The sequence below is a fragment of the Anomaloglossus baeobatrachus genome, chromosome 9 (genome assembly GCF_048569485.1).
Source record: "Anomaloglossus baeobatrachus isolate aAnoBae1 chromosome 9, aAnoBae1.hap1, whole genome shotgun sequence".
NCBI classification, from domain to species: Eukaryota; Metazoa; Chordata; class Amphibia; order Anura; family Aromobatidae; genus Anomaloglossus; species Anomaloglossus baeobatrachus.
In genome coordinates this window covers 21,076,151-21,148,239 of record NC_134361.1, presented here as the reverse complement: position 1 = coordinate 21,148,239, position 72,089 = coordinate 21,076,151, and the positions used below count along the sequence as shown (strand labels likewise).

Sequence of the window (72,089 nt, the reverse complement as noted above, 5' to 3'; positions counted from 1 at the left end):
TGTGTGTGTTTAAAGTTTAAAAGATAAAAATGAGTGATCAACCGAGAAAGTCATCTGATTGTCTGCCGTGATTGGAACCGGCCGTTGCCGGCATTGTTGTCCCCGAGGGGACCATCTAAGATGCATAGGGAACTCTCTATGAACAAGCCCGAGAACTTGCAGGGCAACCACAAACGTTAAGTAGGTTGTAAATAAAAATGTTTTGTTGCAGCTAACCGTTACCGCCTCCGGAGAGGCAGGTTGGAGGGAGGGCCCGCAGTGGAGCAGGCTGGGGCCCAGCCACCACCGGAACCGGTGGCTACCCTCTGGAGGGGGAAGGACAGATCCCGCTCGGGTGACTTGGTTCAGGACTGGGGTCAAGGGGTGCTGCCTGTTTCTTAGGGGCAGCATCAGGGCCAGGTTACTTGGGTGGGAGAGAGCGGCAGCCGCAACCGTTACCGTAACGTTTAAGAAAAAGTGCCTCCCGCTGTGGGATGATGTTCTTCTACTTGTATGTGTTTTTCATTCTTTTTTTTTCAGAAAAATAAAACCGGTGTTGGACGGGCAGCCCGCGGACGGTCTGCATTTTGCTAAGGGGGAATGTGACGCCCTGGGCAAGCCAGGGGTCACAGGTCATGACACCACCACACCCTACACCCCGGATAGGTACACCGAAGCTACACCGAAAACCCTTGTTGCCTTCCTCCAGGGGCTGATGTTCACACCAGGGGGTGGGCCAGGCGGTTGGCTCCGCCCACCGGAGTTCACAGTCCTGGAGGCGGGAAAACCGGGCAGTTGAGTAGAGAGTTTAGTGAGAGTTGGAGAAGGAAGTGGTAGAGCAGCAAGTGAGAGGAGTAAAGGTGGAAGAGAAAGTGACAGTTGAGGAAGCCTGAAGTTGGTCCGGGTGTGTGCCCTGGACTGAGACAGCAAGGTCAGCAGACGGTGGTGACCGTCTGCAGGAGAGGCTGATCGGAGGTTGCCGAAATGACCGTGGACGGGTGGTGGCCCGGCGGTACCGGAATGGTATACGAAGAGAAGCCAGCACCATTGGCAGGGGCCTTTCGGATCCCGGCAAGGCTAGGAGTCGCCGTGAATTTGCCAAATCCGTCAGTGAAGGGGACCTCCTGGGTCTCCCAACAACTAAGTCCCGATTGAAGGCAACAGTCCAACCGTAGGAGAGAGACACCGCCACCGCCAAGGCACCAGTTTCTCAGGGCCAGCGCCTGCGGGCAGAGAGGGGCTCCTCCGGCCCATATCCAAGCCGGGGAGCGGGTTACCGGTGGGAACCCATCGCTACCAACATTTCACTAGGTGCAGGGACAGAGACCGTCACCGTCAACTACTGGGGAAAAGCAACAGCAGCCGTCCGTGGGAACCGTCTTTCCAGCCGTGTGTTTTACCGAGAACTGTGTCACCGTCTCAGGCTGAGTGAGTACCACCGTGCCGTGAGGCACAGCGCTGCCCCCCGCGACCCTGCACCTCACCAAGCCCTGCACCGGCCCTGCCATCCCTCATCCTTCACCTCATCACTGGGCCCCGGGACAACCACCCCCTACCCACGGAGGGGAGAACTAACAACTTTGCTGCTCCCTGTCACCGCTCCCGGGATCCCCATACAGAGCAGCGGTGGTGCTATCAAAAATCACCACAACCGTGGGTGGCGTCACGGACAATAAATCCCCAAAACCAAACCCCTTTCACTCACGGGCGAGGAGTACCGCTCGAGTCCCCGGGATCCGGCCCATCGCTCGAGCCACCGAGCAGCAGCAGGCCGCAGCAGCAGCGGCAGCCGGACCCGAGCAGTGGGAGAGCGCAGCGTCCCCTCCTCCGCCCGCGACACTGGATCCGGAGCGATTTACAATGCAAGCCTATGGATGCCGGATGCGGCGTCCTGCGACAAAGGTTTTTTGAACTACGCATGCTCAGTATCAAGCCGCATCCGGCAAAAAACGGACAGGCCGCATGGAAAAACTTATGCAACGGATCCGGTTTTTTCGACGCATCCGTTGCATAGGTTTTTTTGAGCCGTATTGTGCCTGATGCAAAAAAACTGATGTGTGAAAGCAGCCTAAAAGGAAACTTCACATCACAAATACACCCAATGGTCTGGGAACACAAATGTCTGACAGACTGTCATCTTCTCCAGGCAGGACTAAAGGGGGCTTTACACACTACGATATCGTTAATGTTTTGTCGTCGGGGTCAAGTTGTTAGTGACGCACATCCGGCGTCATTAACGATACTTACCTGCGACCTTAAGCGACCTCAAAAATGGTGAAAATCGTTCACCATGGAGAGGTCGTCCAAAACTCAAAAATCGGTAAGGGTTGTTTATCCAGGTGGTTCATCGCTCATGCTGCAGCATACATCGCAATGTGTGACACCGCAGGAGTGAGGAACGTCTCCTTACCTGCCTCCGGCCACAATGCGGAAGGAAGGAGGTGGGCGGGATGTTACGTCCTGCTCATCTCCGCCCCTCCGCTTTGATTGGCCGGCCGCTTAGTGACGTTGCGGTGACGTCGCTGTGATGCCGAACGTCCCTCCCCCTTGAAGGAGGGATTGTTCGGCAGTCACAGCGACGACGTCAACCAGGTAAGTATGTGTGACGCTGCCGTAGCGATAATGTTCGCTACGGCAGCGATTACAAACAATCGCATGCGCGACGGGGGCGGGTACTTACACGCTCGCTATCGCTACAAATTGCTAGCGATATCGCTACCGTGTAAAGCCCCCTTAAATCTGGCACAAGGATTTATAGCTCTAATACAAAGTTTGTTTAAAAGAACTGAAGTCCTCATTGGTTGATACCTTTTAATGGCTACCTGAAAAGATGGTAATAATAGCAGCTTTCCAGACTACTCAGGTCTCTTCATCAGGCTTAGGGGTACTTTGCACGCTGCGACATCGTAAGGCGATGCTGCGATGCCGAGTGCGATAGTCCCCGCCCCCGTCGCAGCTGCGATATCATTGTGATAGCTGCCGTAGCGAATATTATCGCTACGGCAGCTTCACATGCACTCACCTGCCCTGCGACGACGCTCTGGCTGGCGAACCGCCTCCTTATTAAGGGGGCGGGTCGTGCGGCGTCACTGCAACGTCACACGGCAGGCGGCCAATAGGAGCAAACATCCCGCCCACCTCCTTCCTTCCGCATAGCCGACGGGAGCCGCAGGTAGATGTTCCTCGCTCCTGCGACTTCACACACAGTGATGTATGCTGCCGCAGGAACGAGGAACAACATCGGACCGTCGCGTCAGCGTAATTATGGAATTCACCGACGCTACACCGATGATACGATTACGACGTTTTTGCGCTCGTTAATCGTATCATCTAGGATTTACACACTACAATGTCGAAAGCGATGCAGGGAGTACGTCACTTTCGACATGACCCCACCGACATCGCACCTGCGATCTCGTAGTGTGCAAAGCCCGCCTTAGTATAACACAAAATCTGAAGAGTCACATATTTATACACAACAGGACATAGAATAGAGCAGTAAATAAGACAAGTCATGTGAAGCAGAACTATCACTATAGCAAGGGGGCAAACTGTTGTGGCCATAAATATTGCTGTAGTTTATAGATAAGCAGTGTGAAAGTTTGAGGCTATGTGCCCATGTGTGTGCGCTCTGCACCAGGGCTGTGGAGTCGGAGTCGGAGCTCATTTTGGTGGAGTCGGAGTCGGTATAAAATGCACCGACTCTGACTCCTAAAATATATAATAAATTGGGGACAGGAGTGCAATGCAGAATGTGCTGAATATTTTACTAAATAATAACATTTAGTATAATGCTTATATTTAAGTGAAACATTTATTGTAGTACAATGTGAACATCAGACATTTAATTATTTTTATGATACAATAATCAAGATATTTGGATAGAACATAAAATATATTTATTGGAATACAACTTTAGAACCCAAAAAACTAATAAATTGTAAATATGTAATACAATAATATATATATATATATATATATACATATACATATACACACACACAAGATATATATGTAATCTACTTATATATTGTATATTGTATATATGTATACTTATATACGTATATTGCATAGTGTATTACATATTTACAATTTATTACAGTTTTTTGTGTTCTAAAGTTGTATTCCAATGAATATATTTTATGTTCTATCCAAATATCTTGATTATTGTATCATAAAAATTATTAAATGTCTGATGTTCACATACACATGTTCATGTACTACAATAAATTTTTCACCTAACTATAAGCAATATATATAGGAGTCGGAGTTGGAGTCGGAGTCGGTGCAAGAGAAATTGAGGAGTCGGAGTCGGAGTTGAAGGTTTGGCTTACCGACTCCACAGCTCTGCTCTGCACAGCAGCGTAACGTCACTGCATGTGCGCTTCAGAGCGCAGCTGAAAAGCTCTGTTCTGAAGCTTCGGTGACTGCTGATTTCATGCGCTCTGGATGCAGCCCCTCCCATAGACAGAGCGGGGGCTGCATGCAAAGCGCATGAAAGAAGTGACATGTCACTTCTTAGAACACAGCGATTTGGCAACAGCTGAAGCCCTGCGTTCTAATACGCCACGTGGGCATGGATTAGGCACAATCTTCATAGATTATGCTGGTGACGCAGGACGCATGCAGTTACACTGCAGATCGCAGCGTAACTGCATGAAAATACACCACGTGGGCACATAGCCTTATTGTCCTCTGATTGGGGTCTGGTCCGGGCTGTGATGTGAATGTGTCACATGGATTTATGTCTTTTTACATCAATTACGAAATGTGTTCCTCAGAGCATCTGGGGGCAACAAAGCCCGGACCAGACCCCAATCAGAGGACAATAAAACTTTCACACTCCTTATCTATGAACTACAACAATATTTATGGCCACAACAGTTTGTCCTCTTGCCATAGTGATAGTTCTGCTTCACATAACTTGTTTTATTTACTGCACTATTCTATGTTCTGTTGAGTATAAATATGTGACTCTTCAGCTTTTGTGTTATACCATGCCTGATGAAGAGACCTGCGTAGTCTGGAAAGCTTGCAATTATTATCATCTTTTCAGTTAGTCATTAAAAGGCATCAACCACTGAGGACTCTCAGCTCTTTTAAACAAACTTTTTTTTATCTCTACTGGCTAACACGGTACAAAGATATATTTTACCTGTAGCTCTAATACAAACACCTGAAGAATTTGCTACAGAGACAGGAGGCATCAGGCATCAAAAGTCCATTTATTAGGCCTAAGCCACACACCGAGAAAAACAGTGCGAGTGGAGTGCTATAAAACATCGCATTCCACTCGGACCAATTCTAGCCTGTGTGTCAGCACACATGAGCGATTATTTTCTCAGCCCTAATCGGACCAAGAAAACAATCGCAGCATACTGCGATTGTAATGTGAGACTCATTCTCTCGCACCCATTCAAGTGAATGGGGCGAGAGAAAAATCGCACTGCACTCGCGGTACACCGGTGTAATGTGAGTGCAGTGCGAGAATGGCAATAGCCAGCTACTCAGGAGCGAGGGGGAGAAATCCCTCCCTCCCCTCCTGATTGCCGGCCCGCCCCCTGCAGCTGAGGTCTGCTCGCACGAACGGACCTCAGTTGCAAGGACACACGCATGACACTCGGTTCTGCTGTACTGCCAGCGTGAGCCGAGTGTCATGCAAGTGGATCGCAGTAATCTCCGTGTGGCCCCAGCCTTATGCCACATCTGCTGTTTTTGTCTGTGTGTGTATATATACAGCTTGTGCAGTGGCATGTAAAAGTTTGGGCACCCCTGGTCAAAGTGACTGTTAGGCTATGTGTCCACGTTGCTTTTTACCTGCTTTTTTGCTGCTTTTTCAACTGCAGCGTTTAATGCCAAAATGGATGTGTTCTGCTTTTCAAGCAAAGTCTATGGGAATTTGGGTTTCTTGTCCGCACTTTGCAGTTCAAACTACAGCCTTTTTGTGGCAGAACTTTGGACAAAAACTCAGCTTTGCAGTGCAAAACCCAAATGGCAAAAACAATTCACATGTGAATTGTTTTTGCCATTTGCGTTTTGAACTGCAAAGCAGAGTTTTTGCCCAAATTTCTGCCAGAAAAAGGCTGCAGTTTGAACTGCAAAGTGGGCACAAGAAACCAAAATTCCCATAGACTTTGCTTGAAAAGCAGAACACATCCATTTTGGCATTAAACGCTGCAGTTGAAAAAGCAGCAAAAAAGCAGGTAAAAAGCAGGTAAAAAGCAACGTGCGCACATACCCTTAAGCAAGTTGAAGATGAAATGATCTCTAAAAGGCATAAATGTAAAGATAACAAAATTTCCTTTGTATTTTAGGCAAAAAAAGAGATTTTCATCTTTTACATTTTCAAATGTACAAAAGGGAAAATGAGCAAATGTAAACGTTTGGGCAGCCTTGGATAATTGTGTGGTCAGACATCTTTGACCAAGGTTTAAGACCTTAATTAGCCTGTTAGGATTATGGCTTGTTCACTATCATCATTAGGAAAGGCCGGGTGATGTAAATTTCACAGTTTTATAAAAATCCAGGCTCCTCTAACCTCGTGCCAAAAAACAGCAGCCATGGGTTCTTCTAAGGCTCTGTGCGCACTGGGAAATGAAATTTCCTTGCGTAAATTCCGCATGCTCTCAAAGATTACCGCACCCGCGGTAAAAAACCGCGGGAAACCGCACCCGAAAACCGCATGCGGTTTGCCGCGGTATTGTTCGCGGTATTGCCGCGGTTTTGCCGCGTGCGGGTTGGGATGTGCTTTATTGCATTCAATGCAATAAAGCACATTGAAGAAAAAAAAAAAAAAATACATTTAATTCTGATAGTAGATAGACAGAAGAATAGATAGAGGGATAGATAGATAGACAGACAGAGGGATAGATAGAGGACAGATCGCTGCATTTCCCACGGTCGGCAGTGAGTTCACATTACCGGCCGTGGGAAATGACCGGTAATTACCTCTGCTGTCTGCTGCTTCCATTCAGCGCTGTGTCTGTGACAGTCGCAGCTGGATGGAAGCAGTGCAGGACCCTGTGGATTACGTCGGACCTGTGGATTACGCCGGAGCTTTGTTTGGGGGGGTTAATAAAATGGTGAACGAGGCTTGTTGGTTTTATTTAAAATAAAGGATTTTTCGGTGTCTGTGTTTTTTTCACTTTATTTACGGGTTGATCATGTCAGCTGTCACATAGACGCTGCCATGATCAAGCCTGGGGTTAATGGCGGTGGTCCCCCATCACCATTAACCCCTTGTATTACCTTGCCACCACTGCTACACGGTGGCAAGAAGAGCCGAGGACACTCCGGTAGTGCCGCATATTGCATGCGACAGTGCCGGGGCAGCTGCGGCTGATATTCTCGGCTGCGGGAGGGGGAGTGAGGCGGGGGACATTATCCCTGCCCCTCTCCCTCCCCAGCCTGAGAAAACCGGGCCGCCGCTGTGTGCTTACCTCGGCTGGACGGTAAATATGCAGCGGAGCCCACGTTCTTTTTTTTCTATATTTCCGTTTTCTTTCTATGTGTGTTCTATGTGTTCTGTGTCTGTGTTCTATGTCTGTGATGTCTGTGTGTGTCTGATGTGTGTGTGTGTTTACTCTCTGCACGGCTTCCTCTTCCTGTAATGACATCACTTCCCTGCAAAACCGCAGACAGGCGATGCACATTACCGGAGGTAAACCGCGAAATACCGCAGGGAATAACGCAGGAAAACGCAGTGAACCGCACAGAATTTGCTGCCTGCGTTATTCCCTGCGGGATTTCACGATTACATTGGAGTCAATGGAGTGAAATCCCGCAGCGATGTGCGGAAAAGAAGTGACATGCACTTGTTTTTGCTGCGGGAATCCCGCAGCAAAACATGCAGCTGTCAAATTCCGCCCAGTGCGCACAGGATTTTTTTTCTCCATAGGATTTGCTGGTGATTCACTGCAGAGATGTTATGAACATTTTCTGCAGCGAAACATGCAGCAAATCCGCGGAAAATCCGCGGCAAAATCCGGTAAGTGCACACATAGCCTAAGGCTGGAAACACATCTATGCGAGTAAAATCGGTCCGACTGGGCTGAAAAATACTCGGCCGATTTTAGTTCACGTTAGGTGCGAATGCAATGCAAGTGCGATGCTTTTTGCTCGCGTGTGTGTTGCGTTTGCGATGCTAGTTTCATGCAACATCTTAATTAGATAAAAACTATTACACATGTGTCATTTAATTAACCTATGGGAATGTGCTGTCACATTCATCTGTTGAATATTTAATGAGCGAAGTTACTGCCACACTCGCAAATGTGAACGCTGGTGCGCGTGTGTGATCCTACTTTTAATCCCCTTCCATAGGAAATCATTGGGACAAATGGTGCGAGAAACTCGCAAAAAAGCAGCATGCTGCGATTTTTTTCTCAGTCCGATTTGGACTGAGAAAAAAAAATCGCAGATGAGAGCGGAATCATTCACTAACATGTGTCCGATTCCAATGCGAGTTTTTCTCGCATTGCTCTACTGCGAGAAACTCGCAAGTGAGAAGCAGCCCTAAGCAGCTGCCTAGCACTCTGAAAATGAAATTGGTGGAGGCCCACAAAGCAAGACTTAAGGGGGCTTTACATGCTACGATATCGTTAATGTTTGGTCGCCGGGGTCAAGTTGTTAGTGACGCACATCCGGCGTCATTAACGATATCGCAGTGTGTAATACTTACCAGCGACCTTAGGCGACCTCAAAAATGGTGAAAATCGTTCACCATGGAGAGGTCGTCCCAAAGTCAAAAATCGGTAAGGGTTGTTTAGCGTTGTGGTTCATCGCTCATGCGACAGCACACATCGCTATGTGTGACACCGCATGAGCGAGGAACGTCTCCTTACCTGCCGCCGGCCCCAATAAGGAAGGAAGGAGGTGGGCGGGATGTTACGTCCTGCTCATCTCCGCCCCCCTGCTTTGATTGGCCGGCCGCTTAGTGACGTTGCGGTGACGTCGCTGTGATGCTGAAGTTCCTCCCCCTTGAAGGAGGGATTGTTCGGCAGTCACAGCGACGCCGCCGACTAGGTAAGTATGTGTGACGCTGCCGTAGCGATAATGTTCGCTACAGCAGCGATCACAAACAATCGCATGCGCGACGGGGGCGGGTACTTACACGCTCGCTATCGCTACAAATTGCTAGCGATGTCGCTACCGTGTAAAGCCCCCTTTATTCTGAGTTTATGTCCTTTTCTGTAAATTATTTTGAATACAATTCATACTGCCTGCAGCTCAACAAGCACAGTACATACTGCCTGCAGCACAACCAGCACAGTACATACTGCCTGCAGCACAACCAGCACAGTACATACTGCCTGCAGCACAACCAGCACAGTACATACTGCCTGCAGCTCAACAAGCACAGTACATACTGCCTGCAGCACAACCAGCACAGTACATACTGCCTGCAGCTCGGCCAGCACAGTACATACTGCCTGCAGCTCAACCAGCACAGTACATATTGCCTGCAGCTCAACCAGCACAGTACATACTGCCTGCAGCTCAACCAGCACAGTACATACTGCCTGCAGCTCAACCAGCACAGTACATGCTGCCTGCAGCTCGGCCAGCACAGTACACGCTGCCTGCAGCTCAACCAGCACAGTACATACTGCCTGCAGCTCGGCCAGTACAGTACATGCTGCCTGCAGCTCAACCAGCACAGTACATACTGCCTGCAGCTCACCCAGCACAGTACATGCTGCCTGCAGCTCACCCAGCACAGTACATACTGCCTGCAGCTCACCCAGCACAGTACATACTGCCTGCAGCTCACCCAGCACAGTACATACTGCCTGCAGCTCGGCCAGCACAGCACATACTGCCTGCAGCTCGGCCAGCACAGTACATACTGCCTGCAGCTCGGCCAGCACAGTACATACTGCCTGCAGCTCAACCAGCACAGTACATACTGCCTGCAGCTCAACCAGCACAGTACATACTGCCTGCAGCTCGGCCAGCACAGTACATACTGCCTGCAGCTCAACCAGCACAGTACATACTGCCTGCAGCTCAACCAGCACAGTACATACTGCCTGCAGCTCAACCAGCACAGTACATACTGCCTGCAGCACAACCAGCACAGTACATACTGCCTGCAGCTCAACCAGCACAGTACAAACTGCCTGCAGCTCAACCAGCACAGTACATACTGCCTGCAGCTCGGCCAGCACATTACATACTGCCTGCAGCTCAACCAGCACAGTACATACTGCCTGCAGCACAACCAGCACAGTACATACTGCCTGCAGCTCAACCAGCACATTACATACTGCCTGCAGCTCAACCAGCACAGTACATGCTGCCTGCAGCTCGGCCAGCACAGTACATACTGCCTGCAGCTCGACCAGCACAGTACATACTGCCTGCAGCTCGACCAGCACAGTACATACTGCCTGCAGCTCGACCAGCACAGTACATACTGCCTGCAGCTCAATCAGCACAGTACATGCTGCCTGCAGTTCAACCAGCACAGTACATACTTCCTGCAGCTCAATCAGCACAGTACATACTGACTGCAGCTCAATCAGCACAGTACATACTGCCTGCAGCTCGGCCAGCACAGTACACGCTGCCTGCAGCTCAACCAGCACAGTACACACTGCCTGCAGATCGGCCAGCACAGTACATACTGCCTGCAGCTCGGCCAGCACAGTACACGCTGCCTGCAGCTCAGCCAGCACAGTACATACTGCCTGCAGATCGGCCAGCACAGTACATACTGCCTGCAGATCGGCCAGCACAGTACATACTGCCTGCAGCTCGGCCAGCACAGTACATACTGCCTGCAGCTCGGCCAGCACAGTACATACTGCCTGCAGCTCAACCAGCATAGTACATACTGCCTGCAGCTCAACCAGCACAGTACATACTGCCTGCAGCTCAACCAGCACAGTACATACTGCCTGCAGCTCGGCCAGCACAGTACATACTGCCTGCAGCTCGGCCAGCACAGTACATACTGCCTGCAGCTCGGCCAGCACAGTACATACTGCCTGCAGCTCGACCAGCACAGTACATACTGCCTGCAGCTCAACCAGCACAGTACATACTGCCTGCAGATCGGCCAGCACAGTACATGCTGCCTGCAGCTCGGTCAGTACAGTACATGCTGCCTGTAGCTCGGCCAGTACAGTACATGCTGCCTGCAGCTCAGTCAGTACAGTACATGCTGCCTGCAGCTCGGCCAGCACAGTACATACTGCCTGCAGCTCGGCCAGCACAGTACATGCTGCCTGCAGCTCGGTCAGTACAGTACATGCTGCCTGTAGCTCGGCCAGCACAGCACATACTGCCTGCAGCTCAGTCAGTACAGTACATGCTGCCTGCAGCTCAGTCAGTACAGTACATGCTGCCTGCAGCTCAGTCAGTACAGTACATGCTGCCTGCAGCTCAGTCAGTACAGTACATGCTGCCTGCAGCTCAGTCAGTACAGTACATGCTGCCTGCAGCTCAGTCAGTACAGTACATGCTGCCTGTAGCTCGGCCAGTACAGTACATGCTGCCTGCAGCTTGGCCAGCACAGTACATGCTGCCTGCAGGGATAGGGACAACCGGGAGGATCAAAAGTGGCAGAATAGCCCAGGCTCCTGCCCCCAGTATGGAGGACGGCTGCACAATATTGTGGATGGACGTGGGGTAACATCTCATCTCGCCCATATCTTAACCTTTGTATCTATTTGGTGGGTGATACAGCGACCAAATATCAGATGGGACCTTTACATAAATGATCAGCTTTTTGGCCACTGGGATATTATCCAATTATTACACTCATTTCTTTCTACCTGATTTGTAGGTGGGATCATATATATGGATCAAAAGCGCGGATTACTACTGTAATAGACGTTGGTGTAAAAATGTAGATGATTTTCCACCATTTTTTCATTTTTCTACCATTCTGATGACAAATCTGAGGATATATTGTGAATTATAGGAAGTCTCTGCTCCCTGCAGGTCACAGACAGGAATGACCAGAGGAGACGAGAGGATTTACAGGAAACAGCAGAAGTCACACAATAGAGCGCAGCGTTATACTGCCACCTGCTGGACAGAGAGAAGTGACTGTGGTATTCTGATTTACTGTTATTATAATGGGGAGATCAGAACTAGTGAAAGGGAAAAGAAGAGCAGTTTCCTAGTACAGAGGGTCATAATTTGGGCGCATTAATATTCAGGAGTTGGGGCCTTGTAACCTCCAATCACTGAGGGATTCTTAATGAAAAAATAACAGATCTGTGAGAGCAGAATTCTCGCTGATTGGTCGGTGATCAAATTCTTATTTCATGTAATAAAATGCTAATTATTTAAAAATCATATAATGGGATTTTCTGGATTTTTTGGGGGGATTCTGTCTGTCACACTTGAAGTTAAAAATTACAGACCTCTTCATTCTTTGTAGGTGGGAAAACGTGCAAAACCAGCAGAGGATCAAATACTTATTTTCCGCACCTATCACCCATTTGTGTAAGTTTCCGCAACAGGAGTTTTGTGCATATTTGCTTTTCTTACTCTAATTCATGTATTGTGGGCTAAAAAAAAAAAATCATTTTTGAAATTAGGTTTCCTTAAAGATTTTGCACCATGTGACTTTTACAGGCTCTTTGCTTTTCGCTGCAGGTTCAACTTTGATGTGGTCTGTGGTCATAAATCAGCTCAGAGAATCAAATAATCAGAGTTACAAACTTTCCCATCAGACCAACATAATGAGCTCACTGATGGTTTCTCGGATAACTCATTCTCAGAACAACAAAGAAGCTATAAAAAGCAAATGCTGCAACATTTTTTTGTAAAACTCAACTGCAAAAATGATTTTTACTCTCAAATACCTGCGTTTAGGTAAAAAATAATTATCTCCAAAGGTGAACAATTGCTGATAAAACAGCTGAGCATTTACAGAGTCCATAGACTACAATGAGGACAGCCCCCCTCATGTGCGGCCATCTCTTCCCCTCACCTCCTCCTGTATTATTATTATTATTATTATTATTATTATTATTATTTATTGAGCACCATTGATTCCATGGGGCTGTACATGAGAAGGGGGTTACATACAGAATACATATATAAGTTACAATAGACAGACTAGTACAGCGGGAAGAGGGCCCTGCCCTTGCAGGCTTACATTCTATAGGATTGTGGGGAGGAGACAGTAGGTGGGGTGTAGGTTGGGCGGCAGCTCCGCACGGTGGTGAAGCAGTGAGGTCATTGAAGGTTATAGGCATTTCTGAACAGATGAGTTTTCACGTTTTCTCCTGTATAAGGGGCCACACGGCTCCAGAGACCCCGCTCTGCCGTATACTGCGGCTCTAGCTGTGACCACATTCCCCATCAGTTCTTACTCTTCGCGGCTCCAGAGTCTCTTTTTTCCTCCATCACAGTAAATAGACGTCAGCAGCCGCCAGACACTGACAATCACGACTGCGGCTATCGGGGGCCGCACATAATGATAAGAGGCCGGATGTGGCCCCCGGAGCGTGGGGTTTGGGATTTATATACATTTATGGTTTGATAAAATGCAGAATAAAGTAATTACACGGCAGGATTTATTATTTTTTATCAAAAACAAGTTGGTGTCAGGAGTTCACAGAGTTTTTATTTAATATTTTACTTTTTTTTATTCTCAGTGAATTGTATATTTTGACTTTTATTCTATTATTATAATGTAGAGGTGAATATCTATATCAGATCATTGGCCTGAGGAACGATCCACTGACCGGGAGCTGTCAGGTGTAATGGGGCGTTTACACCAGAAGATAATCAGCTTCATATGAACGCTCATCCCCCATTATCTGTGTGAACGAGACCCTAGAAACTAACATTACACTCACACACTGGGGCGCTGATGGCGGCAGATATCTCCTTGTTATTATCACACATCGTCTGGTGTATACAGCAGATATGGGTCAGATAACATAAGACAGAGCAGTCATATCGCTGATCTTTCTCTCCCATCATTATTCCTCGGCTAAGACTGTTAGTAGAAAATCACTGAGTTTACCGGCTCCATATGTCTAACTTAACAGGGAATACGGCTGACAATCCTGGAGGGCTTCAGGGGTCCCCTCAGATTGTCCTTTTGAATGATCAGATAAGTGTTGATCAATGCCCAATCTGCTTATTTTATCAGCTGCAGTTAGAGGACTCTGACCGACGCTCTACAAAACACATGAACCCTCGGCCGCTCCTCATTGTATGGAGACGGTGACCGTGTGACCGGTGTGATGAGAACTGGCCATGCTCATCACAACATACTGGTGCTGGTCAGGAAGAGGTTAAGAGCTGTGTATAGATGGAGGGGAGCGCTGGGGTGTGTGGAGGACACAGCGGGGGGGGGGGGGGGGGGGGGTGACGTGTGACACATCCATGAGGTTTATCACCAGTCTCATCACACCATACATGAAGTTATAGAGAATATGGCGCAATTTGCAGTTTAGCGCAGTTTGTTTCCTCTTACCCTTATTTTATTTACAATAACAATACAATAAATTTGGTGCTCTTCACATTTTCCATTTTTCAGGCTCGTTACGATCTGTAAATCCCCTGGTATATCTCACATTATTTCCATACAGCGGTGTTATACCTTATACTGCCACATGGTGACCGCAACGATCTCTAGTGACCGATGTAGCAGAGACCCCGGAAATAGTGACATTTCCTAATCACTACAGTGCACACGATTTCTGCAGCTTATAGACTGTAATTAGGTGATTATCGACTGATCTCACTGCTCAGCTGCAGGCGACATCCTCAGTGCGGAGAGAATCACATTAATGGCAGCCGAAACTCTACAGGACGAGGGAATGTTCTCTATGTATCTCCTCATTATCATAGAGAAGGTGCTACACACAGGGAAAGATAATGGAGGATACACAGACCGGCCGTGTCATCTCCACAATAATACGATTGTAAAATAATCTATGAATAGATCTGTGATCGGGGACATCATCACTTCTGTGGTTTCAAGTGCAGGGATTTTTGACCATTTGAGATCACAAAAATACAAAAATCATCCTGAATATTGGATATATCATAGTAGTATTTGTTGTATCTACCATGGTAACAATGTTGTGTTATCATGGTAACATGATGTTATTATTCTACTAGGAGGCTCCTGTGGTAAAATATGACAAAGTAGAATTATGTCCGGTCCCCGTCTTTCCTTACATATAATTATCCATCCTCCTCTCATCTGACCAGGAGAGGGAGGGCTGGTTCGGACCCTTTACAATATCTCATTTAGCGACCCCCAGTGTCAGACCCCGGAGACACAACCAAGATTCTGGATTTGTCCAATTTTCTCCTGTACTGAATCTCCCCAATCTAATCTGTAGGAGGTTTCTGTTTCTCCCCTTTATTTTGTGCTGTTTTCCCTTCATTTCCTTTATATTTAATATTTTTGTATTGTGAGATCTGCACCTTCTGTTTATTATATAAAAGTTTAATACATTTGTTCCTTGATGTTAAAAATGTTCCCACAACCTAGAAGAGGGAAAGCGTAACCCTGTGTGTGCCAGAGAGCCAGCAGTGTGGCTGTCAGGTGCTTGGGAAAGCTGGGTGTGTACTAGTGTGTGTGTGACCCCGGACAGGCATCTCGCTGGCCTAACAAAACAGTGAGTGGTGACCGCAAGAAGTGTGGATGTGACCGGCTGTGGGGGGCGAGGACCTCAGTGTCACCTATGGGAATAGGGGAGTTGGAGACGTGGAGCCCCCTGTACAGTCACATCCGACAGGGGAGAATATATCATTGGTGCAACCTGTGCGGCCACAGGGGTCCGGGGGTGAGGGGCCATTACCACCTCCAAAGCAGGAGGAATTCTGCATTTTGATGAGCTTTTGGGCTGTAAAGGGCCCATATAATGTTCTTGCACAGGGGCCATTTACTGTCCTGAATTGTGACAGATTACAACGAACTGATACATAAACTACAAGGAGAACACAACATAGATAAGACGGAATAAGATCTTATATAAAAGATATAAAAACTGATAACTCTCCGTACTCACCTCCATACACCGCACACACATGGAGGAGCAGCACGATGAGGGGGAACATCTTCCTCATGACTGTGAGAAATGCGGGACCCCGAGAACAGGACGCAGGATTCACCCGAGAAGATACAAGCCCCGACTGTAACAATATCGCAGGCTCTGTGCCCTGGAGAGAAGAGCTCGGCTCTGATTGGCCGAGAGTTACAGCTTCCTCCAATAGGAAAACTAATCTCCAGCTGATCAGCAGTTACCGGGCAGAGGAAGGCTGGAGAGGTTAGACGCCAAAGAAAGTGAAAGTGAAAGCTGGAGATTTCTAGAAATAACGAAGATTCTAGAAAACTTGTGAGATATTATCAAATACGAAGCATCAGAACGGGGAAGAAGACACCGAAGTGCTGCCTCATATAATACTCCTGGTAACGAGGTCATATCCGAGCCACAACCGAGGAAAGAGTAAAAAAAAAGGAGACGAAAACTAGTAAATGTAGAGATACAGAGCCAGAAACAAGCTAAATGTAGAGATACAGAGCCAGAACCGAGCTAAATATAGAGATACAGAGCCAGAACCGAGCTAAATGTAGAGATACAGAGCCAGAACCGAGCTAAATATAGAGATACAGAGCCAGAACCGAGCTAAATGTAGAGATATAGAGCCAGAACCGAGCTAACTGTAGAGATACAGAGCCAGTACTAAGCTTAATGTAGAGATACGGAGCCAGAACCAAGCTAAATGTAGAGATACAGAGCCAGAAGCGAGCTAAATGTAGAGATACAGAGCCAGAACTGAGCTAACTGTAGAGATACAGAGCCAGAACCAAGCTAAATGTAAAGATATGGAGCCAGAACCGAGCTAAATGTAGAGATACAGAGCCAGAACCGAGCTAAATGTAGAGATACAGAGCCAAAACCAAGCTAAATGTAGAGATACAGAGCCAGAACCGAGCTAAATGTAGAGATACGGAGCCAGAACTGAGCTAAATGTAGAGATACAGAGCCAGAACCAAGCTAAATGTAGAGATACAGAGCCAGAACCGAGCTAAATGTAGAGATACAGAGCCAGAACCGAGCTAAATGTAGAGATACAGAGCCAAAACCGAGCTAAATGTAGAGATACAGAGCCAGAACCGAGCTAAATGTAGAGATACGGAACCAGAACCGAGCTAACTGTAGAGATACAGAGCCAGAACCGAGCTAAATGTAGAGATACAGAGCCAGAACCGAGCTAAATGTAGAGATACAGAGCCAGAACCAAGCTAAATGTAAAGATACAGAGCCAGAACCGAGCTAAATGTAGAGATACAGAGCCAGAACCGAGCTAAATGTAGAGATACAGAGCCAAAACCAAACTAAATGTAGAGATACAGAGCCAGAACCGAGCTAAATGTAGAGATACGGAGCCAGAACCGAGCTAAATGTAGAGATACAGAGCCAGAACCAAGCTAAATGTAGAGATACAGAGCCAGAACCGAGCTAAATGTAGAGATACAGAGCCAGAACCGAGCTAAATGTAGAGATACAGAGCCAAAACCGAGCTAAATGTAGAGATACAGAGCCAGAACCGAGCTAAATGTAGAGATACGGAACCAGAACCGAGCTAACTGTAGAGATACAGAGCCAGAACCGAGCTAAATGTAGAGATACAGAGCCAGAACCGAGCTAAATGTAGAGATACAGAGCCAGAACCAAGCTAAATGTAGAGATACAGAGCCAGAACCAAGCTAAATGTAGAGATACGGAGCCAGAACCGAGCTAAATGTAGAGATACAGAGCCAGAACCGAGCTAAATGTAGAGATACGGAGCCAGAACCGAGCTAAATGTAGAGATACGGAGCCAGAACCGAGCTAAATGTAGAGATACAGAGCCAAAACCGAGCTAAATGTAGAGATACAGAGCCAGAACCGAGCTAAATGTAGAGATACGGAGCCAGAACCGAGCTAAATGTAGAGATACGGAGCCAGAACCGAGCTAAATGTAGAGATACAGAGCCAGAACCGAGCTAAATGTAGAGATACAGAGCCAGAACCAAGCTAAATGTAGAGATACGGAGCCAGAACCAAGCTAAATGTAGAGATACGGAGCCAGAACCGAGCTAAATGTAGAGATACGGAGCCAGAACCGAGCTAAATGTAGATATACAGAGCCAGAACCGAGCTAAATGTAGAGATACAGAGCCAGAACCGAGCTAAATGTAGAGATACAGAGCCAGAACCGAGCTAAATGTAGAGATACAGAGCCAGAGCCAAGCTAAATGTAGAGATACAGAGCCAGAACCGAGCTAAATGTAGAGATACAGAGCCAGAACCGAGCTAAATGTAGAGATACAGAGCCAGAACTGAGCTAAATGTAGAGATACAGAGCCAGAGCCAAGCTAAATGTAGAGATACAGAGCCAGAACCGAGCTAAATGTAGAGATACAGAGCCTGAACCAAGCTAAATGTAGAGATACAGAGACAGAACCGGGCTAAATGTAGAGATACAGAGCCAGAACCGAGCTAAATGTAGAGATACGGAGACAGAACCGAGCTAAATGTAGAGATACAGAGCCAGAACCGAGCTAAATGTAGAGATACGGAGCCAGAACCGAGCTAAATGTAGAGATACAGAGCCAGAACCGAGCTAAATGTAGAGATACAGAGCCAGAACCGAGCTAAATGTAGAGATACGGAGACAGAACCGAGCTAAATGTAGAGATACGGAGCCAGAACCGAGCTAAATGTAGAGATACAGAGCCAAAACCGAGCTAAATGTAGAGATACAGAGCCAGAACCGAGCTAAATGTAGAGATACAGAGCCAGAACCGAGCTAAATGTAGAGATACGGAGCCAGAACCGAGCTAAATGTAGAGATACGGAGCCAGAACCGAGCTAAATGTAGAGATACAGAGCCAGAACCGAGCTAAATGTAGAGATACAGAGCCAGAACCAAGCTAAATGTAGAGATACGGAGCCAGAACCAAGCTAAATGTAGAGATACGGAGCCAGAACCGAGCTAAATGTACAGATACAGAGCCAGAACCGAGCTAAATGTAGAGATACGGAGCCAGAACCGAGCTAAATGTAGAGATACAGAGCCAGAACCGAGCTAAATGTAGTGATACGGAGCCAGAACCGAGCTAAATGTAGAGATACAGAGACAGAACCGAGCTAAATGTAGAGATACGGAGCCAGAACCGAGCTAAATGTAGAGATACAGAGCCAAAACCGAGCTAAATGTAGAGATACGGAGCCAGAACCGAGCTAAATGTAGAGATACAGAGCCAGAACCGAGCTAAATGTAGAGATACGGAGCCAGAACCGAGCTAAATGTAGAGATACGGAGCCAGAACCGAGCTAAATGTAGAGATACAGAGCCAGAACCGAGCTAAATGTAGAGATACGGAGCCAGAACCAAGCTAAATGTAGAGATACGGAGCCAGAACCGAGCTAAATGTAGAGATACGGAGCCAGAACCGAGCTAAATGTAGAGATACAGAGCCAGAACCGAGCTAAATGTAGAGATACAGAGCCAGAACCAAGCTAAATGTAGAGATACAGAGCCAGAACCGAGCTAAATGTAGAGATACAGAGCCAGAACCGAGCTAAATGTAGAGATACAGAGCCAGAACCAAGCTAAATGTAGAGATACAGAGCCAGAACCGAGCTAAATGTAGAGATATAGAGCCAGAACCGAGCTAAATGTAGAGATACAAAGCCAGAACCGAGCTAAATGTAGAGATACAGAGCCAGAACCGAGCTAAATGTAGAGATACAGAGCCAGAACCGAGCTAAATGTAGAGATACAGAGCCAGAACCGAGCTAAATGTAGAGATACAGAGCCAGAACCGAGCTAAATGTAGAGATACAGAGCCGGAGCCAAGCTAAATGTAGAGATACAGAGCCAGAAACGAGCTAAATGTAGAGATACAGAGCCTGAACCAAGCTAAATGTAGAGATACAGAGACAGAACCGGGCTAAATGTAGAGATACAGAGCCAGAAACGAGCTAAATGTAGAGATACGGAGACAGAACCGAGCTAAATGTAGAGATACAGAGCCAGAACCGAGCTAAATGTAGAGATACGGAGCCAGAACCGAGCTAAATGTAGAGATACAGAGCCAAAACGGAGCTAAATGTAGAGATACAGAGCCAGAACCGAGCTAAATGTAGAGATACGGAGCCAGAACTGAGCTAAATGTAGAGATACAGACCCAGAACCAAGCTAAATGTAGAGCTACGGAGCCAGAACCGAGCTAAATGTAGAGATACAGAGCCAGAACCGAGCTAAATGTAGAGATACAGAGCCAGAACCGAGCTAAATGTAGAGATACAGAGCCAGAACCGAGCTAAATGTAGAGATACGGAACCAGAACCGAGCTAAATGTAGAGATACAAAGCCAGAACTAAGCTAAATGTAGAGATACGGAGCCAGAACCGAGCTAAATGTAGAGATACAGAGCCAGAACCAAGCTAAATGTAGAGATACAGAGCCAGAACCAAGCTAAATGCAGAGATACAGAGCCAGAACCGAGCTAAATGTAGAGATACAGAGCCAGAGCCGAGCTAAATGTAGAGATACAGAGCCAGAACCAAGCTAAATGTAGAGATACAGAGCCAGAACCGAGCTAAATGTAGAGATATAGAGCCAGAACCGAGCTAAATGTAGAGATACAAAGCCAGAACCGAGCTAAATGTAGAGATACAGAGCCAGAACTGTGCTAAATGTAGAGATACAGAGCCAGAGCCAAGCTAAATGTAGAGATACAGAGCCAGAACCGAGCTAAATGTAGAGATACAGAGCCTGAACCAAGCTAAATGTAGAGATACAGAGACAGAACCGGGCTAAATATAGAGATACAGAGCCAGAACCGAGCAAAATCTAGAGATTCAGAGCCCGAACCAATCTAAATATAGAGATACGGAGCCAGAACCGAGCTAAATGTAGAGATACAGAGCCAGAACCGAGCTAAATGTAGAGATACAAAGCCAGAACCATGCTAAATGTAGAGATACAGAGCCAGAACCGAGCTAAATGTAGAGATACAGAGCCAGAACTGAGCTAAATGTAGAGATACAGAGCCAGAACCGAGCTAAATGTAGAGATACAGAGCCAGAACCAAGCTAAATGTAGAGATACGGAGCCAGAACCAAGCTAAATGTAGAGATACGGAGCCAGAACCGAGCTAAATGTAGAGATACGGAGCCAGAACCGAGCTAAATGTAGATATACAGAGCCAGAACCGAGCTAAATGTAGAGATACAGAGCCAGAACCGAGCTAAATGTAGAGATACAGAGCCAGAACCGAGCTAAATGTAGAGATACAGAGCCAGAGCCAAGCTAAATGTAGAGATACAGAGCCAGAACCGAGCTAAATGTAGAGATACAGAGCCAGAACCGAGCTAAATGTAGAGATACAGAGCCAGAACTGAGCTAAATGTAGAGATACAGAGCCAGAGCCAAGCTAAATGTAGAGATACAGAGCCAGAACCGAGCTAAATGTAGAGATACAGAGCCTGAACCAAGCTAAATGTAGAGATACAGAGACAGAACCGGGCTAAATGTAGAGATACAGAGCCAGAACCGAGCTAAATGTAGAGATACGGAGACAGAACCGAGCTAAATGTAGAGATACAGAGCCAGAACCGAGCTAAATGTAGAGATACGGAGCCAGAACCGAGCTAAATGTAGAGATACAGAGCCAGAACCGAGCTAAATGTAGAGATACAGAGCCAGAACCGAGCTAAATGTAGAGATACGGAGACAGAACCGAGCTAAATGTAGAGATACGGAGCCAGAACCGAGCTAAATGTAGAGATACAGAGCCAAAACCGAGCTAAATGTAGAGATACAGAGCCAGAACCGAGCTAAATGTAGAGATACAGAGCCAGAACCGAGCTAAATGTAGAGATACGGAGCCAGAACCGAGCTAAATGTAGAGATACGGAGCCAGAACCAAGCTAAATGTAGAGATACGGAGCCAGAACCGAGCTAAATGTAGAGATACGGAGCCAGAACCGAGCTAAATGTAGATATACAGAGCCAGAACCGAGCTAAATGTAGAGATACAGAGCCAGAACCGAGCTAAATGTAGAGATACAGAGCCAGAACCGAGCTAAATGTAGAGATACAGAGCCAGAGCCAAGCTAAATGTAGAGATACAGAGCCAGAACCGAGCTAAATGTAGAGATACAGAGCCAGAACCGAGCTAAATGTAGAGATACAGAGCCAGAACTGAGCTAAATGTAGAGATACAGAGCCAGAGCCAAGCTAAATGTAGAGATACAGAGCCAGAACCGAGCTAAATGTAGAGATACAGAGCCTGAACCAAGCTAAATGTAGAGATACAGAGACAGAACCGGGCTAAATGTAGAGATACAGAGCCAGAACCGAGCTAAATGTAGAGATACGGAGACAGAACCGAGCTAAATGTAGAGATACAGAGCCAGAACCGAGCTAAATGTAGAGATACGGAGCCAGAACCGAGCTAAATGTAGAGATACAGAGCCAGAACCGAGCTAAATGTAGAGATACAGAGCCAGAACCGAGCTAAATGTAGAGATACGGAGACAGAACCGAGCTAAATGTAGAGATACGGAGCCAGAACCGAGCTAAATGTAGAGATACAGAGCCAAAACCGAGCTAAATGTAGAGATACAGAGCCAGAACCGAGCTAAATGTAGAGATACAGAGCCAGAACCGAGCTAAATGTAGAGATACGGAGCCAGAACCGAGCTAAATGTAGAGATACAGAGCCAAAACCGAGCTAAATGTAGAGATACGGAGCCAGAACCGAGCTAAATGTAGAGATACAGAGCCAGAACCGAGCTAAATGTAGAGATACGGAGCCAGAACCGAGCTAAATGTAGAGATACGGAGCCAGAACCGAGCTAAATGTAGAGATACAGAGCCAGAACCGAGCTAAATGTAGAGATACGGAGCCAGAACCAAGCTAAATGTAGAGATACGGAGCCAGAACCGAGCTAAATGTAGAGATACGGAGCCAGAACCGAGCTAAATGTAGAGATACAGAGCCAGAACCGAGCTAAATGTAGAGATACAGAGCCAGAACCAAGCTAAATGTAGAGATACAGAGCCAGAACCGAGCTAAATGTAGAGATACAGAGCCAGAACCGAGCTAAATGTAGAGATACAGAGCCAGAACCAAGCTAAATGTAGAGATACAGAGCCAGAACCGAGCTAAATGTAGAGATATAGAGCCAGAACCGAGCTAAATGTAGAGATACAAAGCCAGAACCGAGCTAAATGTAGAGATACAGAGCCAGAACCGAGCTAAATGTAGAGATACAGAGCCAGAACCGAGCTAAATGTAGAGATACAGAGCCAGAACCGAGCTAAATGTAGAGATACAGAGCCAGAACCGAGCTAAATGTAGAGATACAGAGCCGGAGCCAAGCTAAATGTAGAGATACAGAGCCAGAAACGAGCTAAATGTAGAGATACAGAGCCTGAACCAAGCTAAATGTAGAGATACAGAGACAGAACCGGGCTAAATGTAGAGATACAGAGCCAGAAACGAGCTAAATGTAGAGATACGGAGACAGAACCGAGCTAAATGTAGAGATACAGAGCCAGAACCGAGCTAAATGTAGAGATACGGAGCCAGAACCGAGCTAAATGTAGAGATACAGAGCCAAAACGGAGCTAAATGTAGAGATACAGAGCCAGAACCGAGCTAAATGTAGAGATACGGAGCCAGAACTGAGCTAAATGTAGAGATACAGACCCAGAACCAAGCTAAATGTAGAGCTACGGAGCCAGAACCGAGCTAAATGTAGAGATACAGAGCCAGAACCGAGCTAAATGTAGAGATACAGAGCCAGAACCGAGCTAAATGTAGAGATACAGAGCCAGAACCGAGCTAAATGTAGAGATACGGAACCAGAACCGAGCTAAATGTAGAGATACAAAGCCAGAACTAAGCTAAATGTAGAGATACGGAGCCAGAACCGAGCTAAATGTAGAGATACAGAGCCAGAACCAAGCTAAATGTAGAGATACAGAGCCAGAACCAAGCTAAATGCAGAGATACAGAGCCAGAACCGAGCTAAATGTAGAGATACAGAGCCAGAGCCGAGCTAAATGTAGAGATACAGAGCCAGAACCAAGCTAAATGTAGAGATACAGAGCCAGAACCGAGCTAAATGTAGAGATATAGAGCCAGAACCGAGCTAAATGTAGAGATACAAAGCCAGAACCGAGCTAAATGTAGAGATACAGAGCCAGAACTGTGCTAAATGTAGAGATACAGAGCCAGAGCCAAGCTAAATGTAGAGATACAGAGCCAGAACCGAGCTAAATGTAGAGATACAGAGCCTGAACCAAGCTAAATGTAGAGATACAGAGACAGAACCGGGCTAAATATAGAGATACAGAGCCAGAACCGAGCAAAATCTAGAGATTCAGAGCCCGAACCAATCTAAATATAGAGATACGGAGCCAGAACCGAGCTAAATGTAGAGATACAGAGCCAGAACCGAGCTAAATGTAGAGATACAAAGCCAGAACCAAGCTAAATGTAGAGATACAGAGCCAGAACCGAGCTAAATGTAGAGATACAGAGCCAGAACTGAGCTAAATGTAGAGATACAGAGCCAAAACCGAGCTAAATGTGGAGATACAGAGCCAGAACCGAGCTAAATGTAGAGATACGGAGCCAGAACTGAGCTAAATGTAGAGATACAGAGCCAGAACCAAGCTAAATGTAGAGATGCGGAGCCAGAACCGAGCTAAATGTAGAGATACAGAGCCAGAACCGAGCTAAATGTAGAGATATAGAGCCAGAACTAAGCTAAATGTAGAGATACAAAGCCAGAACCGAGCTAAATGTAGAGATACAGAGCCAGAACCGAGCTAAATGTAGAGATACAGAGCCAGAACCAAGCTAAATGTAGAGATACAGAGCCAGAACTGAGCTAAATGTAGAGATACAGAGCCAGAACCGAGCTAAATGTAGAGATACAGAGCCTGAACCAAGCTAAATGTAGAGATACAGAGCCAGAACCGAGCTAAATGTAGAGATACAGAGCCAGAACCGAGCTAAATGTAGAGATACGGAGCCAGAACTGAGCTAAATGTAGAGATACAGAGCCAGAACCGAGCTAAATGTAGAGATACAGAGCCTGAACCAAGCTAAATGTAGAGATACAGAGACAGAACCGGGCTAAATATAGAGATACAGAGCCAGAACCGAGCAAAATCTAGAGATTCAGAGCCCGAACCGATCTAAATATAGAGATACAGAGCCAGAACCGAGCAAAATGTAGAGATACAGAGCCAGAACCGAGCAAAATGTAGAGATACAGAGACAGAACCGAGCTCAATATAGAGATACTTTACCTCTTTGCCGCCTTCGACACTGTTGACCACCATCTCCTTCTCTCTATGCTCCATTCTATCGGCCTAAAGGACACTGTGCTCTCCTGGTTCTCTTCCTATCTTTCTGGCCGCTCATTCAGCGTATCATTTGCTGGCTCCACATCTTCTCCTCTTCCTCTCACTGTTGGGGTCCCTCAAGGTTCAGTCCTTGGCCCTCTTCTTTTCTCCCTCTACACTGCCCCAATTGGAATTACCATCAGCAGATTTGGCTTCCAGTACCATCTTTATGCTGATGACACACAGTTATACACCTCATCCCCTGAGCTCACCTCCGCTATACTACAGAACACCAGTGACTGCCTGACTGCAGTTTGCAATATCATGTCTGTTCTCTATCTGAAACTTAACCTTTCCAAAACTGAACTTCTGCTTTTCCCTCCATCTCCCAACCTTCCTAAACCTAACATCTGCCTCTCAGTGTGTGGCACAACGATAAGTCCTAGGCCGCAGGCCCGCTGTCTGGGTGTTATACTTGACACTGATCTCTCCTTCACCTCCCACATACAATCTCTTGCCCGCACCTGCCGCCTGCACCTCAAGAACATCTCTAGAATCCGCCCCTTTCTCACAATGGAAACGACAAAAACCCTCACCGTGGCCCTGATCCACTCCCGCCTTGACTACTGTAACTCTCTATTAATTGGTCTACTCCTAACTAGACTCTCCCCTCTATAGTCCATCCTTAATGCAGCAGCCAGGGTCACCTATCTGGCTAACCGCTACTCGGATGCCTCTGCTCTGTGCCAGTCATTGCACTGGCTGCCTATATATCACAGGATCCAATTCAAACTGCTTGTTCTCACCCACAAAGCTCTCCACAGTGCGGCACCCCCCTACATCTCCACCCTCCTCTCTGTCTATCATCCCACCCGTTCTCTACGCTCTGCAAATGACTTTCGGCTAACATCCACACTAGTTCAAACCTCCCACTCCCGAATCCAAGACTTCTTCCGAGCTGCACCAAACCTCTGGAACGCTCTACCCCAAGAAGTTAGGACAAATCGCAACTTACTCAGCTTCAGACACTCCCTAAAAACGCATCTTTTTAGGGCGGCCTATCACACTCCCTAGCCAAACTAATTTCACCTAATCCCTCTACAACTTCTCAGAACATAACCCCATGTCAAACTCCATGGCACCCAAATGCATATCAAGGCTGTGGCCAACTGGTCCAGGAAGCCATTATCTATCCCTCATGAGATGGCTGGATTGTCATTGTAAATAAGCACTTGTACCTTGCCCCTCCCCCCATCTCATTGTAGATTGTAAGCTCTCACGAGCAGGGTTGCCATTTTTCCCTTTAAATATTGTATCTTCTATAATTGTGACTTGTTTGTATATGTTTATGTATATGATATGTATATGTATATGAGCCTCCTGAATTGTAAAGCGCTGCGGAATATGTTGGCGCTATAGAAATAAAGATTATTATTATTATTATATTATTATTATTAGATACAGAGCCAGAACCGAGCAAAATGTAGAGATACAGAGCCAGAACCAAGCTAAATGTAGAGATACGGAGCCAGAACTGAACTAAATGTAGAGATACGGAGTCAGAACCGAACTAAATGTAGAGATACGGAGCCAGAACCGAGCTAAATGTAGAGATATAGAGCCAGAACGGAGCTAAATGTAGATATACAGAGCCAGAACCAAGCTAAATATAGAGATACAGAGCCAGAACCGAGCTAAATGTAGAGATACAGAGCCAGAACCAAGCTAAATGTAGAGATACAGAGCCAGAATCGAGCTAAATGTAGAGATACAGAGCCAGAACCAAGCTAAATGTAGAGATACAGAGCCAGAACCGAGCTAAATGTAGAGATACAGAGCCAGAACTGAGCTAAATGTAGAGATACAGAGCCAGAATCAAGCTAAATGTAGAGATACAGAGCCAGAACTGAGCTAAATGTAGAGATACAGAGCCAGAACCGGGCTAAATGTAGAGATACAGAGCCAGAATCAAGCTAAATGTAGAGATGCAGAGCCTGAACCGAGCTAAATGTAGAGATACAGAGCCAGAATCAAGCTAAATGTAGAGATACAGAGCCAGAACCGAGCTAAATGTAGAGATACAGAGCCAGAACCGAGCTAAATGTAGAGATACAGAGCCAGAACCGAGCTAAATGTAGAGATACAGAGCCAGAACCGGGCTAAATGTAGAGATACAGAGCCAGAATCAAGCTAAATGTAGAGATACAGAGCCTGAACCGAGCTAAATGTAGAGATACAGAGCCAGAATCAAGCTAAATGTAGAGATACAGAGCCAGAACCGAGCTAAATGTAGAGATACAGAGCCAGAACCGAGCTAAATGTAGAGATACAGAGCCAGAACCAAGCTAAATGTAGAGATACAGAGCCAGAACCGAGCTAAATGTAGAGATACAGAGCCAGAACCAAGCTAAATGTAGAGATACAGAGCCAGAACCAAGCTAAATGTAGAGATACAGAGCCAGAACCGAGCTAAATGTAGAGATACAGAGCCAGAACCAAGCTAAATGTAGAGATACAGAGCCAGAATCAAGCTAAATGTAGAGATACAGAGCCAGTACCGAGCTAAATGTAGAGATACAGAGCCAGAACCGAGCTAAATGTAGAGATACAGAGCCAGAACCAAGCTAAATGTAGAGATACAGAGCCAGAACCGAGCTAAATGTAGAGATACAGAGCCAGAATCAAGCTAAATGTAGAGATACAGAGCCAGAACCGAGCTAAATGTAGAGATACAGAGCCAGAACCGAGCTAAATGTAGAGATACAGAGCCATAACCGAGCTAAAGGTAGAGATACAGAGCCAGAACCGAGCTAAATGTAGAGATACAGAGCCAGAACCGAGCTAAATGTAGAGATACAGAGCCAGAACCAAGCTAAATGTAGAGATACAGAGCCAGAACCGATGTCATGGGTGTGTCACGCTGGACAGTCCTGTGGTGTCCGGCTGTAGAAGGTCCCAGCGTTTGGCTACACAAACTGCTCCCTGACATTCTCTTCTTCTCTACTTGGGGTAAATCCCTTTTCCTTTAGAACCCAGCAGATTTCCTCACCTTTCAGCTGTTAATCATCAGCACCTCCCTTTGTGTCCTTAAATACTCTCATTCCCCCTTGGTGTTTGCTGGTGATAGATTTAAAACCCTTGGATGTAAGCAGTCGGCTTGTATTCATCTGAAGAAACCATATGTTGCTGTACCTCTCCTTGAGTCATCCTGGAGATAAGTTGTTCCTATGCTTTCCCCGTGGGTGCTTAGTGGGGTTTACTAAGCGATCATCCCATTTGTTCCCTACCTAGGGCCCAGTTCTAGGGTCAGTCAGGTTGGATTCACTTCTCTTTAGTTCAATTGTTTTAACCATAAGCCGCTGTAGAAAGCCAAAGTGCATTGGATGACTCTCCTGGTCAGTTATACACTGCTCCTTCAGGACATAACCTCCCAAAACCATAGCCATATGATGAGGTATAAAGTCACAGCAGTACATACTACCTGCAGCTCGGTCAGCACAGTACATACTGCCTGCAGCTCGGTCAGCACAGTACATACTGCCTGCAGCTCGGCCAGCACAGTACATACTGCCTGCAGCTCGGCCAGCACAGTACATGCTGCCTGCAGCTCGGCCAGCACAGTACATGCTGCCTGCAGCTCGGCCAGCACAGTACATACTGCCTGCAGCTCGGCCAGGACAGTACATACTTCCTGCAGCTCGGCCAGCACAGTACATACTGCCTGCAGCTCGACCAGCACAGTACATACTGCCTGCAGCTCGGCCAGCACAGTACATACTGCCTGCAGCTCGGCCAGCACAGTACATGCTGCCCACTCTTCAGAAATATGAAAGAAGTGTTTCCAGTGGGTGAGAAACCTGGGGAGGGAAAGGGACAATGGAAGGATCAAAAGTGGAAGAACAGCACCGGTTCCTGCCCTCGCTATGGAAGATGGCTGCACAATAGGGTCTCCATCACATGTGCGTATAAAATACATATGTGAAAGAAACAGCACATGTGTCATCAGTGTTTTTCATCAGTTTGTTATCTAAATTTTTCCAGTATGAATAAACTTCTCCTATACTTTGCAATGTTAAATACGTATGTAATGTGGATATAAAGCGCAGATCACTAATAGAAGCTTGTGATGAGGTTGTGATTTTATAGCTTTTTCCTTTTTTCACTTTTCTACTGAGCTGAATTATCAGACAGCAGATGATTTACAGGAAACGGCGGAGTCACATTATAGAGAGTGCAGTGTTATACTGCCCCCTGCTGGGCATGGAGGAGACGTGCATACACTATTTAAGTGTTTAATAAGAAACAAAGTGTGTTTCAGCTCACAACCACAGGGCAAATTCCAAGAAGGGAATCCGGACGGTGCTCGCTGGACAAGGAAGGCTGAGAACAATCCGCAACAAACTGCTGAGGAGTATTTGAAAAAAAGAGATATTTAGCTAATGAATTGATCAATTCTTTTCTGCCTCATAACCACTTCACGGTAATCTCTTATTTATGGGGTCCCTAACCAAATGTTACCTCTATGTGCGGTTGAAACCTGCTTGTGTATGGGAAGCAAGGGACCTGGCTATATAGGAAATTGAATAAACATGGCTAAAGGGCAGGACTGAGTTCTCAGACAGAAAAAAACTGCATAAGGCTATGTGCGCACGTTTTTTCATGCGTTTCCGCAGCATTTTCAACTGCAGCGTTTTAATGCAAAAATGCATGCGTTTTGATTTCCAAGCAAAGTCTATAGGACATAGTGCTTTCTTGTGCGCACAATGCTGTTAAAAACACAGTGTTTTTGTTGTAGCTGTTCCGTTTTTTCAGAAGTCAGCTTATGGGATCACCAGTGAGGTCCTGTTGACGTAGGCCTCTTTGCCTACTCAATATCAAGTGCTCGGAGAAAAGACCTGCATTCATGTGAGCATGATCAGTTTTCTGTTTATTTAGCCAAGGTACAGATTATTTATACCATTTACAGATCAATGTGATATTGCAAAAAAAAAAAAGCTTCTAGCTGGAAATTTACAAGTTGATCATATGACCTTTAAGTTTGAGGAAAACAAAAATGTAGAGTCATGCATATGAGATAAGAAGAACATTTAGCAGACAATAATAATCCTTGAGCTTGTTTCTTATTCCGAAGGCTCTATAACGGCTATGAACCTACACCAGATATGCTAATGGAACAATAAAATATTTAAAATCAAGAAATATAGAAACTATTAACCCTTCTATATCATTTTTAGTTGCAGAAATTAGTCAAAATCTCTGCGTTTAAAGAAGCAGCATGTCAATTGTTTTTTGGCAGCGTTTTGCTAACATTGAAGTCAATGAGAAGTTTCAAAACGCACACACAATCAAAATCCTAGCGTTTTACATGCTTTTTTGACAAAATAAACGCATGCGTTTTGACATTATATTAAGGGCATGATATGTCCCATTACACACACACATAGTCCGACAATTAAATTAATGAAAATCAATAAATTAACGTTATTTCAAACATAACTATTAGATCACAGTTATCATTTTTATAAAATTAGCTATTTTGGGTAAGATTTTAAACATGATTTTTGTTATCTTTTTGTTGGCTTTTTTTTCATAGTGTTTGAATGTTTAATCTTTATTTAGTAGTGTAATTGTATTGAAAACGCATCTGTCTTTAAGCAATGGAAAAGCATGTAAAACGCGGTAAAACGCGGCCAAAACGCGGTAAAATCGCAAGCGTATTTTTAGCGTTTTTGTGGTCAAAAACAAATTTGACAAAGACAATTTCTGCCAGAGCATGCGTTTACAACTGCAAGTAAATCAACGCAAAGTGCACACATAGCCTTACAATCAAAAAGACTGCAGTTATGCAATGTTATGCAGTTATGCAATGTCACATTTCAATTTTTTCAATTGTTCATATGGCTAGTTGTATTTTTCATTCCTTATGTATTATAAGGCAGTTATGCTTGTTCACATTTCTCTGAATTTGGTGTGCAGCTTTCACTTAATATAGATTGTCTAATCCTAAAGTTAACAAAGACAACCCTATTCCCTACTGTATCTTATTTTTTTTCACCATGTACTCTATTGGAGCTTGCATCCACCATTACTCTGTATACATAGTGCTGAGTATATGTTGGTGTGTAAAAGCAGATATGCTCCAAAAAAATCCTAAAAAAATTGCTTCAAATACTCTTCCTATTCAATTCAATAAAAATTCAACTTTACTGCACATTTTTTACACCAACAGTTTTGAAAACCTCACAATAGAAAAAAAAGTGTGTTATGGAATCCTGTTTAAATTTTACAGCATCGAGTCAAAAAGCTGCAGGACAAATGGGAAAAAAATAAAAATAAAGAAGCGCTTCCTAAATGTGATTCCTTGAGAAAAATATTAATCTGATTTTTCCGCCTCTGAAAAACTGGATGTCCACCTAGCCCCATAGTAAAAGTTCTATAGCTCAGTTGTTGTAAAACAGTTGACAATTTGCTAGAATGCACAAATGTTGTAATTGCTGAGACCTTTAGATGTTAAAAACTCAGCTGTGCAGGTAACGTAACTCAGTCCTATGGACACACGATTGTAGGGATCTGTGGGAGTCCGGGGAGTCATCATCCAGGAAGGAGCTGTAATTATAATTGTCGCATGTATTGTGTGATATTTCCGCTCTCCTATAACAGCAATCTAGGACCACAGACTTGTGTCTGTTAGCCCGGTTAGCCCGGACCGACTAGGGCACACCGCCCACTAAGCAGGATACCGAGGTACCCTGAAACCCTTTAACCCCTATACAGGGATCTGCATTTACTGCAGGGTCCAATAGTTAGCTGCCAATGGAAAGGCTGCAGTTCAGAGATGGGGATAGTCACCAGGCAGGGTAAAAATCAGGATAGCCGCAAAGTACAAAATCAGAAGGCAGGAGGAACGTCAGGAAAACAGACCGAGGTCAAACAAGGGACAAAACAGCAAGGTGCACACAGTACCAGGAATGTGTGTAGCACTAGCAAACACAAGGCTATATCTGGCAAGGAGCAGCTGACCACTCTATGTATAAAATGGGTGTGGTGCCATCCAATTGGCTGGAGTGAAGTTGATAACTTCAGCTGGAAGGCCCCACACTACCACAGTCAGACAGTGGTACTGCAAGTTCCAGCCATACCACGCTTGGTGGGTGGTCAGAGACTGCACCCATCAGAGCTATTGGTACTGACTCCTCCCCTATCACCAGCACTGTGTGCAGCGGGAATACAGTGGCGCCTGGTGACCAGAGTAGAAGTCGGAGGAGCAGATTTTGGTGGAGGCCTGACATCCCCTCTAGACATGTCACACTCTTCCCTTTTACACTGCCTGGTTTGTTCGGAATCTTTCTCGTAAATTCAGCCATCTGTTCTTTTTTTCCTTTTGGTGTGGTAATAAAATGCTAAAGAGAAACTGATGCCCTGACCAATCCCATCATTTTTTTTAGACAGTATTCAGTTATTTTGCACAGGGCCGGATCAAAACCTCTTGTATGCAGGGTCTTTATTTCCAGCTGTTTATGCCAGACTGGGGCGCGAAGTAACAAACTTTTACCCCAATTCATCAAAACCAGTGTTATAAGCACCAGTTTACGTGAGGGGGTGACTTGTAGCCAGATATGTCGGATTCATGGATGAGCACATACAGTGCCTACAAGTAGTATTCAACCCCCTGCAGATTTAGCAGGTTTACACATTCGGAATTAACTTGGCATTGTGACATTTGGACTGTAGATCAGCCTGGAAGTGTGAAATGCACTGCAGCAAAAAAGAATGTTATTTCTTTTTTTTTTTTTTTTTTTTTTTATATTGTGAAAGGTTTATTCAGAGGGTCATTTATTATTCAACCCCTCAATCCACCAGAATTCTGTTTGGTTCCCCTAAAGTATTAAGAAGTATTTCAGGCTCAAAGAACAATGAGCTTCACATGTTTGGATTAATTATCTCTTTTTCCAGCCTTTTCTGACTAATTAAGACCCTCCCCAAACTTGTGAACAGCACTCATACATGGTCAACATGGGAAAGACAAAGGAGCATTCCAAGGCCATCAGAGACAAGATCGTGGAGGGTCACAAGGCTGGCAAGGGGTACAAAACCCTTTCCAAGGAGTTGGGCCTACCTGTCTCCACTGTTGGGAGCATCATCCGGAAGTGGAAGGCTTATGGAACTACTGTTAGCATTCCACGGCCTGGACAGCCTTTGAAAGTTTCCTCCCGTGCCGAGGCCAGGCTTGTCCGAAGAGTCAAGGCTAACCCAAGGACAACAAGGAAGGCGCTCCGGGAAGATCTCATGGCAGTGGAGACATTGGTTTCAGTCAATACCATAAGTAACGTACTCCACCGCAATGGTCTCCGTTCCAGACGAGCCCGTAAGGTACCTTTACTTTCAAAGCGTCATGTCAAGGCTCGTCTACAGTTTGCTCATGATCACTTGGAGGACCCTGAGACAGACTGGTTCAAGGTTCTCTGGTCTGATGAGACCAAGATCGAGATCTTTGGTGCCAACCACACACGTGACGTTTGGAGACTGGATGGCACTACATACGACCCCAAGAATACCATCCCTACAGTCAAGCATGGTGGTGGCAGCATCATGCTGTGGGGCTGTTTCTCAGCCAAGGGGCCTGGCGATGGTCCGCATCCATGGGAAGATGGATAGCACGGCCTACCTGGAGATTTTGGCCAAGAACCTCCGCTCCTCCATCAAGGATCTTAAGATGGGTCGTCATTTCATCTTCCAACAAGACAACGACCCAAAGCACACAGCCAAGAAAACCAAGGCCTGGTTCAAGAGGGAAAAAATCAAGGTGTTGCAGTGGCCTAGTCAGTCTCCTGACCTTAACCCAATTGAAAACTTGTAGAAGGAGCTCAAGTTTAAAGTCCACATGAGACACCCAAAGAACCTAGATAACTTGGAGAAGATCTGCATGGAGGAGTCGGCCAAGATAACTCCAGAGACCTGTGCCGGCCTGATCAGGTCTTATAAAAGACGATTATTAGCTGTTATTGCAAACAAGGGTTATTCCACAAAATATTAAACCTAGGGGTTGAATAATAATTGACCCACACTTTTATGTTGAAAATTTATTCAAATTTAACTGAGCAACATAACTTGTTGGTTTGTAAGATTTATGCATCTGTTAATAAATCCTGCTCTTGTTTGAGGTTTGAAGGCTCTAACTTATTTGCATCTTATCAAACCTGCTAAATCTGCAGGGGGTTGAATAATACTTGTAGGCACTGTATCTTAATGAATCAGGTGCATCTTTAAAATGGAGTGCGTCTCACCATGGAGACTGCAATAAGATTTTTGGTGTAAGGTACACCACAGCTCATCATGAATCAGACTAATGGCCATCCTCCCGCTCCTGCTCAGCCCATTTTGGTGAAACTGGCATGGAACTGGCAATAGGTTGTACATTTTTGTACAACTCTGCATTACGCAAAAACTTGGTGACTTTTCAAAGTGTTTTAAGGCATAAGCACTTTGATGAACCGGAGCCTTTGTCTTCAGTTGTGTTCAGCACAAACAGAAAAATCTAATGAGACTCTCAACCGTTTTGAGTTGGCTCCCCGCTGTGGTCAGTGACTATTTAAGAAAAATATTTCTGCTCATTTTCAGATTTCCAAGGACATAAGTCAGTAGAGACTTGCCTACACCCTTTACCCAATATGCATGAATCTAAATCTACAAGAAGGCCCTGCGTTGTATCCACGCAGTAGATTCTGGCCAAAGAGATGACCTTGAAGTCAAACTAGCCAGGTCAATAACAAGAGAGACAAAATCAGAAGACATAGTAAGGATAGGGAAAAAGCTGGGGTCAGGTACAAGGGGTCAGTCAAAGCGGAATTATCCTAACCAAGGCCAAGGTCTGGGGAAATAGCAGTTATTAATATTGGTGTTATACTAATGGAGTTCTCTGATCTTGAAATCATTTTTTATGCCTCTGTGTTTAAGTACCACCTTGGATCAAGAACAAGCTGCTCTGTTCAAAAGTCACAGAACCGCTGCAGCCTGTGATTGGCTGCAGTGGTCGACTATAAGAGCATGTGTGGCGCTCATGAGGCTTCAGTCGCCACAGGGTACTGCACCTCACTTAAGGTGCAGTGTTCATCTCAGGTAAGGAGGGGGTTAATCAACGGTGTTTCCACATTTCACTTCACAAACAGCTTAGGAGCCTTCTCACTGGGGATCTGGACAAGGGTAGACAGGGGGAGGCCTTCACGAGACATGGGACTTTCCCGGTCACTAGGACAACCACCTGGGGGGTGGTCACCACTTGGGGTAGAAGTAGGAACAACCACACATTCTCGACAGTGAAGTTGAGACTACAGTTCTGGCGACACGACACCACTTTCTTCTCTTCTTCTTTCACGGGGCTTGAGGTTTGGAGCGGACGCTCAGCCCGGGTTCCTCATCCTGGAGAGGCATCTCTTGGAAAGGACACTTTCAAAAACCAGTGGCTACCTCTAACTTAACTGGGATTGGCTGGAGCCCACCATGGCGGTGACCGAGACCTCCCGGCCAATCTAAAGACAGTAAGTAAAGACACCTGGAACCGCAGCCGCTGAGTCAGTCTTCTGATTGCAGGCGCTGGCGCCCCGCGCTTCGGCGCCAACGGCCATTACTACTCCCCTCTCCATCCTCCCCGGGGCCCGCTCCACCTGTGGGGAGCAGAACCATCTTTGCTGCTACAACCATCCACCCCGGAGGACAGCGACAGCAGCGGCAGCTAATCCCTGGCCGCATACCACGGGTGGCATCACAAGACAATCATCCACTACTACCCTCATCCTCTCCGTTCCATCCATCCATTCCCCCTCACGAAACCGGACAGGCCACCCGTCACATCCCCTTGACCCTTCAACGGCCCGGCGACGAGTAACCCCCCAGGCCCCGTGGGGTGCTCCACATGTTATCAAAGAAACATTCAATGATGAGCTCTTCTAACGACCTGACCGCTGCAACCAATCACAGGCTTCACTTTGAGCAGCCCAGTCCAGTGCTTTCTATTCTTTTCTAGTATAAAGAAACAATTTGTAGACTTGTGTGAGTGATATATAAGGCGACACTGGATGTTACGTGGATTGTTATATCTCCCCCTCTCCCCCATTAAGTGTCCACTTGTGCAATCTGTGTGGAGGACATTCTGCCCTCTATTGAGGAAACATTGGGCCTCCTTATCTAAAGAAGAACTGTCTGTTACCCATAGCAACCAATCACAAAGCAGCTCTTATTTTTTAAACAGCTCTGGGGAAATAAAGGTTGCTATGAGCAACAAAAACAGTTACAGTTTTGATAAATTAGTTTTTTTTAAAAAATTTTTTGCATAATTTGCCTTAGTTTTGACATAAACAGCACAGATTTTTAATACCCTAAGAAAACAATAAAGACTCCCATTGAATGACAGCTGGTAAATGAAAGCAGAAATTCTGGAATAGAAATATAAATATATTTTATTTGTATATGACAGCGCTGTACTTCTTTAATATATAAAAATATATAACACATTTCTAAAATATAAAATTAATGGAATACCTACAGGTTGTGCATGTTTACAAACTTTTAAAGAGGTTGGACACTTAATTTTAACAGGTGTGTTTTGGACATGACTTTGTGGGCACTTTCTATGTGACAGGTTCATCTCCTGAACTGTATTCAAAAAATAGAAAACAATGCAGGTTACAACCCTTTATGTGAGATGTGATCTGACAGTCTCAAAACGTCTTCAATTTGTCATCTACCTTATGCTAACAAACAATTAGTATAGTCAGAAGTATTGGACTGATAGCGGAGGATTGGATGATGCAGCGTTTGAGTGGTATCCATACGACCTTATTCACACGACAGTATTTTGCACCAGTGTTTGCTGCCAAAACCAGGAGTGGAAATTACAGCGAAAATTGTAACCCCATACTCTAGAATGCTCTGCCGCAACATAGACTCTCGCCTACCTTGGAAAACTTCATAAGGAACCCGAAGATCGACCTCTTCTGACAAACCTACAACCTGCCGTAACACTCAGTCCACCATATCGCTGCACGAGCAGCTCTGCCCTCATCTACTGTATCCTCACCCATCCCCCTCACCCCACTATACCGCTGCACGACCAGCTCTACCCTCATCTACTGTACTCTCACCCATCCCCCTCACCCCAATATACTGGTATATGACCAGCTCTGCCCTCACCGACTATGCCGTCACCCATCTCCCTCACCCTACTATACAGCTACATGACCAACTCTGCACTCGTCTACTGTATCCTCACCCATCCCCTGTAGACTGTGAGCCCTCGCGGGCAGGGTCCTCTCTCCTCCTGTAGACTGTGAGCCCTCGTGGGCAGGGTCCTCTCTCATCCTGTAGACTGGAGCCCTTGTGGGCAGGATCCTCTCTCCTCCTGTAGACTGTGAGCCCTCGCGGGCAGGGACCTCTCGCCTCCTGTAGACTGTGAGCCCTCGTGGGCAGGGTCCTCTCTCCTCCTGTAGACTGGAGCCCTCGTGGGCAGGGTCCTCTCTCCTCCTGTAGACTGGAGCCCTCATGGGCAGGGTCCTCTCTCCTCCTGTAGACTGGAGCCCTCGTGGGCAGGGTCCTCTCTCCTCCTGTAGACTGGAGCCCTCGTGGGCAGGGTCCTCTCTCCTCCTGTAGACTGTGAGCCCTCGCGGGCCGGGTCACCTCTCTCCTCCTGTAGACTGGAGCCCTCGTGGGCAGAGACCTCTCTCCTCCTGTAGACTGTGATCCCTCGCAGGCAGGGTCCTCTCTCCTCCTGTAGACTGGAGCCCTTGTGGGCAGGGTCCTCTCTCCTCCTGTAGACTGGAGCCCTCGTGGGCAGGGTCCTCTCTCCTCCTGTAGACTGGAGCCCTCGTGGGCAGGGTCCTCTCTCCTCCTGTAGACTGGAGCCCTCGTGGGCAGGGTCCTCTCTCCTCCTGTAGACTGGAGCCCTCGTGGGCAGGGTCCTCTCTCCTCCTGTAGACTGGAGCCCTCGTGGGCAGGGTCCTCTCTCCTCCTGTAGACTGGAGCCCTCGTGGGCAGGGTCCTCTCTCCTCCTGTAGACTGGAGCCCTCGTGGGTAGGGTCCTCTCTCCTCCTGTAGACTGGAGCCCTCGTGGGCAGGGTCCTCCTGTAGACTGGAGCCCTCATGGGCAGGGTCCTCTCTCCTCCTGTAGACTGGAGCCCTCGTGGGCAGGGTCCTCTCTCCTCCTGTAGACTGTGATCCCTCGCAGGCAGGGTCCTCTCTCCTCCTGTACCTGTCTGTGCCTTGTATTGTTTATGATTATGTATATATATATGTATACCCCTTTCACATATAAAGCGCCATGGAATAAATAGCGCTATAATAATAATACAAACTATAATTGAAAGATTGACACCTGTTCTGGGCTTCAGAGACATTTCTTGTTTTGGCATAGAAATACTGATCAAAAATACTGATGTGTGAATAAAGCCTTATAGCACGCTTGAGTAGGATTGTCTGGAGTACACTGGATATGGATATGTTCAAACTGGCCAGGTTCCGTTGCAGAATTAGCATTATACCACCTGCAAAACAGAAAAATATGACACTTAGGGCTTGTGCGCACGTTGCAGACTTACATGCATTTACACTGTGTATTGCACTGCAGTGTAAATACATGCGTCCTGCGTCCCCTGCACAATCTATGTAGGTTGTGCATGAGACGTGTGCATGTTGCTTTTATGAACGCAGCGATTTGGGTGCTAAAATTTTGACCCAAATCCGTGCGTTCATAAAAGCAGCATGTCAAGTATTTGTGCGTTCTGGATGCAGCTCCCACTCTGTCTATGGAGGGGCAGCAGCCAGAGAGCATGAAATCGGCTTTTTTTTAACAAAAATACTGCATTCATTCTGCAGTGATTTGAAGCGCACATGTGCTGTCAAATCGCTGCAGAATATTCAGCAGTTACGTGCACATGAGTCCTTATGGAGAACACTGTGCAGATTTACTAAGGATATCTAATTTTTTCAAATTTTTCACAGCTTTTCATATTGTTAGATACATTTAGATGGTTTAATCTAACTTTTTATCATCTATTACTTGGCTGACTTTGTGTCAGAAATTTGCAGCAAAATGTTGGGCTTTTAATTTTCTTATGCACAAGCATATTAAACCAGGCTACTTTCTTGCAAAGCCATTCACCAGCATGGGGCTCAGTGGTTAGCACTGTACGGGGGCTCAGTGGTTAGCACTGTACGGGGGCTCAGTGGTTAGCACTTGTTCTTTGCAGTGCTGGCGGTCCTAAGTTTAAATCCCACCAAGGACAAGTATGAAGAGTTGTATGTTCTCCCTGTGTTTGCGTGGGTTTCCGCCGGGTTCCTCCAGGTCTCCAAAAAACAAAACTGATAGGAAATAGTTTGTAAGCTCCATTGGGGAATGTGCTGTCGAGTTAGTGGTGCTGCTATATAAGTGAGCAAAACACATAAATCTGGTCAATTACAGTAAAAACAGCACTCTAAAATGCTTACTAAAGAACTTTCCAGACAGTTTTAGGCTGTGTCCGCACTTTGCGTCGTCCTAGTTGCAGTTCAAAACGCATCCTCTGGCAGAAATTGCTTTTGCCAAAGTTGCTTTTGACCACTGAAACGCAATAAATAGGCATGCGTATTTACCGCGTTTTAGCCGCGTTTTTAGCGCTTTTTACATGCTTTTCCATTGCGTTTAAACAGATGCGTTTTGAACATAAAGACACTGCTAAATAAAGTTTAAACTGTCAAACACAATGAAAAAGGGAAAAAAAGGAACACAAATAGAATTATTTAAATCATAACGAAAATAATTATATTTAATATAATTATAGCGGTTTTATACTATTTATCGCTAAAATAACAATAATTTAATATTTTTCATTACTTTAATTGTCGGACTATGTGTGTGTGTAAAGGGACATATAATTCCATTATTTTGATGTCTGAAACGCATGTGTTTATATACTCCAAAACGCATTGTTTCTGCAGCTAAAAAGCAGGTAAAACGCTGGAATTTTGATTTGTTGCTTTTTTCCACTTCTCATTGACTTCAATGTTAGCAAAACGCAGCCCAAATGGCAAAAACAATTGACGCTTCTTTGAACGCTGAGTTTTTGCCCAAAATTATGCAAATTAAACGCTGCGTTTACAAACACAAAGTGCGGACAAGAAATCACCAATTCCCATAGACTTTGCTGGAAAATCAAAACGCATGCATTTTGGCATGAAAACGCTGCAGTTCAAAACGGATCCAAAACGCAGGTGAAACGCAAGTGAAAACGGAAAGTGCTTAGTCTCTAGATTCAGTGGTTCAAGCCATAAACTCTTGGAGCCGGACATGACATAGTAGTGATCAGTGATGTGGAGCAGGATCCAATTCATTAGGTTCCATTCCTGCTATGATGCTATGGGGCTTCTTAGACGCATGTAAAATTAATTTAGCTAAACTTTTTTTCACAATGCCACAGAGCGTGTTTTCTTTCGTATGTCGATGAACGACTCTTCTGTATCGTTACCTAAAAAAGTAAAATACAGAACATGAATACATAATGTCAAGCTTTAACCCTTCACAAGCATTCACATAAAATTATGTTTAATATTAGCAACAAAAATGTAATAAATTACTTGTATATTTTTATCAAAACCTCTCACATCTCCATGATTATCTATTGCATACCAAAAAACTAATAAAGTCTGTGGAAAAATGGAGAACAGTTGACTTAGGCTGAGGTCACAGCATAGAGAATCGGACGCGATATGCTAAAGACTCTGCTGCGATCGTGAGCCGAGCGTCGTCTGCTGCGAGCGTGAGCCGAGCGTCGTCTGCTGCGAGCGTGTTCTGAGCGTCTCCTGCGAGCGTGAGCCGAGCGTCGTTTGCTGCGAGCGTGTTCTGAGCGTCTCCTGCGAGCGTGAGCCGAGTGTCGATTGCTGCGAGCGTGAGCCGAGCGTCGTCTGCTGCGAGCGTGAGCCGAGCGTCGTCTGCTGCGAGCGTGAGCCGAGCGTCGTCTGCTGCGAGCGTGAGCCGAGCGTCGTCTGCTGCGAGCGTGAGCCGAGCGTGGTCTGCTGCGAGCGTGAGCCGAGCGTCGTCTGCTGCGAGCGTGAGCCGAGCGTCGTCTGCTGCGAGCGTGAGCCGAGCGTCGTCTGCTGCGAGCGTGAGCCGAGCGTCGTCTGCTGCGAGCGTGAGCCGAGCGTGGTCTGCTGCGAGCGTGAGCCGAGCGTCGTCTGCTGCGAGCGTGAGCCGAGCATCCATTGCTGCGAGGATGAGCCTAGTGTCATCTGCTATGAGTGTCATCTTTCTTTGTGAGTGTTTTACTGCTCAATATAAAAAAACAACACTTTTTATAGATGAATATTGGCTTAGTTCCGACTGCGGCTATTAACTCTTTGGAAGCTGCTGACAGTCTCTAACAGCAGTATGTAAACGTTGTAACAGCTGATGAGGTACTTTCATAGCCGGGGGCCTTTCGCCATCTTGGTCCTCCTCTGAAACTCAGCTATATACAAAAAAAAAAAGTTTAAAAAATATATAAAAACTGTAATTATTTGAACCATCCTCCTTTTTCCCACATACAATATATAAAAATAAACATATGTGGTATCTCCACATTTATAAAATCCGCGATCTGTCAAAATATAAAATATAACCCGTTATGGGAAAAAAAAAAAACTGAGGAATTGCGATTTTTGGTCACCACACCTCCCTAAAAAAAAAAAAAAAATATATACAATAAAAAGTGATCAAAAAGTCACATTTTCATTTTCAATGAAAACATCAGGTCACCGTGCAAAAAAAAAAACAAGCCTTCACCGAGCTCCATTAATAGAAAAATAAAAACATTACGGGTCACAGAAAATGGCGAACCAAATCTCTCTTTTTTTTTTTTTTTACAAACTTCAGAATTTTTTTCACCACTTACATAAAAAAACAAAACAAAAAACATATGCAACTTGTCATTGTCACAACCGGACCGACCAATAGAATCAGAGATTCTGAGGTTCAATGAGCTCCATAAAATTAAAACTAAAAAACTAATGTATGAATTAGAAGGTTTTCACCATTTCACCGCACTTGGAATTATATGGTAAAATGAAAGGCGTCATTCAAAAGTACAACTTGTCCTGCACAAAACCCAACAAGTCCTCATAAGACAAGGAGGACAGAAAAGTAAATAAAAAAGTTATGGTTTTTAGAAGAAGGGGAGGAAAAAATGAAAAGACAAAAAACAGATTGACTCAGCTTCACCGAGCAGCGCATGTCCACGGCAGCCCATCAGATTCATCAAAACTGCTGGAGCTTTGTACACCACTAATGCCTAATGCCGTCCAGTCCGTGTAGTTCTGCGCACCGCACAGAGGCGCCCACCACTCGAGATGCTGCTCACTTAGTTTTTTTGGCATCTTCTATTTCAGAAGGACTTTGTAACGTGATTATCAGCTAATATTGATGAACTGGTCCCATAATTCCTTCACTTTCAGGAAATCTGAGTATACATTAGTAGCAATACATTGACATATGCCCTATCTTTGGTATTCAAGCATCTAAGGAGTGTGTAAAAAGGTCATTGTAATGGAAGGAGGAGGAGGTGAGCTGTGATATCTCCTATTGTGAGTGATGGATTTTCTATTATCTACTGTATATATAAATGTCATCTGGAAATAGTCATGCAGGCTATGCTGAAATCAGTGATGTCCTGCACAGAGTCTGGAGATTGCACCATATACACCAGTCACAGCTGCCACTACTGTCCTCTCTATACACTCCTCGCTATTACAGGGCATTAATCACAACCAGTGATGTCTTGCACAGTCACATACACACAATACTCACTGCTGGGATCCTTAAAGTGGAGTTTCTTTTCTGCAATAAGAAGAGAAGATAATTTTATCATGCAGTCCATCTTCACTCCATTATCACTGTTTACATGAAATATTACAGAAGCATGATGGACGGTGTGCACCAGTTATAGACACTTGTGTTATGTAAGGCCACACTCGTCCGATAAAAGTCGGCATATCTATTACTGGATTTGGAGGGATGTGCTGATAATGTAGTATAAGAACACCCGAATGTCACAAGCTCTTCCTATAATGATCAACATGCAATAGAAAAAAACAACGCTCTCTGGAGTAAGAAACAAGGAGCAGAGGTCCAGGTCACTGCCCACCTCCGGCAGCCATGCTGCAGGCACAAAGGGATTCTGCCGCCAAATCCCAGGACCTCACTCCAAGGGAGCAACAGTCAGAAAATGGGAGGAACAATAGAGACTCACAGAGGAAACACCGGGCTGATGAATGCTGAACTCGAGCTCAGGTGAATGGCAAAGGAACCGCAATTCACCAGACAATCAATGAAAATTAGCGCATGGACTTTACCAGCAAAAGTAACAAGTTTCTACCTCAGCTCGAGGTCTTCATCAGGCTCTTATCCTGGATCTCAAGCTGAGAAAATATACTGCGTTTGTGTTAATAAAGTCCATGTGCTAATTTGTAAGCACACAAACATATATGGTACATTGCCTTGCGAAAGTATTCCCCCCCTCTTTTTTACCTATTTTGTTACATTTCAACCTGTGTGTAAAAATTTTTGTAATCCAAGTTGTGTGTGATGCATCAGCACTAACTAGTCTAAGCTGGGGAAGTGAAGTGAGAAAAATGTAAGCAAAAATTAAGTGTATAATTCTTTCTTTAAGGTAAAACTTTTTTTTAAAACAGGCAGGGAAATGTTTTACCTCACAGAAACAAATCAGCTGTGATCCTGTGCTGTAATGTTTATATACTTTTATTTTTTTACTCCCCCCTCCCCCATCCCAGGAGATGTGGTATGACCAGACTATATCCCTCTACGGTCAGACACGGCCATTAGGCTATGTTCGCACGTTGCGTTTTTTACCGCGTTTCCGCAGCGTTTTTAGCGGCAGCGTTTTTGCGCTAAAACGCATGCGTTTTTGTTTTCCAGCAAAGTCTATGGGAAAAGCAGAAATCCTGTCTGCACTTTTCTTTTTTTTCTGCATCGTTTAATTTCCATATTTTGGGTCAAAAACCATGCTGAAAAAGAAGCAGCATGTCAGTTGTTTTTGCCATTTCTGCAGCATTTCCTTAACATTGGAGTCAATGAGAAATAGCAATATGCAACCAAAAGCACAATTCCTCCGTTTTTCATGCTTTTTACCTGCTTTTCCACTGCGTTTTTGGCTCCAAAAACGCATGCTTTTCTGGCCAAAAATTAAAGGGTTCTAATGTTCCTTTACACACACACAATAACCGAAAATTTAAATTCTAAAAAATAATAAACTTTACCTATTTTCCAGTTAAAATGTGCATAACCACTATTATTTCATTAAAATTGATAATTTTTCATATAGTTTTATTAAAAGTTAATTTTATACTTTTTTCTCTTTTTTCATTCTTTTTGACTATTTCAACTTTATTTCTCAGTGTCTTGATCTACAAAACGCATCTGCAGAAACGCAGGTGAAAACGCAGGTAAAAAGCGCTGAAAACGCACTAAAAACGCGGTAAAAACGCATGCGTTTTTAGCGCTGAAAAATGGCCAAAAGCCATTTGGTTAAAAACCAAGGGAAGGAAAACATGCAGAATAAACTGCAGGTACTCCGACGCAACGTGCGGACATAGCCTTACACAGCACACAGCAGGGACACATATATAAGATTATCTCAGCACAGGAACATTTTATATAACATCCAATTGTGGAAATTATTATTATTCCAAGATCTATTGATTAAAATAAACTTTAAAATGAAAACCCCTTTAAGTGCAGCGGTCACTAGCACCACAAGGTGTGTCCTCTGTGAGCCTTCTGGAATTATTCCTTTTGTTTTCTCAAAATGATAAGCGTGCACGCTCACCCGATATTTAGAGTGGGAGAGACTGTGCTATCATGTCGGGGAATAAAAGCACCATTTTTTTCTTTATATATTTTATGAATTTTACTGGTTATTGTGGGTTAATATCAGAAATAGAAAACTTGATATACTAAAAAGATAAATAAAGAGCCAAAAATAACCCTTTTATACCCAATATATACAGTAAACTATTCCAGTGTTTTTTATGATCATCAGCATGGAGAACTTATTTATAAATTGATATTCAGTATATTTCTGTATTCCAAATCCATTATTACTCTTGTACTGACTATATACTATATCCTAGGAGGACTCATACACTCATCCACCCTGATGGCAGAGATCGGTTATACATCGCTCTGGATTGATGGACATCTCCAGCGCTGATCTATGGAGATCACGACAACAGGACGAGGCTGGAGATCTGCAGCTCTAATGTCCGGTCCTGATAACAGAGAGCAGCAGAGGAGCGCACCAGAGAAATGTGCCGGATTATCAGGCCACTGCTGTAATAACTATGGTGTTGGTAATGTAGTGGTGAATGTCACTGTATTAGGGGCAGGTAATTGATTGACAGTTTCTTGGGTCTTGATTCCTGGTGGAAATGGTGTCTAATTCTAGAAGAGAAGATGCTGTGGATTCTTGATACTTACTTTTATATAGGAGAAAACTACAAACGGCAATAGAAGGAGTGATGACCCCTATAGAGATGGCCGAGGCTATGATCCAGACGACTCTGGAAATCTTTGGTTCTGGTTTGAAAACAAGAAAATAATTTTTAGCTGCGGATTATACTGAGAGCAATGTATCACTGACATTGGTCTCCTCTGTAGTGATGACCTTTGTGCAGTGTCATCAGCTGATTTTATTAAAATTGGAAAATTAATCCTGTTTATGAGTAATCTGCGCAGTACAGACACTACTCACCCCACACGATGTTCAGCGGCTCCTCCAGGCTGCTGTGATCCACATTACAGGAGTATCTGTCGCCCTCTTTGGGGGTCACCTCCGCACTGACCCTGATCTGATATGTGCCGTCAGGATTAGGGAGGACGTGTGTGGTCTCATATGAGTGAACCTCGTCCTCCCCGTTCATCCACCTCACATCCACAGCTCGGGGGTGAAATCCGTACACCTGACAGTGAAGCTTCATGGTGTCTCCTTTCTCCTGACCGGACACTTTCACCCGGGGCCGAACTGAGAGGGAAGAAGAAAAGAGACATGAGTCCGTGCACCACAGATCTGACCTGTCCTCCTGTCTATGCAGAACCCAATGTACTGTGTACTAGGCTAAGGAGACCCCTGGGCTTATCGTGTATAATATGAATTAAAGGTTCTACCATCCACTGATCCCACTAACCTGCATCCATTTGTTCACAATGGATCACATTTATTATAGATTTATTCATTTTACCAGAAATGGCACAGGTTACAAGTAGTCATGGGTGGTCCCGGACTGTAAATGTCCGGATCCGTGTGGTTTCAAATGTACCTGAGTGCTGGGCCTGGAATTCTCAGGGAATTAAGCCTAATGATCCAGATCTGGCACTTGGGAAATAGAAAAAAATAATAGACCCTCTGCATTAGTAATCTAGGGCTTAGTGGCAGCTGTGAGCTGACATTAATCCCTTAATACCCGTTTGCCACAACACCAGAGCAATCGTGAAGAGCTGGGTAAAGTGCCAGCATTGTCACGTCTAATGAATATGACAATCCTGGGCAGCTGCAGGCTGCTATTTTTAGGCTGTGGGTGGTCCAATAACTAAGGGGCTCCCCAGCCTGATAATACCAGCCACCAGCTATCGGGCTTTATCATGGCTGGGTATCAAAATTTTGGGGGACTACACTCCGTTTTTTTAAAATTATGTATTTAAATAATTAAAAAAACAAAAGCCACATGCGGTTCCTGTTATTTTTATACAGAACCAAAACAAGCGCATGGCTGGGGGCTGCAGCCTGTAGCTGTATGCTTTATCTGTGCTGGGTATCATAATACGGGGGGGCCCTACACCGAATTTTTTGTTTATTTTTATACCACGATTGACGCACACAGATTGGAAGCAGTCAGCTGACATGTTGTCACTCAGGGTGGAGGCGCGTCTGACTGCAACCAATCACAGACGCAGTTGGGTGTGGAAAACTGTGCACATGCAATGAAGGTAATGAGCTGCCCTGGAAGTGAATGAGCAGCCACGGGAGTAGTTACAGCCATGCTGGAGACTCGGTAAGTACAACGCACTGGTTCCTATCCCCCTTATCCCTTCTACCACCATTTTTAATTGCAGGAGTCTAGTCCCCATAGACTTATATGGGGACCAGAATCCGGCCAGATATCCAGGATCAATCCCGGACTGGAACCTGATTTTTTTGGTTATCTGTGGGTTAGTTCTTTGGGACTTTTTACTGGTGTTTTCTCATTTCCTGAGGTTTTTTTGAAGAGTTTGCCTGGCAGCCAAAACTGTCAAAAAACTCATGAAATGGCAGAAAAAAATGAGACAAAAGACCCTTCAGGAAAATAACAGCACAGTTTCCAGAAGCATCTTCTACTTAAAGAACTTGTTGGGTTCGCCTGAATTTAAGATGTCGTGTGCACAGAGCTTTTGTTACAATCATTTTGGCTGTTTTTCCTGAAGCGGTTTTTCCATCTTTAGATTGGACAGTGATTTTTGGAGAGTTTTAAATCAGAAGTCGCTATAAAAAACCTGATGTGCGCTTTCTTTTTTCCCATAAGGCGTTTTTCAAAACCTGAAATGTAAAAAATGTTCAAAAGACCAAACATACGAACGACAAAGTGGATTTGCAAAACGAACGAATGCAATGAATCTTTCACATGGTTTTTATTTGATTTTTGAGACTTTTTCAGAGCGGTAAAAAAACCTCTTTAAAAACCTTCAGGTGCACATACCATTAACCTTTATTATTTTTATAGGAGAAGTAACAATATTGGAAGAATATCATACAATTGTGTCCTACACTTTTCCTTTATGGGGGTGACATCATGATATCATAGAAGACCGTACAGATAGTGACAGAATATATAGCATATACACTCTTCATTACTGGTTGTGAGACCCTTGAAATTGTTCCAGAAGATTAAAAATTTCTCACAGAAAATTATTGCAATTACATGTTTTGCTATATATGTTTAGTTCCTTTGCGTATTGGAACAACATAGAAAAAAAAAAAACAGAGAAAGAAAAAGGTAAATTTCACACAAAACCCCAAAAATGTACCCGCCAAAATTGTTGGCACCTTTCTACAAATGTGGGTAAACAACTTTATTTCAAGCATGTGATGCTTATTCAAACTCACCTATGGAAAATAACAGGTGTGGGCAATATGAAAATCACACCTGACACCAGATAAAAAGGGAAGAAGTTGACTTAATCTTTACACTGTGTGTCTGTGTGTGCGCCGCACTAAAGATGGAGAACAGAAAGAGGAGATAAGAACTGTATGAAGGCTTCATAACCAAAATTGTTGAAAAGTATCAACAATCTCAAGGTTACAAGTCCATCTCCAGAGATCTTGATGTTCCTTTGTCCATGATGCGCAGCATAATCAAGAAGTTTACAACACACGGCTCTGTAGCTAATCTCCCTAGATGTGGACGGCTGAAAAGAAATTGATGAAAAGTTGTAACGCAGGATAGTCTGGATGGTGGATAAGCACCAATCAAGCTGCAAAGAAATGCAACCTGTCCTGCAGGCTCAGGGAACATCAGTGTCAGGGCGAACTATCCATTCACATTTGAATGAAACAAAGAGCTAGAGGAAGAGACCCAGGAGGACCCCACTGCTGACACAGAGACACAAAAAAGCTTTACTGCACCTTGCCAGAAATGTACATGAGTAACCAAAATCGGGAAAGTGTCTTGTGGACAGATGAGACCACGATAGAGCTTTTTGGTAAAGCCCATCATTCTACTGTTTACCGAAAACAGAATGAAGCCTATAAAGAAAAATGAACACAGCACCTACAGTCACACATGGTGGAGGTCAGAGACGGTTTGGGGTTGTTTTGCTGCCTCTGGCACTGGGGGCCTTAATTGCGTGCAAGACATCATGAAATCTGAAGATTACCAAAGGATTTTGGATGGCAATGTAGTGCCCAGTGTCAGAAAGCTGGGTTTGTGTCCTAAGTCAGGGGTCTTCTAGCAGGACTGTGACCCCAAACACTTCAAGAAGCCCCCAGAAATGGATGGAAAGTCCTGGAGAGTTCTGAAGTGGCAGCAATGAGTCCAGATCTAAATCCCATCGGAGAGATCTTAAAATTGCTGTTGGGAGAAGATGCCTTTAAATATGAGAGACCTGGGGCAGTGAGTAAGAAATTCCAGGTGAAAGAAGTAAAGGCTGCTTTACACGGTACGATCGATTTCCCGCCCCCGTCCTTTTTGCGTCACGGGCAAATCGCTGCCCGTGTCACACAAAATCGGTAACCCCCGTCACACGTACTTACCTCTCGTCCGACCTCGCTGTGGGCGGCGAACGTCCACTTCCTGGAGTGTGAGGGCCGCTCGGCGTCACAGCGACGTCACACGGCCGCCGGCCAATAGAAGCGGAGGGGCGGAGATGATCGGGATGTAAACATCCCGCCCACCTCCTTCCTTCCGCATTGCCGGCGGGAGCCGCGGGTCGCAGGTGAGCAATGTTCATCGTTCCCGGGGTGTCACACGGAGCGACGTGTGCTGCCCCGGGAACGATGAACAATTAAATTAAACGATATTATGAAACCTAGCGACCAGTACATGACTCACGATTTGTGAGCGATACTGCGTCGCTAGGAGGTGTCACACAGGCCTACGTTGCAAGCGATGCCGGATGTGCGTCACAAAAACCGTGACCCCGACGATGCATCGCACGATAGATCGTCTGGTGTAAAGCAGCCTTAAGTAGCTTGTGGATGGTTATAGGAAGCGATTGATTGCAGTTATTTATTCCAAAGTTAAAGGATGTGCAACCAAATATTAATTTTAGGGGAACAAGAATTTTGTCTGGCCCATTTTTGAAGTTTTGTGTGAAATTATGTCCAATTTGACTTTTTTTCCCTACTTTTTTTTTTTTTGCATTGTTCCAATACACACAAAGGAAATAAACATGTGTAGAACAAAAAGTGTGTAATTGTAATAATTTCTGAGAGTAATACTTCAGTTTCTGGAACAATTTCAAGGGTGCCAACACTTTCAGCCATGACTGTATATGACATAAAACATGGACTTTCACCCACCATTTAACTTGTTTGTGAAACATAAAATAAAATCTAAAAAGTCTATTAATTGAAAATAAAATACACATACAGTATCACCCACTCTATAAAAAAAATAGTATAATGAGGCAGTGTGCACGTTATCATTCCATATATCCCATTATTGGCCAGCATAGGGGGCCAAGGACAAAGTGGCTCTAGAAGAAGCACGCGGTGCGGTGAACTTGCTATACGTGTCAGATGTTCTCTCTTTGCATCAGTCATTACAAAACAAACTGTAAGTAATGCAGACGTCTGATCCTGCAGGTACCAGCAGTAAAGAATAAGGGCAAGAACCAAAGGAGGTCGTTCAATTGTGGAACAATCCTTTATTGACCCGGCCATTATGGACAACTCAGAATATCTTTATTTGTGACTGAGAAATTTAAAGGGATTGTCTGCTGATTTTATACTGATGACCTATCATCAGGAGAGGCCATTAAATCTAGATTGGTAGGGGTTCGGCATTTGAATAAAACCTCATTTGCAGAACGCAGGAGTGGCCATTATAAGTGTTTGCAGCTGTTCCAGCTCGTTTCGCTGCCTGTTCCAGCTCGTTTCGCTGCCGCCTTTGCTGGTAACAGCTGATCTGACTCTGATGACTAATCCTAATGATAGATCATCAGTATCAAAGTTTTTGTGATCAGTCTTTGCAAGGTCTTATGTTTGTGGGTAAAAGTTGGACTTTCGATATGTTCCATTCCAATTTACATATATTGTATTTACCATTTGATTATTCAATTTAGTTTTATGGTACTAACCAAACACCATTCCAGTATTTGTTTCATTTTTTTTTTGTACCCAATTTAACATTGACTCAAATAATGTATGTACAGTATAATGTATATATACTGTATTTTTTTAATTAGTAGTGATAGTACTGGTAGTAGTGGGGATCACCAAACTAAGGGGAACGGCAGAGCGGTGCGATGCAGAGCTGACAGTGTTAACTGCAGAGTTCCTTCCAAACAGCAGTAACAATGTTCTTTGCAGATAAATCAGTCATTGGTTATAAAATGGTTAAAGGGTTCCCAAACTTAAAAAAAAAAGTTTTAATATGTCTTATACACCATTTTGATGAGTGATGGTTCAAACCTTAACACCTCCCCTCCGAATGCTCAGAGAATGGGGCACAAGAGGGCAGATTATCCTTGTGTGGGCAGATTGGTGTAAGGGGCTCAGTCTAAAGGCCGCTTTACACGCAGCAACATCGCTAGCGATCGCATCCGCCCCCGTCGTGCATGCGTTACAGGCAAATCGCTGCCCGTGGTGAACAATATCACTAGTACGCGTCACACCAACTTACCTTCCTAACGACGTCGCTGTGGCCGGCGAGCAAACTATTTTGTAAGGGGGAGGTTCGTGCGGCGTCACAGCAACGTCACACAGTGGGACACCAATAGAAGCGGAGGGGCGGAGAGCAGCCGCATTCATGTCACTCCCACCTCGCTGCTGGAGGACGCAGGAACGCTGTTGTTCGTCGTTCCAAGGGGTGTCACACGTAGCGATGTGTGCTGCCTCAGGAACGACCAACAACCTGCGTCCCAGAAGATCAACGATATTGGGAAAATGAACGACGTGTCAACGATCAACGATTTTGTGAGTATTTGGGATCGTTAGCGGTCGCTCGTAAGTGTCACACGCAACAACATCGCTAACTAGGCCGGATGTGCATCACAAATTCTGTGACCCCAGCAATATCTCGTTAGCGATGTCGTTGCGTGTAACGGGGCCTTAAGGGTCCGTCCACCTGATGAAATATCGAGTACTTCTGCCCTTCCTATTTCGGGGTCTCTTCTTTACTTCTTGCACAATGCCAGTCAGGATGACACGTCATTTATGTCACATAGGGGCTTACTGCTGACTAGTGGTGGGTGGACCAGGACTGTAAAAGTCCAGATCTGTGTGGTTTCAAAAGTATCCGGGTGCCGAACCCAGACCGAGTTCTTAGGGAACCCCAGCTAATGATCGGGATCTGGCATCTCGGAAAATAAAAAAAATAAAGGAGAAATAGAAATAAAGCAAGCGCGCGATGCTTATTGAGACTCCGGCAGAGCTGTAACTGCTTCCGGGCCACTCACTCTTCTTCCGGAGCCACTTATTAGCCTCATACAGATTCACTGCTTCCCCTGCCCACCGGCAGTCCTGGCGTCTGTGATTGGTTGCAGTCAGACGTGCACCCAGCTTGAGTGACCGTATCTGACTGCAACCAATCACAGTCACAGACCCTGTCTGCATGTCTATATCGTCGTATAAAAATAGATGGGTGTGGTATCCCCCCATATTATGATACCCAGCACAGATAAAGTCCACGGCTATGGGCTGCAGTCCACAGCAGTGCGCTTATCTTGGCTGTGTATAAGAGGAACCGCATGCTGTTTTTTTTTCTTTTCTAATTATTTAAATAAATAATTTAAAAAAAAACCAGCATACAGTCCCCCCATTTTTGATACCCAACCATGATAAAGCCAACAGCTGGGGCCTGGTATTCTCAGGCTGGGGAGACCCATGCTTATTGGTATCCCCCAGCCTAAAAATAGTAGCCTGCAGCTGCCCAGATTGTCGCATCCATTAGATGTGACAATCCCAGAACTTTACCCAGCTTTTCCCAATTGCCCTAGTGCGGTAGCTCAGATCCAGCGCTGCTCCATCTTTTAATAGTGGCTGCTGTCAGGGACTGTACATTCGCCTCCTACTAATCTGAATGAGAGGCGAATGTGTAGTACCCGGCCGAGGCCACTATTTGAAGACACGCCGGAGCTGAGCATTTCCAGCTGTCTGCTGCCACCACCGAGACCGACAACAGCTGATCAGTGGGGGTGTGGGGTGTCGGACCCTGGCTGATCAGACACTCATGACCTATCCTGAGGATAGGCAATCAGTCTAAAAGTAGTGGACAACCTCTTTAATGTAACATAATTTAGACAAGACAGAATGATTGCGGTGTAATATCACGTGCTATGACGGTACCTCTCCTCTCCAGAGCTTCCCTTCCACACTCGATGTATTCCTTCAGAGCGCTGATACATTCATCCTCTAGATAATGTTTGGTCCTCTCCCCCGCTTGTATGTCTGGATTGTTGACTCTCTGTGTGGTAATCTGAGCCTCGGCCATGGTGGGGACGTACATCCACGTGTGCGTATCCAGGGCCAAGAACTCTCTGCCATCATATCCGTGCTGCTCGTACCCCCTGATGAAGCCGTCATCTCTCAGCTCACAGCCGTACATCTGTTGATAGATATGGAAACCTGCAGACAAGACAGTAACATATTACATATCACACAAGCTGATTGGTTATTATTAGTTACAATTAAAGCTTCTCTGTCTGAAGACCATCTGTATATGCCTGTATATTATGCCTGTGAAGGAGGGAAGGGAAAGTCCTCTCATAGACATCAGTGCAGCCTGTGCCTCACTGTTAGTGTTTCTGCTTTCTATACCACAGGTCCTGAATGTAGGCTCCAATAATGAGAAGGTACAAAGAAATGGCTGAGAATTAATCATCTTCATAGAGGTTTCCCCACACTCACTATCAGAGTGCCAGAGGCCCAAACGTTCTGTGTCACACGTGATGTAAGAACACACAGGAGATAAATGATGAGCAGAGAGTAAGGCTGGGTTCAGACATAGCGACAGCGACAACGACGTCGCTGTTACGTCACCATTTTCTGTGACGCACCAGCGACCTTGTAAGTCGCTGTTATGATTGCTGCTTAGCTGTCAAACACAGCGACGCAGCAGCGATCATAACTTCGCTACATGTGCAGAGAGCAGGGAGCCGCGCACACTGCTTAGCACTGGCTCCCTGCTCTTCTAGCTACAGTACACATCGGGTTAATTAACCTGATGTGTACTGCAGCTACATGTGCAGAGAGCAGGAGCCGGCACTGGCAGCGTGAGAGCGGCGGAGGCTAGTAACGAAGGTAAATATCGGGTAACCACCTTGGTTACCCGATGTTTACCCTGGTTACAGCTTACCGCAGCTGCCAGATGCCGGCTCCTGCTCTCAGCTCGCTTCATTTCGTCGCTCTCTAAAAAAAACGAACCAGGGCTGTGTGTAACGAGCAGCGATATCACAGCAGGGGCCAGATCGCTGCTCAGTGTCACACACAGCGAGATCGCTGATGAGGTCACTGTTGCGTCACCAAAACCGTGACGTAGCAGCGATTTTGGTAGCGATCTCGCTATGTGTGAAGCACCCCTTAGGCCCCGACATCTGGCTCCAGCCATGCCTCATCCTACGTGTCAGACAGGCAGGGAGCTGAGATATTGGCAGCTGTATGCAAATTTCTAAACAAGACAAACTTTCCTGTCATACTCCTCACCACATACTGTAGTTGAAAAAAGACCTTGGTCCATCAAATTCAACCTTCCTCCACCAATTATATATATCTATAACCCACAATGTTGTGTAGTGAGGAAATCATCCAGCCCAGATATAAAAGCTGTTATAGTATCTGCCATTACTACCTCTTGTGGTCGGCATTCCACAGTCTGACTGCTCTAACTGCAAAGAACCCTTTCCTATTTAGCTGTCGGAATCGCTTTTCTTCCACTCGCAGTGAGTGCCCCCTGGTCCTTAGTATTGGCTTTTGAAGGAATAAGTCATGTGCCCGTCCTTTATATTGACCACACATGTATTTATACATATAAATGAGATCTCCTCTGAGACGTCTTTTTTTCTAAACTGAACAAACCCTCCATTCTTTGCAATAATCTAGTTGATCGCCTTTGAACTGACTCTAACTTCTAAATATCCTTTTTTAAAATGTGGAGCCCAAAACTGGATCCCATATTCTAGATGTGGTCTTACAAGGGATTTATAGAGGGGTAACAATACGTTGGGATCACGGGATCTAATCTCTCTTTTTATACACCCTAGAATCTTGTTTGCTTTAGCAGCTGCTGCTTGACATTGAGTGCTGCTGCTCAGCTTATTTGTAATGAGAATACCCAAGTCCTTCTCCTGTTCTGTAGTCCCGAGCTTACTTCCATTTAATGTATACGCAGCTATAGGATTACTCCATCCTAGATTCATTACTGTACATTTACCAACATTTAATGCCATTTCCCAAGTATCTGCCCATTCTGACATCTTATCCAGATCTTTTTGTAATATTGTATTGTATCGAGGGCAGTTTTTAATATCCTACATACTTTGGTGTCATCAGCAAAGACTGACACTTTACTAACAATCCCATCCACAAGGTCATTAATAACAAGATTAAAAAGAATCAGTCCTAGCACAGATCCCTGCGGTCCCCACTGCTCCCAGTACAGATCCCTGCGGTCCCCACTGCTCCCAGTACAGATCTCTGTGGTCCACACTGCTACCAGTACAGAACACTGCAGTCCTCATTACTGACTATATCCCGATTTAGAATGTACCACTTACGATGATTCTAACATTATATATATATATATATATATATATATATATATATATATAATGTCGTTGTAAGATATATATATATTTACACAATATATATTTATCTTACAACGACATCTCCAAGCTCGGCTGCCAGTAAAGGCCTTAAGGGCAAGCACGCACTTTGCATTTCAGCTGCTTTTTTGGTCAGTTTTGAGAAGCACCTTTTTCATGCCAAAAGGCATGCGTTTTGATTTCCCAGCAAAGTCTATGGAAAATGTTGATTTTTAGACCCCACTTTGCGTTTCTAAACGCTGCGTTTAATTTGCATATTTTGTGGCAAAAACCATGCGTTCAAAGAAGGAACATATCAGTTGTTTTTGCCATTTTGGGTGCGTTTTGCTAACATTGAAGTCAATGAGAAATGGCAAAAAACAAGAATCCAGCAAATTCCTGCGTTTTACCTGCTTTTCCAGTGCAGACATGCGTTTTGCACTTCAAAAACTCATGCTTTTTGAACATCAAATTAATGATTTCATATGTCCCTTTACACACACACATAATCCGACAATGAAACTACTGAAAAATCTTAATTTTTTAATATTTTTCTAATAATTGCTATATTACCGCTATAATTTTATTAAATATTTCTGTTTTCTTATTTTTTTTTTAAATTATGTATGTATTCCTTTTTTTCCTCTTTTTCCAATAAATTTGACTGATTAAACTTTATTTAGCAGTGTCTTGATGTGCAAAACGTATCTGTCAAAACGCAGGTGGAAACGCATGTTAAAAGCGCTGAAAACGCACCTAAAACGCGGGTAATACGCATGCGTTTTCAGCGCTAAATTTCAGAAAAAGGCAACTTTGGTCAAATCAATTAGGGGAAAAGGTGCTTCTTGAACTGCAAGTAGGAGAACGCAAAGTGCGTGCCTAGCCTAAAGATGGAGAATAATGACCTGGTCCTGACCTGAACTCTACTGAGAAATTGTGACCCTTCTCACACAAGAGATTTACAGAGCAAGAAAACAGTGGCCTCTTTGAGCAGAGTCTGGGGCTTGTGGACAGATGAGACCAAGATGGAGCTTTTTGGTAAAGCTAATCATTCTACTGTTTACCGAAAATGTAATGATGCCTACAAGAAAAGAACATAGGACCTACAGTCACATATGGTGGAGGTCAGAGATGTTTATGTTTATGTTATGTTTATGTTTATGATTGTTTTGCTGGCACTGGCGGCCATGACTGTGTGCAAGGAATCATGAAATCTGAAGATTACTATAGGATTTAGGGTGGCAATGTAGTGTCCAGTGTCAGAAAGCTGGGGGTGCATCCTAGATCATGGGTCTTCCAGCAGGACAATGACTGCAAACACTTGAAGCCCCCAGAAATGGATGGAAACAAAGCGCTGGAGAGTTCTGAAGAGGCAGCAACGAGTCCGGATCTAAATCCGATTCACACCTGTGGAGAGATCTGAAAATTGGTGTTGGGAGAAGAGAAGAGAAGAAATCTTCAGATATGAGAGACCTGGAGGAGTTTATAAAGAAGAGTCTGAAATTCCAGAAGAGAGGAGGAAGAAGCTTGTGGACGGTTATAGAGAGCGATCGATGGAAGTTATTTATTCCAAAGGAAGGGCAACCAAATATTAAGTTGAGGGGTACAACAATTTTGTCTGGCCCATTTTCAGAGTTTTGTGTGAAATTTTGTCCAATTTGCCTTTTATTCTCTATTTTTTTTGGTTGTTCCAATATAAACAAAGGAAATAAAAATGTATAATAAAATGTGTGACTGCAATAAATGATTTTTGGGAGAAAATACTTCATTTTCTGGAACAATTTCAAGTGTGTATGTATATATATATATATATATATATATATATATATATATATATATATATATATATTTATTTAAACATTAAGCAGTGGACCAGCTGAGCTCAGAGCTCCGGTTTAGTAATACCTGGTCTTGCTTGGTTGCACGGAACAGGACTGGGAACACGTCCAGCAATAGGAGTAATCTTGTGGGAAGTTCCAGCAGGTAAGAAGACTTCAGGTGATAATGCTAAAATCCAATTTTATTGAGCAAGTCTAAAAAATTCCAGAGCTCAATTGGTAAAGTGCAGGATACATGCTGATTATAGAGATCCTATGTCAGTTAGTTCTAACGACAAGAATTGGTTAAAAACAGTGGGTTTCTATGGCTGTGGAGCGAATGTGTGCAAATGTTGCAAACATGTCAATAAATCTAAAACATTTACCTCCATGCACAATAAGAAACAATTTGATATCCTCACATATATAAATTGCAATACTGCAAATGTCATTTATTTGATTAAGGGTGGCTTTACATGCTGCGATATCCAGCCCGATATCGCTAGCATGAGACCTGCCCCCATCGTTTGTGCGCGACAAGCATATCGCTGCCCGTCGCGCACAAAATCACGCACCCCAGTCACACATACTTACCTGCCCTTCGACGTCGCTGTGACCGGCGTACCACCTCCTTTCTAAGGGGGCGGTCTGTTCGGCGTCACAGCGACGTCACTAAGCGGCCGCCCAATGAAAGCGGAGGGGCGGAGATGAGCGGGACGTAACATCCCGCCCACCTCCTTCCTTCCGCATTGTGGCCGGAGGCAGGTAAGGAGATGATCCTCGTTCCTGCGGCGTCACATGTAGCGATGTGCACTGCCGCAGGGACGAGGATCAACTTCGCCCCTGCGACTGCAGCGATAACTGGGAGCAGACCCCCATGTCAACGAGGAGCGATTTTGGACGTTTTTGCAACGATCCAAAATCGCTCCTTGGATTCACACGCTACGACATCGCTACAGCGGTCGGATGTGCGTCACAAAATCCGTGACCCCAACGAGATCGCTGTAGCGAAATCGTAGCGTGTAAAGCCCGCTTAACTGTGAAATCTGCAGTAAACAGTATGTGGGATGGACAATGAATAAATATAAAAAAAGGATACGTAAACATCTCTCTGACGCTGTCAATTTACCGATAGCAGGAGCTTTTGTCGTATCCCGATATTTCCATCAGGTGCATGGGGGAGATGTAAAAGGTTTTTCCTTTCTAGGTATAGAACAGGTTGAAAGACCTGAGAGAGGAGGTAACTTTCATAAAAAAATACTAGCGAGAGAAAGCAAATGGATGTTTTTGCTAGAGACTAGGCTTCCAAATGGTTTTAACAACAGGATGGACCTCTCAATACACTATAATTAATGTACAATACGCTGCCGGCTTTCTGGTTTCGCCTTTTCTTTTTTCTCTATAACTGCTTGATTCCTTCATACATTTCTTGGACTACTTATTTCAACAGTCTGTTCTACAATACCATTGTCTATATGCATGTTACATGTTTTTCTAACTGTTTTCGATTGTTTTTATGTATACATTGATGGCAGACAATTGATATAATTGTGATTTATGATACAGGCATTGTTCACATTCATGCTTGTTTTCTCGAGCTGGTCTTGGAAGACGAGGAGTTAAATGCTCTGGTCATTAATTTCCCTGTTATTACCCACAACCCTTGGCTCAGGGGTGGATTTTCTTATTTAAGAGCATTCACACACTTCAACTCCAGTTTGAGACCGTGAAGAAGGCGGCTTCCTTATACTGCCGAAACACGTAGTCTGATCAGCATGTATCCTGCACTTTACCAGTTGAGCTCTGGAATTTCTTAAACTTGCTCAAAAAAATTGGATTTTAGCACTATCACCTGAAGTCTTCTTACCTGCTGGAACTACCCACAAGATTACACATATATATACCGTATTTTTCGCTTTATAAGACGCACCTGATTATAAGACGCACCCCCAAATTTGGTGAAGGAATAGAGAATTTTTTAATAAATGGGGTCCGTCTTATAATGCCAGTGTCCGTCTGACAAATCATATAGGGTATATGTCCCTCATAGCCCCCCCATCCTAAAATTAGCCCTCTGAATCTGGATATGACCCAGTGATGCCATATGTCCGCTATGCCTGGCACACATCCTCTATGGCTGGCACACAGCCCACTGTGACTGGCACACGGCCCCATGTGGCGGCACACGGCCCCATGTGGCTGCACACGGCCCACTATTGCTGGCACATGGCCCCATGTGGCTGCACATGGCCCACTATTGCTGGCACATGGCCCCATGTGGCGGCACACGGCCCCATGTGGCGGCACACGGCCCCATGTGGCTGCACACGGCCCACTATTGCTGGCACATGGCCCCATGTGGCTGCACATGGCCCACTATTGCTGGCACATGGCCCCATGTGGCGGCACACGGCCCCATGTGGCGGCACACGGCCCCATGTGGCTGCACATGGCCCACTATTGCTGGCACATGGCCTCATGTGGCTGCACACAGCCCACTATTGCTGGCACATGGCCTCATGTGGCTGCACACAGCCCACTATTGCTGGCACATGGCCCCATGTGGCTGCGCACATCCCACTATTGCTGGCACATGGCCCCATGTGGCGGCACACGGCCCCATGTGGCGGCACATGGCCCACTATTGCTGGCACATGGCCCCATGTGGCGGCACACAGCCCACTATTGCTGGCACACAGCTCCCTGTGTTATATATCGCCCCATGCTGCTGCTTTTAGTAAAATAAACTTTCCTTACCTTCTCCAGCATTGTCCTGTCTGTGTCCCCCTCCTCAGCGTTGAGCTCCGGCCTCCTGCATTTCCTGGTTCTCGGCCGGTCATGTGATCGGCACGGCAGAGTGAAATCTCTTGTGCCTTATCACAGCAGCAGGAGGGAGGCCTGGCAGACATGCTGGAGGAGGTGAGTAAAAAGTTTATTATTTTACTGTTTGCAGCAGCATGGGGGCCATAGCTAACACGGGGGAGGGGGCATGTGCAATCAAAGAAGGGCGCAGGCAGATATAATATACACTGCTGCCCCAGCCCATCCCTGCGGTGCACTTTCAGCACCATGGTGGTGGACAGCGGCTGTGCATATTATATGAGCGGTAGCGGGAGATCAAACGCTGCTGCTCCCAGCTTTCACAAGTCCCCCAGCAGAGCTCCACAGCTGCCCGCACCTCCCCTGGACTCTGTAGTGTGTGTATATATATATATATACACCCCCCCCGTATATTCGGATTATAAGACGCACCCCCTACTTTCCCCCAAAATTTGGGGGAACAAAAGTGCGTCTTATAAAGCGAAAAATACGGTATATATATATATATATATATATATATATATATACATATATATATATATATATATATATAATGTATATGTGCACCATCACTGTATTACACAAACAGAAACTTTACAGACATATTATGTGACTCTAAAGCGGGCTTTACACTCTGCAATCTCGCTAGCGAGATCACAAGCGATCGTACCCATCCCCATCGGTTGTGCGACACGGGCAAATCGCTGCCCATCGAGCACAACCTCGCTTAACCCCGTCACACGGACTTACCTGTCCTGTCACACGGCAGCCGTCCAATAGAAGCGGAGGGGTGGAGATGAGCGGGACGTAAACACCTCCTTCCTTCCGCATTGCGGGCGGCCGCAGGTAAGGAGACGTTCCTCGCTCCTGCAGTGTCACACATAGCGATGTGCGCTGCCGCAGGAACGAGGAACAACATCGCTAATTAGAAGAGAACGAATTTTTGTTTTAGGACGACCTCTCTGCGGCAAATGATTTTGGCCGCTTTTGCGATCGTTTTAGGTCGCACATAAGTGTCACACGCTGCGCTATCGTTAATGACGCCGGATGTGCGTCACAAACAACGTGACCCCGACGATAAATATTAACGATATCCTAGCGTGTAAAGCCCGCTTAAGAAGCTGCAACTTTTATGAAGTTTGCTCCCGAACCCCTCACCTTCTGTCTGGTTGAAGCGGTTCATCGCTGTCCTCACATCATGTCTGAAAAGCGCCTCTGTACTTTTTGCGATCTCCGTCTCTCTGCTCCAGTATTCTTCCTCCTTCTTCTTCATCCATGGTGCCATGGGAATATTCCTCCCAATATCACTATTGTACAAATCAATCTGCTGATCATCCACATATCCAACGATGGAGAACTCGGGCAGCCCGTATCCTGGACCTGAGACCCCCGTGTAATAATAGCGCAGAGAGTGACTGTCTATGAAAGATATACAAAGTGTTAGTGACAACACATCGCTATCACATATTGTATTATTTACAATACAGATATTTAGGTCAAATTCACATCATCTTTTTTCTCTGCTTTATTTGGAAACTTATAATAAAAATAATTCTGTAAGATCACACTCCTGCTTAAAGCCCCACTCCAGTGTTTGTTTTATTTTTCAGTGCTGGAGTGGTGTTTTAAATGTAATCCCGCTGCCCCTGTCATACAATCACCTTCCGGTAGCTGCATCGTTTTTCAATGCCCCTTTGGTCCGGCAGCGTCATCTTGTGTCTGTAACGTCTCACTGGCCAGAAGTCAGAAGTTACATCACAAGCTCCCAATGATTCTCTATGAGACAAAACAATCACTGATCTCGGGGAGACCAGCCAGAGAAAACACTGCTGGCATCCAGCGAGGGCGCTCAAGACATAGGCTTCAAGGACTTTTTTGATTTGCAATGATTCTCTATGAGAATCAGAACAAGGCCAGAACCAGACAAGGAGGAGGCCAGAATGAAGTCAGAACCAGGAAAGAACAAGACCAGAATGAAATCAGAACGAGGCCAAAACGAGGTTAGAACCAGGCCAGATCAAGGCCAGGATGAGGCCAGAACTAAGTCAAAACAAGGTCAGAACAAGGCTAGAATGAGGCCAAATCAAGGTCAGGACAAGGCCAGCATGAGGCCAAACCAGGTCAGGACGAGGCCAGAATGAGCCAGAACGAAGTTAGGACGAGGTCAGGACAAGGCCAGAACAAGGCCAAAATGAGGTCAAGACGAGGTCAGGACAAAGCCAGAACAAGGCCAAAACGAGGTCAGGACGATGTCAGGATGAGGCCAGAACGAGGCCAAAACGAAGTCAGAACGATGCGAAAACGAGGTCAGAACAAAACCAGGAGATGGCCAGAACGAGGCCAGAACAAGCTCAGGACAAGGCCAAAATGAGGTCAGGACAAGGCCAGAATGAGGTCAGAACAAGGCCAGAATGAGACCACGAGGAGGCCAGGATAAGGCTAGTGGCTCCATGAGAAGCATTTCAAGGTCCTGGAGTGGCTTAGCCAGTATCCAGAAGCGAACCCAATAGAAAATCTTTGTTGGAGCTGAAACTCAATGTTGCCCAGTGACAGCCCGAAACCTGAAAGATCTGGATAAGATCTGTATGGAAGAGTGATCTGAAAGATCTGGAGAAGATCTGTATGGAAGAGTGACCTGAAAGATCTGGAGAAGATCTGCATGGAAGAGTGACCTGAAAGATCTGGAGAAGATCTGTATGGAAGAGTGACCTGAAAGATCTGGAGAAGATCTGTATGGAAGAGTGAACTGAAAGATCTGCAGAAGATGTGTATAGAGGAGTGACCTGAAAGATCAGGAAAAAATTTGTATGGAGGAGTGACCTGAAAGATCCAGAGAAGATCTGTACGGAAGAGTGACCTGAAAGATCTGCAGAAGATCTGTATGGAGGAGTGACCTGAAAGATCTGGAGAAGATCTGTATGGAAGAGTGACCTGAAAGATCTGCAGAAGATGTGTATGGAGGAGTGACGTGAAAGATCTGGAGAAGATCTGTATGGAGGAGTGACCTGAAAGATCTGCAGAAGATGTGTACGGAAGAGTGACCTGAAAGATCTGCAGAAGATCTGTATGGAGGAGTGACCTGAAAGATCTGCAGAAGATGTGTATGGAGGAGTGACCTGATATATCTGGAGAAGATCTGTATGGAGGAGTGACCTGAAAGATCTGGAGAAGATCTGTATGGAGGAGTGACCTGAAAGATCTGCAGAAGATGTGTATGGAGGAGTGACCTGAAAGATCTGCAGAAGATCTGTATGGAGGAGTGACCTGAAAGATCTGCAGAAGATGTGTATGGAGGAGTGACCTGAAAGATCTGCAGAAGATGTGTATGGAGGAGTGACCTGAAAGATCTGGAGAAGATCTGTATATGGAGGAGTCGTCAAAATCTCTGCTGCAGTGTGTGCAAACCTCGTCAAGAACTACAGGAAGCATCTGACCTCTAACTGCAAACAAAGGTTTCTACCAAATAATAAATTGTTTTTCTATTGTATACTTATTTCATGCAAATTAATTATTTAAAAATCATACAATGGAATTTTCTGTATTTTTTTTATTCTCTCAGTTGAAGTTACCTATGATAATAATTACAGACCTCTCCATTCTTTGTAGGTGGAAAAACGTGCAAAATCGGCAGAGGATCAAATACTTATTTTTCCCACTGGATTTATCTCAAAATTATACCAGTAAAAACGTCAGCTCAGGGCGCAAAAAATAAGCCGTCACTGAGCCCCAGAAACTGAACATTGAAAGCAATATGGCTCTTGGTAAATGTCAAAAAAACATTTGCACAAATTTCAATATTTTTTTTTCACCCCTTAAAACCCCCCCAAAATTTTACATATTTGTTATCTGCATAATCGTACAGATCTGGAGAATCATATTATATTATCATCAGGTTAGTTTTACTTTATAGTGAAGATGGTACAAACAAAACCCCAAAAACAAATTGTGAAATTGCACTTTTTTTTTTGCCATTTCAACGCACTTGATTTTTTTCCCCGCTCTCCAGTGCATCACCTGATAAAATGAATGGTGTCATTGAAAAGTACAAAACTTGTCCCGCAAAAAGTAAGAACTCACACAGTTATATCTACAGAAAAATAAAAAAATTATATCTTCTGGAAGCAGAGAAGGAAAAAAAGAAAGACTAAAAAAAAACAACACAAAAAAACAAAACAAAACAGAAAAAGGGGTTAAAAAATGCTTAAAACCCCTGAATATATGAACAGCAAACTGCATGAGCTTTCACATGTCACGCATTACCACATATATTATGCTGCTAACTCACAGTGCATTTTTATTGCAATTTTTTTGTTTTTTTTTTAGTGCAGTTTTGTCACAGAACTGCATGCAAATCCTTAGGCTATGTGCGCACGTTGCGTCGGAGTACCTGCAGTTTATTCTGCACGTTTTATTTCCCTTGGTTTTTGACCAAATGGCTTTTGACCATTTTTTAGCACTAAAAACGCATGCGTTTTTACCGCGTTTTTAGCGCTTTTTACCTGCGTTTTCACCTGCGTTTCTGCAGATGCGTTTTGTAGATCAAGACACTGAGAAATAAAGTTGAAATAGTCAAAACGAATGAAAAAAGAGAAAAAAAGTATAAAATTAACTTTTAATAAAACTATATGGGAAATTATCAATTTTAATGAAAAAATAGTGGCTATGCACATTTTATCAGATAAATAGGTGAAGTTTATAATTTTTTAACATTTAAATTTTCGGTTATTGTGTGTGTGTAAAGGAACATTAGAACCCATTAATTTTTGTCCAGAAAAGCATGCGTTTTTGGAGCCAAAAACGCAGTGGAAAAGCAGGTAAAAAGCATGAAAAACGCAGGAATTGTGATTTTGGTTGCGTTTTTGCCATTTCTCATTGACTCCAATGTTAAGGAAACGCTGCAGAAATGGCAAAAACAACTGACATGCTGCTTCTTTTTCAGCATGGTTTTTGACCACAAATATGCAAATTAAACGCTGCTGAAAAAAAAGCAAAGTGCAGACAGGATTTCTGCTTTTCTCATAGACTTTGCTGGAAAACAAAAACGCATGCGTTTTAGCGCAAAAACGCTGCTGCTGAAAACGCTGTAGAAACGCGGGAAAAAACGCAACGTGCGAACATAGCCTTAAATAATCTGCATCGTCAATTGTTTCAGCATTTTTGCCTGCATTTCTCAATATAGAATAAAAAATGCATGCAAAAAAATAATCAAAAAACGAGATGAAAATGTATCAAATGTGCTGTATTTTTCTTGCCAAGAGATCTAGAAGTGATACAGAAATTTCTGCAACCAAATACTCAGCGTGCGCACATTTGTCTGTATTCACATGTGACTTTTTTTTCAGCATTTATCAAGAGTTTTGATATCTGTAATCTTGTGTAACTCCAACACTAACGATGTGAAACTGTAATAACACGTGTGAATATATCGTTGGCTCATGGAGGATAAACTAGAGCCACCGCCCGGCTCTTATCAGGACGCTGCAGGTTTTTATCACTTTGGAAGTAAACAACAATGTTTTCATCCACTGACAGCAAGCAGAGATCTGAAAACATTGTGAAAGTGATGCAGAATTGTGTCACACAATGTTCAATGTTTATTCCAAAAAGCTGAAAATATTCTGTGAGCTGTAATGATTACTGGCACCATAAGGCTGTGTGCGCACGTTGTGTTTTTTTCATGTGTTCTGCGTCCCCAGCAAAGTCTATGAGAATTTAGGAAATTCCATGCGAATGTTGTGTTTTAGAACGCAGCGTTTTGGCTGCCAAATATTTGACAATATCGCTGCGTTCTAAAAAGCAACATGTCACTTCTTTTGTGTGTTTTGGATGCTTTTCCAGCTCTGTCTATGGCTGGTTTCAGACATCCGTGTTTTAGGTACGTGTGACATCCGTTTTTAACACGGATGTCACACGTACCCATGTTACCCTATTGTGTACTCACACGGCCGTGTTTTCACACGGACCGTGTGGCCCCGCTATTTCACACGGAGAAGTGTCCGTTTTTTCTCCGGCAGCACGGGTGTCACACGGACCGCACACTGAAGTGATCCGTGTGACATCAGTGTGACACGGAGCGGAGAAAACACGGGTTTTTAAATAAAAACATGTTCTATATTTACCTGTATCCAGCGATGCTGCCTCCCGCTCCTGACCCCCGCTCATTATATTCATTGATTATTCACTGCAGTGAGCAGCTGGGAGCAGGGGCAGCGCGGTGACAGCGCTGGAGACCGCATCGCCGAGGACAGCATCGCTGGGGACATCGCTAGTGACCGGTGAGTATCCTGCCAGCAGTGTGTGTGCAGGGACGTCCAGGAGGTCATCGGATTTCCCAATGAACTCTGATGACCTCCTGATGACACCCCCGCAACAACTGTGCTACAGCGAGTGTCACGATGGTGACTTCCAGGGGTTCATGAGAGTTCATTGGGAACCCTGATGACCCCCTGGATGTCACTGCACCAACTGCTGTATACTCACCTGTCCCCGGCGATGCTGTCCCCGCGATGCCCCGGCTTCCAGATCCTCGGGCAGTGAATAATCAATGAAAATAATGAGCGAGGGTCAGGAGCGGGAGGCAGCATCACTGGATACAGGTAAATATAGAACATATTTTGATTGCAGAGACACGTGTTTTACCCGGTATGTGTCACACGTATACAAACACGGATGTCACACGTGTGACATACGTATGACCATAAACATGCGTCTGACTGGTACCTAATTAAACACGGACGTCTGAAACAGACCTATGGCAGAGCAAGCATCCAGAACGCAAATATTCAGCTGCATTTTGAAACGCACATGCAGTGACAAAACGCTGCAGAATATTTGTCACGGCAGAACGCAACGTGCGCACATAGCCTTATACAGGCTTCTGTTTTATCACTCTTTATTCCAAATTTATTGGGAGATAGAGTGAAAAAAAATTAAATATGATAAATAATAAAAGAAACTTATTTTTTTAATATATATATATATATATATATACCATATATAAAATATGTATAATATATATATATATATATATATTTATACATATAATATATATATATATATATATATAAATATACAAGATAAGGTTTTTTTTTATTATTTATCATATTTAACAGAACTAAAAAAATAAAACAGCAGAAAAACAATATATACATATACACATAAATATATTGTTTTTATGTTTCTCTTCAATTGTGTGTGTATATATATATATATATATATATATATATATATATACCGTATATGTTATAAATATATTGTTCTTATGTTTTTTTTAATCCCACAATTGATAAAAGATGATTTCAAAGGCAGGAGAAAAGCAGGTTTAAATACTGCGCCAAAACCACAGGAGTCCGGAAAATATAAGTAAATCCCTTTTATTTTCACAAGTCTACGCGTTTCAGGGACAGCTCCGTCTCCTTCATCAGGACAATATACAGGGAATAACGTTTAAAAAACGTATAAATCGGCCACGATCTAACCCGGCTCCATATAACTCTGTCCAAGCTTTGCCATACATGCACAGCGGATGTCAGTAAGGGGTTAAGAAAATAACCTTATGCCGTACACCATGCTATAGAATTACAACATCTGTGATGGCGAAATAAATCCTCACTACAATCCTAACATTACACGCTCCTGTATACTCACCGGAATTCACTGTAGGGGACAGACACAGAACAATCAGGCTACAGAGACGGCCGGCCATCGTCCTTATTCAGATAAACCGGAGGCTGAGGAGGAAACATGAAACATGAGTCACTAAAAAACAGAAACCAACGAGCGAAGTCCAATAAGAAAAGCGAATCCCCGGTGCTCAGCAGTCACCAGGCAGACACCACAGCCGAGGTTAGAGAAGAGGAAGACAATTCTGACTCACAATCACACAGTAGTGTTCACACATTGCTTTTTTGCTGCTTTTTTTGCTGCTTTTTTTGCTGCTTTTTTTGTTGCTTTTTTTGCTGCTTTTTTTTTTTGCTACAGCAAAACCTGCTCTTTTGGAAGTAAAAAAAAAAGCTGCTTCCAAAAAGAAAGTTTTTGCTGCTTTTTTTTTTGCTGCGTTTTTGATGTCATTTGTCTACAGTACATGTTTGCATCAAGTGAGTTTCAGTCACCGCAAAAGCAGCAAAAATGCAGCTGGGTTTTTTCCCTCTCGTTGCTTTTAATGGTGACAAAATGCAGCAAAAATGCAGAAGTTTTCCATTTTAGTCAGGGAAAAAAAGCAAATGTGTGTCTGTGCAGGAGATTTCTGGAATATCATCGCCTTTGCTGGTTCTGTAAAAAGCAGCTTTTAATTAGCATAAGGCAATGTGCGCACTTTGCGTTTTTTCATGCGTTTCCGCAGCGTTTTGAACTGCAGCGTTTTAATGCCAAAATGCCTGCGTTTTAATTTTCAAGCAAAGTCTATGGGAAATTGGGATTTCTTGTGCGCACAATGCTGTTAAAAACGCAGTGTTTTAGTTGCAGAAAATTTGGCAAAATCTTAGTGTTTAAAGAAGCAGCATGTCAATTATTTTGCCATTTTGGCAGCATTTTGCTAACATTGAAGTCAATGAGAATCATCAAACCGCAACCTAAATCAAAATCCTAGCATTTTACATGCTTTTTTGATGCAGAAAAAAATGCTTTTTGGACCAATTAAATGCATGTGTTTTTGACAAAATATTAATGGCATGATATGTCCCTTTACACACACACACATAGTCCGACAAATAAATTTAAGAAAATCAATAAATAAATGTAATTTTATGCATAAATATTAGCACAAAGTTATCATTTTAATAAAATAAGCCATTTTATGTATGATTTTAAATCTTGATATTTGTTATTATTTTTTTCCTTTTTTTATAGTGTTTGTATGTTTAAACTTTATTTAGCAGTGTATTTATAGTCAAAACGCATCTGAATTTAAGCAATGAAAAAGCATGTAAAACGCGGCTAAAATGCGGTAAAAACGCAAGCGTATTTATAGCGTTTTTGTGGTCAAAATCAAATTTGACAAAGACAATTTCTGCCAGAGAATGCGTTTACAACTGAAACTACCTCGACGCAAAGTGCGGACACAGCCTAAGGGTGAGAACGCACTTTGCGTTCTCCTACTTGCAGTTCAAAACGCACCTTTTTGGCTTAATTGATTTGAACAAAGTTGCTTTTTCTGAACTTTAGCGCTCAAAACGCATGCGTATTTACCGCGTTTTTGATGCGTTTTCAGCACTTTTTACATGCGTTTTCTCCTGCGTTTTGACAGATGCGTTTTGAACATCAAGACACTGCTAAATAAAGTTTAAACAGTCAAAAAGAATGAAAAAAAGATAAAAAAAAAGGAAAAAATCTATATTAATTGGAAAAATAATGAAAATAGATATAATTCATAAAATTATAGCGGTAATATACATTTTATCGGAAATATAGCAATAAATGCATATTTTTCATAAAGTTAATTGTCGGATTATGTGTGTGTAAAGGGACATATCAAATCATTATTTTGATGTCCAAAAAGCATGCGCTTTGGTAGTTCAAAACGCATGTTTTCTGCACTGAAAAAGCAGGTAAAATGCAGGAATTTGAAGGAATCTTGGTTTTTGCCATTTCTCATTGACTTCAATGTTAGCAAAACGCACCCAAAATGGCAAAAACAACTGACATGCTGCTTCTTTGAACGCATGGTTTTTGCCACAAAATATGCAAATTAAACGCAGCGTTTAGAAACGCAAAGTGCAGTCTGAAAATTCATATTTTCCATAGACTTTGCTGGAAAATCAAAACGCATGCCTTTTGGAATGAAAAAGGTGCTTCTCAAAACGGACCTAAAAAGCAGCAGAAACGCAGGTGGAAACGCAAAGTGCGGTCTCAGCCTAAACCTCATGGAAAAAAAAAATGCAAAAAAAGTAACATGTATTCTCCTAAAGCTGTGTTCACACTGAGTTTTTTTTCAGGAGTTCAAAAATCCACAAGTTTTCAAGCAGAAATTCCTTTAGGAAATTCTTTTTTTGGATGAGTTTTTTTCTTTTCGGCAAGGATTTCCTGAAGTTGTTTTGGAAATGGTTTTATGAAAATGTTCCAAAAAAGTTTTTTTTTCTTTGCAGCCTCTTTTGTTTGTCAGTGTCTAGAATGAAGAAATCTCCTCCAAGATCTGCTTCAAGTATGTGACCTGACGCTTCATTTTTTTCTTAGGAGATTTTTAGAACCTTTTCAAGAAATAAAGGAAAATCTAAAAACAAAAAATCCCTCCAGACTTGAGCAGCAAAGTGCATATATGCCATGGGAATAAATTGGAAGAGTTTAAGAGAATCATCTAAAAAAAACCTCCCACCCAAACCTCTGTGTGAACGTAGCCCAAGAGCGGAGCAGTCTTAAAGGGCCATCACCTTCCAGAACAGAGTGCTAGAAATATTTACACGTATTTTCTTGTGCATGTTGTGCCCTCTTTTGGTGAAACCATGAATTACAGTCTTCTGAGAAGTGAGCTGATTTCCCGTAAATGGCCCCATACAGCACATGGAGTAACATCGCCACCTAGTGGACAAAAATGATCATAACAATGATGTATGAAAAAATAAGTTGAAGCCTGATTAATGCATTTCTGGGGGAGGGGAATAATAGTCATTAATCTAAAATATTTTTTATGTATTTTATGTTTATTAATTAAGCAAAGCATTTTGTTCTGAATCTGGAGAGACAGAATAACAGCAGCAGGAGGATATTATTATTATTTTTGATACCACTAATCAGTTTGCACAGAGGGGCCGCCAATGCAAACTTCATTGAAGTACCTATGGCCGTGCTGTGTGCAGAGCGATATATGGGGGAAGATCGGATTCCATTGGAATAAAAAGATGCCACTCTTTGGTGGTATACATATGTGCGTATATTATAATAGTCGGTTATTTAACATTTTTGCACCATTCCATTTTTTCCTTTATACCAACAAAACTTAGGACTCAACCCCATACACAGCTCTGCAGCTCAGCAAGTGGCAATTGTACCATTTCCACCATATTGCTTTGCATTTTGCTGCTGTTTATCCTATCTAATCTAATATTGGACACACCAGGGGCGCTGAGATAAGAAGAGGCTGCTCACATTGTTGTCCATCTTATTTATCTGATCCAATACTGGATACACCAGGGGCGCTGAGATAAGAAGAGGCTGCTCACATTGTTGTCCAACTTATTTATCTGATTTAATATTGGAGATACCAGGTGTGCTGAGGTAGGAAGATGCTACTCACACTGCTGTCCACATTTTCTGATCCAATACTGGAGATGCCAGGATTACTGAGATAAGAAGCTGCTCACCTTACTTTCCACCATGTCTATCAGATCTAATACTGGTGTTACCAGGGGGGCTGAGGTAACAGACTGCTCACACTGCTGTTCACCCAATCTATTTGATGTAATACTTGAGATAAAATGGGGTGCTGAGGTAACAAGAGGCTGTTCACACTGCTGCCCACCTTGTCTATCTGATCCAATACTGGAAATACCAGGCTGCTGAGATAAAAGAAAGCTGCTCACACTGTTGTCCACCTTATCTATCTGATCTATACTGGAGATACCATGGGTGTTGAGGTAAGAAGAGGCTGCTCACACTGCTGTCCACATTATCTGATCTAATAC

At 44.3% G+C, this 72,089-nt stretch overlaps 1 protein-coding gene across 1 annotated transcript; it reads right to left on the bottom strand.

Annotated features, from left to right (window-relative positions):
• Nucleotides 1-36,767: 36,767 nt before the first annotated feature.
• LOC142250908 (major histocompatibility complex class I-related protein 1-like) lies at nt 36,768-68,210 on the bottom strand. Its single transcript, XM_075323232.1, has 7 exons — nt 68,122-68,210; nt 61,633-61,893; nt 53,385-53,663; nt 46,098-46,367; nt 45,824-45,922; nt 43,136-43,165; nt 36,768-40,823 (listed from the first exon to the last, which is right to left on the bottom strand). Exons 1-7 carry the CDS (start codon nt 68,177-68,179, stop codon nt 40,762-40,764), a joined length of 1,059 nt encoding a protein of 352 aa, XP_075179347.1. The 5' UTR covers nt 68,180-68,210; the 3' UTR covers nt 36,768-40,761.
• Between the last annotated feature and the right edge of the window lie 3,879 nt (nt 68,211-72,089).

What these genes read in the sequence shown, in the direction of transcription:
- LOC142250908 (XM_075323232.1), bottom strand. Translation starts at nt 68,179, where the DNA reads ATGGCCGGCCGTCTCTGTAGCCTGATTGTTCTGTGTCTGTCCCCTACA. An exon ending in GTCCCCTACAGTGAATTCCG is followed by an intron (nt 61,894 to 68,121) that starts GTGAGTATACAG and finishes TATCTTTCATAG; the next exon opens with ACAGTCACTCTCTGCGCTAT. An exon ending in GGAAGCTCTGGAGAGGAGAG is followed by an intron (nt 46,368 to 53,384) that starts GTACCGTCATAG and finishes CTTCCCTCTCAG; the next exon opens with TTCGGCCCCGGGTGAAAGTG.